Below are 60,948 nucleotides of genomic sequence, written 5' to 3'. Positions count from 1 at the left end.
TCCCTTTAGGGGATCTTGGCTCCTTTAGGAAGCTAGATACTGGAAGACAGCTTTGCCTTTATTCCCCCTAAAGTGAAAGTCACCCAAGCCTTCCCTACATTAGACCTTTCCTGCTGCCAGCATCTCCCCACCTGGTTAGGAAGTGTGTGATGCTGGACAAGGACGCATTTCTCTCGTTTTCTTCTGTGCTTGTGTAGAGGAGAAAAGGAAGGACCGAAAGGCTGGATCCTACATCTAGCACGTCTAGCTTTAGACTTTCGAGGTTTTATTCTCGAAGGTTTGTTTCCTGAGTTCCGGGCAGCAGGGCAGATTGCAAGCTAGGTGGGAGCCCGAGTGGGCAGCAGCCGCAGGTTGTAAGCACAGCAAACCCAGAGCAAGTGGTCTTCAGAGACACTTTATTGACACGAACAGAGGGACTTTATTGGAACCATGGGCCTGTGCACACTTCTACAGACCTAAGACCAAGGGGTCTAGCTAGAGTCTAACCTAGTACTTGACACAGAGAGTGTTCAGCCATGGGATTGGATGATCAGAATGATAAGCAGGCACTCCAAGGTCCTGGTCACATACATTTGCAGTGACTGGGTGAAGTCACAGAACCAGGGCTTTCTCGTTTATAAAACAAGTGAGAGGAAGCTTCTCTCTCTCTCTCTCTCTCTCTCTCTCTCTCTCTCTCTCTCTCTCTCTCTCCCCTCTCCCTCTCCTGTGTGTGTGTGTGTGTGTGTGTGTATTGCTCGCGTGCATCTTTATGTAAATATGAATATGGGCCTTAACTTGTGCACATGTATATGTGGAGGCCAGAAGTCAACCTCGAGTGTCATTCCTCAGGCACTATCCACCTTTGTTGGTTTTTTATTTGTGTTTTTTTTTTTTTGAGACAGCGTCTCACTCTCCTGGAGCTTGCCAAGTAAGTAAGTTAGGCCAGGTGGCCTGGTTAGTGAGGCTCAGATCTTCCTGTCTCTGCCTCCCCAGCTCTGGGATGACCAATGTGTGCCACAATGTCTGTCTGTTCACATGGATTCTGGAGATCACACTGAGACTCTCACGCTTGGGTGGCAAGCATTTTACCCACTGGGCTATCATCTTAGGCCTAACGCCTTTTAACCTCACCACTGTCGTTCTCAGCATAATCCTGCTCTGGAAAGTTCCCTTTCTACTTGCAATTCTATTTCGATGTCTAGAGCAAACCCAGAAACTCAAAAGATAGCTTGGGTGTGCGGTTGACCGAGAGTGGAGAAACCAAAGAATAGTGTGTAAACAGATTGAAAGTAAAGCCTGAGATAGCAAGCGCTTAGGGATTGGGGCTCGGTAACAACCCCTGGCTGACCGTCCAAGTCAACAGGGCAAGATGCTCTCAGGACCAACTGAGTAACCAAGTTCACAGCTGTTAGGCAGGGATAAGGGGAAAACTAGACTCAGCTTAGTTTGACCTTCAGTAAATTATTGAGAATCAGTCCCTGCAAATACCCAGCACCAAGACAAACAATGGGGTTTCTGGATGATTATAGCCCTTGAGAACTCTTCTAAGCCCTTTAGTTAGCAATAGCACACCAGGAAAGGCTCCAGAGCCGCACATGTCCAGTCCAGGATTCTAAGTGGAATTATGGGAAGAAATGGAGATGGTGAAGATTTTAAGTTGGCTGGTGAGTGCCATGCCTTGTAGGTTACAGTCATGATCTCCCATAAGGAAATGCGATTGTGATTCCAGATAAGCCACCATGTACAAACAAGCTAGATAAAGGTAGGATGGGATGGGGTTACCAAAGCGCATGTCTAGCATCCACCAGGAAGGAAATGGTGGGAGTGAAAGGTGAGCTTGTTATACAAAGCCAGGTAGGGGTGGAGAATGGTCTTTCTTACAGATCTCTCCAGAGGTGAGGACATTTCTCCTATGGAGTCTCACTTTCATCTTTTTATACATCATAAGGCCTTCTGCCCTTGCTATCTGGAGGGGCTAAAGAATATTGCATTTAGAACAGTCATTAAAAAGAGATATTGACTAAGCATCTTGTCCCTGGTTCCCTGTTCTCTTGGGTGGGGCTGAGGGGAGGGGTGGGGGACTTTACAAACTCTAGTACCCAAACGTGACATCTACAGGTGAGGTATTTAGAAGCTACACGCCCATCTTTGTCTCTCTGTTCACTGTCCATTTCAGACTAAAACCATTTTTCATCACAGAGATATTGCCCTCGGGTGCCGACTCTCCTGGAGGATGCTTCGGATTCACAAATCTGTGTGAAATCCTGAAGTCTATCTCACGCCATCTGTGTTTTCTTACCTGGTTTCCAGTTCCTCAGATCTGTCGCAGTCAGCTTCCGCTGGGCAAATGGCATGCTGAATGTTAGAGTCCTCAAAAATACCTCTCATCCCAGGGGGTGTGAGGTTGGTGGCAGGAAAGTCATCTCTAGCCCAGTTTAATCCCCTAAATGTCCTGTTCAGCCTTGTGTGAGCCTCAGTTTCCTCCTGTAAAACGAGGGCTAATACTGATCCACAGACACTGAGACATGAAGAACTGAGGAGTTTCAATCCAGAAAGGTCACTCATCCATGTTTCCAATATCAGGAGTGTGTTATATCATTTTCGAGACCTACTGAAACTGTCCTGGATCCTTCCTTGGGACTTCCTGGAAGTTCTGGGTTCGCTCCAGGTCTTCAGGATTATGGGGATATAGCCTCCAAACACTGAGCTCCAGAAAGTGTTCCAGTGCACACAGAAGATGTCCCTGGAAGCGTTAGGGGCATGCTGCTTTCTGGTGCTCTGAGAGGCAGGAAAAACTGACTTCAATGAATCAAAGTACATGGCACGCTTTGGCTTTAAGACAAACTAGTCAGGGCTTCCTTCCGATTTATATCCATCCTTTTGCTGCAGTGGAGAATGACCCAGTCACAGACAGTCAGGGCAGAGGTAATACTACTCTCCAGTACTTGTCTAAATCATTTGGAACATGGGGGACAACTCTAGTTAAGTTGGGAGTTACTTGGTTGGAAGCAAGGACAGAGTGAGGTTTAGTCCGTGTAGAGATAGATGTTGGCTCTTCAGTTCAGGCAAAGTAAAGATGTGTAGAGTTCTGACAGAGTTTGGAAGTCAGGTAAAAATCTCACATTTGGGTTGGTGGTTGATGAATAGAAAAGATGGATGTGTTGGGGCACTTCCTGATGTTGCTGGCATCACTGAACTGGGGATATCCAGTCCCTCAGCACTCAGATCACCTACCAACAATAGAAGAACTCACTGAGAATGCCCAGTGCAACCATTCCCAAATACACATACACTAAAGAGGGGAATGAGAGAATTATTTTGCCTTTGTTATCATGAGCAAGGGAATTGGGTTGCTCAATATTCAGGCCAAAGTAATTCAGCTTCTGAAGGGTTTGACATAATGGAGGGCATCATGATTTGACCAATAACTTAAAGTACCCAAAGGACAGGACGGCTATGCAGAAGAGACCAAATAGAAAGTCACTTCTATTGTAGATGGCAAACAACATTTGTATGACATGCCATCCACATCCACCTTACCCTCCCAGATGCCTGTACATCACCTCAAGTCACACCACATTATTCCTCCACGGGTACCACAGAGTTCTCCTTGTTCTCTGAAGGAATAGCAAGGTAGTCAGACCTGCAGAGGGTGTGGGAGGGAGAAAGAGACAGTGCCTTAGAAGTCATTGGTGAGTTTGTAGGAAAGGCATGACCCAGGCACAAGGCTGTGTATGGAACACCTCTGTATTTCCTTCTGGTTGGGCTTCCCAAGACAAACGTACAAGTAGCCTCAGCAGATACAGTGATATCCCCTTCCCATATTGCATATGAACACCCCCAGCAGCAGGGTCTGACTATTCTTAACATCTTCAAGATGAAGACTGACATTTTGACTAAACCGAATAGGTATGAATTTGTATTTCAAAGTTGCTTCAATTTTCATTTTCCCAGTTCCTGGTGAAGTTGAGCATCTCCATATGTTTGTCAGCTGTCTTGTTTTCTACTTCTGTAATCTCATGATTTGTTTTCTTGTTTTTTTCTGAAATATTTAATTTTTTTATTGTCTCGTTATTTGGAAAATTTGTCCTAATCTGTTGTTAATAAGTTTTCCTATAGCCTCTCATCAAGAATAGTTGATGTTTTACATATAATATAGTTAAAATTATCGTTTTTCCATCTTTGATTTGTACTTTTGATATTTAAGAATTTTTTTCGTAAAACACGATGTTTTAACTATAAATTTTTGTTCAACTATAAGAAAAGGCTTTTCTCTGTTTACACATAACTTTTTCTACTACTTGTTGCAACTTATAAGTTTTACATTCTACTTTTAAATTTTACCCCCATTTTATTTTGGTGTGTAGAGAGATGGGTAATCTCATTTTAGTATCATAAACTTTTCTCTGTTAGCTCTACATTCAACCTTAGCCAAAAGACAGAGAGGCAATTCTCCGATATCCTTTTAAGCAGTAGTCATAGCTCATGAGACACATCAAACCACAGACATCTAGACATTCTGCTTTGTCTTTGAACTGATGTAGGTCAGTGACAGGCAAACTTTCTGATCCACAAGCTGTACTTACCTGTTAGAGTTTTGTAAACAGAAAAGCCTGGGGGAATGCTGTGACAGAAGTCTTGTGTAGCTTTGAAAAACCTAAAATAATCAAGCTATGCTTTGGTTTAAAATATTGTTGGCCTCTTGGCCCCTGTGTGACCTTTATGATGAGTTTATCACATCCCCTGAGAAATCCAGTCGAGGTTTATATTGGAATCTCAGCGACTTTGAAGAATATTTTGGGTAAGAACTTCTTGGAAGAGTGAAGCTTCACGCTTTATCCTTTCGTTTTTCCTCATGTTTTAAAGTAAGTTTCTGTAACTTTTTCCTTAGCGGTCTTTCATAAGCTTGTTGTCTTTATTCCTAGGTACTGATGAACAGTCATTACTGTTACAGTTAATTTTTTAAAGATGTATTTTTATGTGTAATGAATTTTTTCACATGTGCACATGTGAAAAGGATGGTTTTAGTTACATTAACACATCTTAATTGTGGATGGGACCATTCCCTAAGCAGGGATCCTGGGGTATAAAAGGGGAAAGAAAACAGAGCATGTGTGTTTATGTGTGTGTGTGTGTGTGTGTGTGTGTGTGTGTGTGTGTGTGTGTGTGTGTGTGTGCATGGATCATGTGTGTTCTTAGTGCCCATGGAGGTCTGAACAGGGTATTAGATACCCTGGAACTGGGATTATAGATGGTTATGAGCCACCATGTAGGTGCTGGGAATCGAACCCGAGTCTTCTGGAAGAGCAGCAAGTGCTTGTAACCATTGTACCATCTCCTCAGCCCTTATTGCAATTAATGAATTTTTTTTCTAATTTAAGGATTTAAATGTGCTTCTACGTTTGTTGGTGGGACATAACTAATTCTTTGGAAACTGTTAATTTCTTCTCCACTAGAGACACACTTTGAGAAATGTTTTATCATATGATCTTGTCCTTGTGTGAACATCATAATGTGTACGTGCACAGACTATGCTTTCACTAGGTGACAAGTGATGTGATTTTTATGGAATTACTATGGTACACATGGTCTCTGTGACCGAAAGAAACATTATGTAATACACGACTGAAGTTGGACTTGCCTCGGTGACCTTATACAATATTCTTAATTAGGTTGCTAAGGAAATTTCATGTAGATATTGGTACTTTGGGTGAAAGTAATAAATAATATATTTTCCTCCTTTGTAAATCTTATCCTTTCCTTTATATTTGTGATGCCTAGGAGTTCAAGTCTCTGGGCACATACATGAGGGATCATGTGGATTGAGGTTGGCCTCTAAACGTGTGAAGGATGGTTTTAGTTACATTAACACATCTTAATTGTGGATGGGACCATTCCCTAAGCAGGGATCCTGGGGTATAAAAGGGGAAAGAAAACAGAGCAAGCATACATTCCCTGCTGACTGATCTTGACTGTGGAACCCAATCCTCTCAAGCTCCCACCATGGTGACTTCCCTGGAACTGAGAGCCAAATAAACTTGTGTACTTGTCCATTGCTTTTGTTTTAGAATTTTTTTTGCATGTGCACATGTGTGCATGTGGGTTTGTGTGTGTGTGTGTGTGTGTGTGTGTGTGTGTGTGTGTGTGTGTGTATGTCAGAGTGTTTTATCACAGCGCCAGAAGAAGAAACTGAACACATTTCTTAGTGTTTCACCCACGGTTTCAAATATAGTATTGAGCAGGAGCCAGGAGAGATGGCCTCCTTGTCAAGTTTCTGATAGTGTAAGTATTTCTTCCAAAGTTTCCTCTCAGATGGTAGTGATGTGGAGTACTGAGTAGTTTATCTGTTTAAAGGAAATTTGTGTTTCAGCATAGATTTATGTGTTCACTCTACTCAGGACATAAGATACCCCTTAAGTTAGGGGTCCTGACAAAAGATGGCAATGTCTGTCTCACTTACCATCAAAGCTTCCTTAGCAACAGTGTGCTTCCCGCTGGCTGCAGGCCTAGGTTCACAGTGCCTGCTCAGCTCTCTAAGAGAGCAACCTGTGTTTTGATCGTGGGGAGACATCAAAATCCAACCTCTGAGGTAATTATCTGCTGAACGTACATTGCTTCCACATCATTCTATAGTGGGTTGCCTTATTCCCTCTTCCTGTTTCTTTGCTCATTACATCTTACCTTTTCCATATCTCAACTTTCTCAAATTTATCTTCTGGTCAGCAATACATAATCTTCCACTGAATTAATGCATCGAGTAGTTGATTGTTTTTTTAAAGTTTTTTCAGGAAAAAAATATTTTTTCTGTCAACTTTGATTGCCCTTTGCTCTTTGGCTCTGTCTTTTCCTCCTCCTCCTCCTCTTTCTCTTCCTCCTCTTCTTCCTCCACCCTCTTCGTCCTCTTCATTCGTCTAAGTATTTTCTTTTGTTCATCTTTGTGAGGTGCTGGGAGTTGTACCCAGGGCCTTTCACAGGGAACATGCACCCCAGCCCCATTTTTATTGTTTTAAACAAGGTCTATTTTCTAAACGCTTTACTTTTATACCTTTTGTGTTTGAGTCCTCTGGGACCTAATCACGCTGCCTGTACCATCTTTTGCTCCGCTGTATTGCTTTCCTCAGTTCTTGTTGGGATGAGATTATGAAAGCAGGCTGAACCACAGTTAGCCTGGGGGAGGCTTGCGAGGCCTTGGCTGAGCGTGGGTCCCTTTTGGAATGTTTTCCCCCCTCTTATTTCTGTAGCTTTGACTCGAATTTCTCATCTTAAGTTTCCTTGATCATGTGGGTTGAATCTATTTAAATCCCAAATACTGTGGATGCAAGCTTATTCCCAAGAGTCTTTTCTGGTTCTTCTTGGAGTCAGGCCAGCAGAGAGAAGTTCCTTGGCTTTTCTCGAAGCTGGTGGTTGTCTGGTCCACCCTTTGTTGCTTGCTGGGGATTCTGACTGTTCTGGGGGTCCTAGTTCCTACTGTGTTTCTTGCGTGAGCCCTGTTGGAGGTACACTGTGTCCAAGCCTCAGTATCTTTCACTCAGCCAAAAGTACTGTCTTTACACATAATTGCCTGTCATTCTTATTTCTCTGAGATCGTGGGTATCACAGAACGAGTTATTTTTAAATTTTATCAAGACTTTCCAGGCAATAATGGCGTAGGCATTTTAGGTACTGCCTCAACAGTATTGCTGGATGTCTGTGGACTTTATTCATATGTCCTCATTCTTTCCCCAGACAACAGGCCAATGGGGCTTTTAGTCCCTTGTCCTTACAGACTCCAGGACTTCTTACAGGCACTCATTCTTAAGTGAGAGGTCTTTGGAAAAAATGGGGAAAGCAGAGGCCAAACACTAGGGGATTAGATCGCCTGCTTGAGGTATTTAGTTTCTACCTAGTTTTAAAAGAAAAAGTATGTTTTGTGGCACTTTTTAGCTAATGAATGGCACTGGTACTCCAGGATACAGGGAGAGAAGAAAGATGAATACGTCAGAAGGAGCACAGATGTTGAGAATAGAAGGCCTGGGTTTAGTCCTTAGCTTCTCCATTCAACACATCAACATGCTTGTCTTCAGTGAGCAAGCCTCAACTCAACATTTGTGAACTGGTTATGATAATACAGAACTTTATGGGGTTTGCCTTGGCAGCTGCTGGCCTTTTCCGTAGTGGTTTAATATGCAGGCCAAGAGACATCTGGCCTGAATTCAAATCTCGATTTGTTTCTGTGCTAGACTTCTTTGTCAACTCAACAGAAGCTGGAAAAAGGAACCTCAATTGAAAAAAATGCTCCCCCCCACCCCAGTTGGCTTGTGGGCAAGCCTGTGGGTTATTTTCTTGACCAGTGATTGATGTGAGAAGGCCCAGCTCATGGTGGGTGGTTGGTGCCCCTGGGTAGGCCAATCCTAAGTGAGCCATGAGTTGCAAACCAATAAGAAGTTCATCTATGACTTCTGCTTTGGGTCCTGCTTCGGCGTTCTTACCTTCAGTTCCTGCCCTGACTTTCTTTGATGATAAACATTGATGTGGAAGTATAAAGTGAATAATCCTCCCTGTGCCCAGTTGCTTTTTGTTATCCCCGCCCAACAGCAATAGTAACTGTCACAGTCTACTACTTACAGAAACTCTTCTAGATATACTGTTTGTATTCATAAAATAGATATCATAATGTATTCTTTATAGATTATTAAGAGGAATGCAGACAAAGTTTACAGATTGCTCAACACCTCACCTCTGCGAGCACACGCATGCTGAGGGTGTAAGCTGTTATGGCTTATGCATCTTTGGACTTACGCATTTTCCTGTGCTGCCTCTTCGGCCTTAGAGACCTTTCTGTAGCAATAGATCATCTCAATAAACAGCCACAAGGTGAGGAAGACCAGGAGGATGTACATCATGATTTCTGAGACCACGGAGGTGAAGTCTTCTCCCGCTACAAAGAGGAGAATGAGGTTCAGAGTACATGTGTCCCACAGACCCACGAAGCCTGCTTTTCCATTTTTTTCTAAAGATTTATTTATTTATGTAGATGAGTGCTCTGTTTGCATATGTGCCTGCCTGACGGAAGAGGGCATCAGATCCCATTATAGATGGTGGTGAGCCATTACGTGGTTGATAGGAATTGAACTCAGGACCTCTGGAAGAGCAGCCAGTGCTCCTAACCACTGAGCCACCTGAAGCCTGTTTTTAATGTATAGCTCAGAGAAGCGCTGAGTCTAGAAGAACTTACGAGGCTATCCAAGGAATCTACACAGTCTGTCTCCTCTTCCTATACTGTAGGTCCCACCCGTGGGCACCTCTGTCCTGGTACCCTGTCCTGCTGTTCAGTCTCCCGAGAATTGCCCTAGATTCTGCTAAAAGTCCCTGCAGGGGAAACATCTTTTAGGATGCCGTGTAGCATTTGTCACACCCGTGTGCAGTTTCATCCAGCCGGTGAAATCACTCCCGGGTGAAAGTGCACTGTGCTGCTTTCCTACTGACTGTGCGAGAATATATTTTTGAAGTGCCAGCCTGCGTCTCGTCTCCAGATACTTAGGCATTCAGCTTCCCTTCTCCTACGGGAACCGGAAGCACAGAAACATTGAAAACATTGCCTCTCATGTCGTCTGCTGGGCTTGCTATGGCCTGGCAAGGGTGTGATGCATTTGCTATCTCGATTTTGGTGCAATAGCTCTAAGGGTGTCACAGGAAGGTACCTTCCATATTTCTGCCACCTGTAGGAGATGAGGCCACTGCTTCCTGTATTAGAATGAGAACAAAGAGACTAAGCCTGGGAAAATCGAACAAGGAGAACCAGGCAGATTCCCTGCGGCCCCAGGAGTGGGACAAACAAATATCTGTCACGTGTGCTTTTAAGTGACATGGGGTGGGGGGGTGAGGGTGACTGCCAAGATATGACAGAGGCAAAAACTAAAAGCAAAAAAAAAAAAAAAAAAAAAAAAACAAAAAAAACAAAAAACAAACAAACAAAAAAACCTGAAAAACCTCAGGGTGGAAGGAAAAGACGCAATGGGGAGGGGTAACTGGAAAGATCTGGATGCTGGCTCTGCTTGTTGTGCCCGTCATGTTCCTAAGCAAGCCCTTAGCTCCTTGGAGAACACTCACCACATCTACATCCTCCACGTGCCCCAGGGGAATCATATGAACACATCAGAGACCTCAAGCTACGAAGTCACACCTGAGAGGGTGGTATGAAGGCAGATGGATTAAATACCACCCAAAGTCCTTTCAAACCTTCCCGTCCTCGAAGCTCTGTTATTCTAATTATGAACTTGTTTTTTCCTCTCTTCTTACTTGAGGACTGCTCTAGTGCCGAGCAGACAGACTAGCTCAGAGATGCTCTACTTCCCCACTGACTGTGTCCTCAGCATCTCTGGAGGCCAAACCCTGAGAGAGCAGGGGCAAGAGACACACAGGCATCTGCCTATGGTCGGGTAGGCAGCAGACAACAAGTTTCTGGTGGTGAACACAAGATAGCACCAGGCTCCCTTCCCCAAGGAGGAGCGGGTGCATAAACAAATGAGGGTAATGGAACCTTTGAATGGATTTATACCTCAGAGAGCTTCCTGGTCAACACCCCATGCCACCCCCCACCGCCACTTCTTTACCAGGGGACACAAGCACTCAGGGAAGTGGATCAACACGCTTTCCTTCAGGGGACCTGAGCCTTCTACACTTTGAGAATTCCACTTAAGTAAGTGTTTCAAGACCAGACACTCACTTCCTGGATTTTATAACAATGATACTTAAAAAAATAATCAGCCAGTGGCCTAGAGGTTACCATTCCTCCCCTTCCCTGACCACTGCCTGCTTGCCAGCCTGAAGAGTATGCTGGAAACATAACCATCTGGGAGGGTCTGAGGATGGCATGGTGGTACGGAGAGACACAGGAAGGGCAGAGTTCACACTCTGACTTGGGAAGAGGCCTCACACCACACTGCTTTGTCTCCTAACATAGCACAGAAGCAGTTTGCGAGTATACCCCGTGATTCTGGACTCAGATCAGGAGGGAAATACACACATTAGGTTTTTGAGAATATTTCCCTCTTGCCAATGATGAACTGAGAGAGTCTGGAGACTTTAAAGACTAGGGAGCTTTCCACTCGTTCCCACTCCTGGCTGACGACAGACATAGGTAGAGATACTACAGATGGGAAAGGGACAGCAAGATGGGTCTCCAGTTAAGTCGCCTGCCACCAAGTCTGATGTGCTGAGTTCAACCTGTTACCCACACAGGAGACAGAAAGAACCAACTCTTATGAGTTGTCCTCTGAGCAACACACATGCCACAGCATGCATGTGTGCATATAGACGGACAGGGAGACAGATAGACACACACACACACACACACACACAGTGTAAATACATGTAAATTTAAAATTTTAAAAACCCCGAGAAGGCTTGGGGCTCATTACATTTTGAAAGCAGCTTGTCTGGAGATAGAAGGTGGCTCACAAGAGCAGAAGAGATGATTTCTAAATACAAATTAGGGATTCAACGCTGGCCAGAGGAAAAACGCAGATTGGAAGCATTGGCTATAGATCTTGTGGAGGATGCACTTTTCTTCTAGGGGACCAGAAAAGTCATCCCAACATCATGTTTTGGCCTATCTGCTTTGAGGGGAGATGCAGCAAGGGATTCTGGTGGGGCATGTTGTAGGAAGTGGGCCATGTAGGAAGGCAAGTCCACATGCATGGGCTTGTGTCTTCTCTAAGGATCACATGTATGGAAAGCCACTGTCCATCACCCTGCCCCCTAAAGAGACGACAGGCCTCAGGCTTACCCTCTTCAGTGACTCGCAGGGGTATCAGTCTTGTGGTCTTCACAAAAGGCCTGTGTGCCTCGAATTCGAACTCCCTGGACACATTGCATGTGTAGAGGCCAGAGTCATTCAGAGTGACATTGAGTACAGTGATGGATACGTCCTGCAGGTCTTTGCTCCCATTCCACTGCAGACGGCCTTGGAAGGGGCTCTCCACTTCCTGGTGGCCATTCCGATACTCATATATCTGCAGAGAGAGAGAGAGAGGCAGAAGCATATTGTGGCAAGAGAGTCAGGGAGGGACAGGGTAGAAGATGTTACCATGGGCAGGAAAGCTAGGGGACAATGTTAGCAGAAGACCCAGAGCATGTGGGTGGGATAAGAGGCACGGAGGAAGCCATGGGAGAGAATGAAGACATAAAGGAGACCAGGAAGAGGAAAACAAAAGGTCGGAGACAGAAAAGGGGTAAAGAAGGATGGTGAACTATTGGATGAGGGTGAGGGAGAAGGACATAGCGATCAACAAGGCAACTGTGTTAGCAGGGAAGATACCTGACAGCCCTGAACTTTGATGATTGTGGTGTAACCTGGCCAGGCCAAGGTGGGAATCCATGATGCTGAAGGATGCCCAGTTTGCAGAGAACTCAACAACAGAGAGATACACACGGAGCTTTTGCTTTGGGTAGAATCAGTCAGGCCCTTTCAACTTTCCTCTCAAATACTCTCTGACACAACACTTTTTTCTTCTAGTCTCCGCTAGCAATGGATGGTGACTGAAGTTCTAATTCATATTTCTTAGACATTAACCACAATTGAGTCCCTCAGTTGGGTCATCTGGTTGGAACAGTGCGGAAGAAGTGAATACAGATAGCAGGTGTGCAGGCCTAAACCCCATGGGCCCCACACCTGACCTCTGGCTTCCTAGAAAGTGGGTATTAATCTGAATTGTACCTTCCCTGGTATGTGACTCTAAGACTCTAAGAAGTCATTGTTGGCCCTTGTCTTGGCACCAGATTGGAGCCAACTTAGATACAAGTGCCATGTAGAACCTAGAATGAGAAATGAATCCACCTAGAGGGAAAGAAAGAAAACAAACAGGTGAAAGTCAGTTCCACCATGTTGTCTCCATTAAATATTATGGAAGAGACCCAGAAGAATAAGAAAAATCAGTATAAAGAGCCTTGCATCTGCTGTCAGACCATCATGTGCAAATCTAAACGCGTATGTATGTATGTATGTATGTATGTATGTATGTATGTATGTATGTATGTATGTAAGTCTAAACTGTTTTGCCAATTTAATGTTACTCTTTTGAGTTTTGGTTTTTCTAACAAACGCATCATATTTCAAGGACTATTTTAAGTGCATTGAAAATTAAAGCTCATGACTCTTGGTAACAACCCCATAATGAAGCTTTCATTCTTATTCCCACTTAAAAGGAAAAAAATAATTGGATGCATCAAGAGGTTAAATATGACCAAGGGCATGTAGCTAAACACTGTGGAGAAAAGAATGGAACTCGATGGCCTGGCTCCAGAGTCAGTGAAAGTATTGACAATGATTTAAATGAGTCACAGCCTTATGAGCACTGTCCCAAACCAGAACTGACCCTGACCCTGACCCCAACCCTGGCACAGAGCCTACAAGGCTTCTCCTGTCAAGCATGGTATCTAGATCACTGGGAGAAGATTGATGTTCCTCGTGGGGAGAGTGGCGCATGGCCACCTGGGATACAGAGCAAGGCAAAAACAAGCAAACACCTACTTACAGGGATGACTGTCCTGGGCATAGCAGTTGATACAAGCTTTGGTCACCCCAGTTGCTCCTCCTTCATTGGGACTGTGAGAGTTGAAAGAACTCACCTGTGCTACTTTTCATAAAGCTGCCTTGTGTTCTTTCAATTTCATTAGATCCATTTCACAGTACTGTGCAGAAGATGAACATACCTGTAAAAGGTCTAGCAGGTTGACTAGCCCACACAGGTTCTCTCAGTATGTCTACCTCTTACAACCATGTCCAGCTTGTAACCAGGGCTGCTCATAGCTAGCCAAGTAGCCTACCTTGCAAAGATTAATAAATGGCTGTCAGTTATCTGCTGAGAAGATGTCAGGGTTCGGGAGAGGAATGAATGCAGGTCAGGGCATCATCTCCCAGACTATTAGGAACCAGGCACATAGCAGCATAGGTCAGCAAACGAAAGGCCAGAGGCAGCAGTCTGACATACAAGGAAATCTTTACCGCCCTCAGGCCTGTAGAACCACTCCACCACAGTGGTGGCCTCCACCTCCTCCCTCTTCATGCAGGAGATACATCTCAGCTTCATGGGATTGCCCTGCACGGCTTCTGTCTCCGAGGGTACTTCCACACACACAGGGAAGCAGACTCTGACTGGAGAGAGGAGGGGTGACAAGAAGGGGACAGCAAGAGTGGGCATTGGGGAATGAGGAGGGAGGGAGGAAAGACAGAGAAGGAAAAAAAAATCGTGAGACACTCTTGAAAGTAGCGAGATTCCTGTGTGCACCTGTCACTTGGGCTTCCTGAGTATGCATGATCAGGATGGGCCTAGAACAAGATGGTGCAGAGGTGGGTCCTCCGACATTGACTGGAAGTATTTGGAAGCCATGAAGATGCAGCACAGGATAGACTCGAGCCTGACTCAAAAGCCTTGGAGTCTATTGGGAGACATACATGTTCCATCCATCAACTGTCCACCCATATGAACACTCACTCAGCAGACATGGAAATCCATTCCTTGCCAGGTCTGATCTTAGACTAGTGTGATGGTTTGTATATGCTTGGCCCAGGGAGTGGCACTATTAGAAGTTGGGGTCTTGTTGAAGTAGGTGTGGCCTTGTTGGAGTAAGTGTGTCACTGTGGGCGCGAGCTTTACAACTCTCATCTTAGTTGCCTGGAAGTCAGTCTTCTACTAGCCGCCTTCAGATGAAGATGTAGAACTCTCAGCTCTGCCTGCACCATGCCTGCCTGGATGCTGCTATACTCTTGGTTTGACGATAATGGCCTGAACCTCTGAACCTGTAAGCCAGTTCCAATTAAATGTTGGTCTTATAAGAGTTGCCTTGGTCGTGGTGTCTGTTCACAGCAGTAAAACTCTAACTAAGACAAATAGAGATCCTAGGATGAACAAAACACTAGCCATGCTCTCAGTGCGTATATAACCTGGCAGATAATATATTTCTTTGGTGGTTCAACCAGAACACACAAAGGCTCATGTTAGTAAGGTGCCCAGTTCTCCCAGAGAGGTAGTTAGTTACTTGTGCTTGGGTTGGGGAGAAAGGAAGAAAGGGCTGGTGGGACATGAGACAGAAAGGCAAAAAAGATTCATGTTGGAAAGACCTGTGAGTGCCCTGTGGGATAATATGTCAAGTGCTCTAATGCTCTAAAGGGGAGACAGAATCAGATCTGTGTTTGAGGACCCATGGGGGATGGCGCAGCACCAATGGGAATATGGTAAACTGATCACTTAGGCTGGAGCAAGCTTTGTGCACAGGAGAGAGATAAAATTCAAACTCCAGAGGAATCAGATGATCAGACACATTGTACACCACATGGAGGTTTGGACTTTGGGTTTCTGCCCTCTAGAAACTCCCAAGTCCAAGGATTATAGGTGACCATGCCAGATTGCAAATTCAGAATGAACCAAAAGCAGGAAATCGATGCCAACCGAACAAGAACAAATGTGGGATGCATTCACAGATGTACAGTGTGCAGAAGGAAGGAGGAGGAATTCTGCAATTGTTCGGAACAAATCTGGATGGCATATCGCATTTAACAAAAGAAAGCTGCTCAGTGAGTACACACCCAAGGTGGCTGAGAGGACCAGACCACAAGACCTGGAGCATGCAGGGAGCATGGGATGCTGAACTTGGACACAGAACAGGCTTGTCTTCAAACATTTCAGCCTGGCAGATGGAAAAGAAATGCAATTATACTCAATTTTAAAAGTTACAAAAATCAGTTGAACACAGTTCATCTGTTTTTTTCTTTCGGTCTTGCTATGTAGCCCAGGTTGACCTTGAGCTCACAATTCCAAATTCACTCTCTGAGAAGTGGGATTACAGGCATGGGTCCTCAAACCGAACTTTAGAAAAGGCAGGATTGCTGCAAGTTCTGAGGACAGCCTGGACTACTGAGAAGAAACCTTTGTTCAGTAATCCAGTAAACAAATTAATAACAAATGTTGGTTTGGGGCTGGAGCTCAGCTGGTAGAGTGCTTGCCTAATGTGCTTGAAGCTCCAGTATTGAAGAATCAGATGTGGTGTTGCATCCTGAACTCCCCAGCTCTCAGGATATTGAGGCAGGAGGATTAGAAGTTCAGGGTCTTCCTTGCTTTTCTTGCATTAAGGCCATCCTAAATTAGATTAGACTTTGTCTCAAAATAAATAACAACTTAAAAAATAAAATATATTTTCAGATGTTTCAGCATTCCATAAATACAAAAAAAAGCTATTTGATAAGAGATTTTATATTTAATTATTTGGAAGCTTCAAAAGTATGACAACCACCAGCAGGTCCTTGTATGGGACCTTGAAGGATCCTCTGATAGCCCTGTTCATGACCGAATGATCAACATGGATGCTCCAAGGTAAAACGATACACACTGATATGTAAACGCTAGCTCACTTCAGCCTGCCCATCTGAGAAGAGGCTTCAAGGGAGGCTATTTTGTTGCAGCTTTGAGTCAAAAGCTAACACTTTTCAATTAAAAATCAACATATTCCATTTCCATTTTAAACTTGGAATTTAGAGTGAGCCTTGTTGGCATTATAAACTTTTTTTAAAGTTCTAAGTGGAAAAAAAGCCAACAACTTGGTTTTTAAACCTTCAAGGGAAATGGACTAGCCTTAGCCAGCAGTCTACAGAAGATTGGTTTCATCCTTTTAATGGAGAAGGGTCTGTATCTTGGGGAAAATGATTAGAAACACTTTGGGCACCTGGTAAGCTCCTAGTCTACATTACAAACTTGCTTTCAAAGCAACTAAAAAGGCAGTGTTATATTGCTGGGTAATGGTTTGTGTAGCAGGAACTCCATAACATAGATCCTTGGTGTCCATATTTAATGAAAGGCAACAAAGAAAAAGCAGTTCAAGATGGATGGCCTCATGGGCTTGGAAGGAAAATCCCAAGGAACGCACAGTTACAATTACAGAGGCAAGATGATATTTGGAAACTTAAGGACTGTGTTTTTCTAACTACCTAATTTGTCTGAGACTCAGTTTATTCAATAAAATGTTTTTTTTTTTCAAATAAAACACCCAGTAGATAGGTCACAAGAAGCCTATGAATTATTTTACATGATTCTGCTTTGGATAACTGTCATTACTAATGTTATTCATCTTCTGTTTATGTTACAAATGTATTGAGTACCCATTGAGTAGCCGCACTGTTCTAGGCACCAAGAGCCAAATGAAATCCTTCCAGCTTTCTTGAAGTCTGAATTCCAATGGAGGTGGTACAAGTAGACTACAGAACAAAATAAGGCAGTAGAGGAGAGAGAAAGGGAAGAGAGGAGAGGAGCGGAGTGGAGAGGAGGGGAGGGAAGGAATGGAATGGGAACATATCCACAAGACTAGCTTCATTAAGAGAGGAGCACTAAAGAAAAAGAGGAGAGAGAGAGAGAAGGGAGAGAGAGAAGAGAGGAGGAGGAGGAGGAGAGGAGAGAGGAGAAGAAGAAGAAGGAGGAGGAGGAGGAGGAGGAGAAGAGGAGGAGGAGGAAGAAGAAGAAGAAGGAGGAGGAGGAGGAGGAGGAGGAGGAGGAGGAAAAGGAAGAAGAAGAAGAAGAAGAAGAAGAAGAAGAAGAAGAAGAAGAAGAAGAAGAAGAAGAAGAAGAAGAAGAAGAAGAGCAGCAGCAGCAGTAGCAGCAGCAGCCGCAGCATGTTTGTTGAAGTCATGACAATCGAGAGAAAATAGCCACTCTAAGGTTCAAATAAGTGTGCCTGTCATATTTGAGGAATGCCAATATGTGGGAAACCAGCCAGCATAAAGAACAGAGAGATGAGACAGGTAGGGAGGTCAGGGCCAGGTATGGCAGGTCTTATAGGTCACAGTCAGAGCTTTGCCTTTTGCACAGCACTATCTAGGGAACCTTGCAGGCTTTAGAGTTGAATGTTGAATGATCTGACTGCTGCTATGTTGCATGGTCAGCAGGCCAAGGAGAGGATAAATTAGCAGGTGAAGCAGACTCAAAGGTGAAAGCAGAAAGAATGATGAGGAGGTTGGGACAGGGCCAGCAAGATAAAGCCACTTGTAGCCAAGCTGAACAACCTGAATTTAACCCCAAGGGCCCACGTGTTAGAAACAACCGTCTTGCTCATGTTGTCGTCTGACTTCTATATGTGCACAGGTGTATGTACTTTCCCCCTCCTCCAAAAGAGATAAATGATTTTTTTAGGCAGCTGAAGAATTGGTTCGGAGGTTAAGAGCACTTGCTATTCTTGCAAAAGACCCCGATTTGGTTCCCAGCAACCATGTCAGGTCCCTTACTACTCATCTGTAACATCAGCTCCAGGGGATCTAACACCCACCTCTGGCCTCTAGGGGACCCCCCACACATGTATGCCTCCACACAGATACACACACACACACACACACACACACACACACACACACGCCACATACATATATATATACAAAATAATTTTTAAAAATCTAAAACAGTCCAGTGGTGAGATTAGAGGTTCTTTTTGATTGAGGGATAGCAGAGCTGGCTTGGCAATGATCAGGATGTTGGGGCTGTGTTCTCATGAACACGGAGACTGGACTGCAGAGAAGGCCCACTGTCACTTATTTGTAGCGAAGGAGCGAAGACAGACTGCACAGTCAGGGTGGTGGGTGTCATGTGGCGGAGTGTGGAGTTGGCCTGCTCTCTTCAGAGTGTCACTGGAGAGCATGTCCACTGTGAACTTTCTCCTGGCCAAAGTCCAATGTCCAGACAGGAGAACTCTGTTTCTGCAGTCCGGGAGAGCCCATTACAAAATGGCTACAAAGTTCCCCCACCTCATTTGCTTGCACTCTATTATAGGACCCCCTTGTTCCTTCCATTAACAGTGAAGTCAGTTTCTCTACTATGCCGCTGCCTTTGTCTGTGACACCCTCTGGTTAAGCCACACCACTGGCTATAAATTGTAATCTCTTGGAATGTTGTAGGCTGCATCATTGACCTTGGAATGAATGCACTTTCATTTCTATAGTAATGATGAAGACAACCATGAGGGAAAAGGTGTTGCCTTAAGGATTACAGGCTAACCAATAAAACCAACTCCCTTGCTCCTTTCAGATTTTTCTTTTCTTTGTCCGTCTGGAGCTCTCCCTAGAATGTTTCCTCCACTGCAAGATAAAGAAGGCTTTAATTAGACTGTAAATAATGCACAAGGCATGGTTACGAATAAAGTTATTTTTAGATGTTAACATCCTGAAACAGTTTGGCCTATCAGATTAGCAGGGCCTTGGAGGAATGAAGGCCGGGAAGGGCCAAACTCTTCCCAATATAATGGACTCCTGTAGAGCAAAAGTAGAGGAGACACAGGGAGCTAAAATTTGGATGAACCCCCAGGAAAGGTGGTGGTGTTGGGGGATGGGAGGGAAGATCGAAGGAAAAATTCCAGGACTAATGTCCACTGGACACTTGTACCACAACATCACACGTGTCTACAGGGGATGCTGGAAGAGCAAGACTAGAAAGAGAGCAGCGCTCTATCAAGTCCTCTGCCCTGTATGACCTCACCTCCTCCTGCCTAAAATGGAAATAACTCATGTCACCCTGCCATATCACAGTGACCAAAAGGAGCAACAGATATTAGAATTATATGCAAATAAAATTGCACTTCAAGCGAGGCCCTTTCCCCACACAAACAGCCAGGCATTCTGAAGCTCTTTTGGTGAACCAATGTCTGGGTTACAAAATCTTGGAATGAGCACGGAAAGATGTGACCCATACAGGAAGTCAGCCCAAAGATTTTTTTTTTGAGGAAGTATGGGCCCTCTGCATATTCTAGTATTATTCTGTAAATATTCTCTTACAGTTGAGTTGTCAGCTGAAAGGTGTGTACGATGTGATCAGTAACAGCTTTCAAGCTTCACCTTCATCAGGCCTTCTGAGGATGTTGCCTGATAAGAATGAAGCCGTAGAGCTGAGGTGGGACTGAGACACAGACAGAGCTTTGTGGGTCCTAGGCAAAAAAAAAAAAAAAAAAAAAAAAAAAGGCCAAGACTGCCCTCCCCTTCCTCTGGACTTCAGCAAGGGACCTTATGAGTTTGGAAGAATGCTTGCAGACCCTTCTCTACAACTTGAACCTCATCCATGTCTTCTCTTATCCTGCCAGACTAACCTTTCTTAAGCCCCCACAGCCTTAGCATCTCCCTGGAGCAAATAACAACCTCAGTCTTCAAGACTGGGTGAACTCGCTTCACTGGCTTATGTCAGCTTCATCTCCAAGTCTGGTGTGGGCTCTAGGGAATGGGTTGGGGCGAGTCTGCCCTCGGGGTTAGCCTCATTCTCTTCCTTTTCTTTCCTATCCTTGTTTCACTAGGCATTTTGTTCAACAGGAAACTTGGCTCCTCTTCTGGTCACGTGCAAAATCTAAATAATGCATGCAGTTACAGTTAGTATCCAAGGCTGGGCGAAGTGATATTCAGGCACAGAGGCATGCCTGCCACGACACAGGCAGAGTGGGAGCCAAGCCCATCACAGGGACATAATCCCACAAGCCTACTTTATGTAAGGGAGGTGGGCACAACCCATTTTGATTTTGTTGGTTTAAATTCAGAGGAAGGCAGCTAAACCAATGTAAACCGACTTATCAACTGAAGAGCACCTAGGCTTGATCCAAGGGCAAAGTCAAAGACATGAACACACACACACACACACGCACACATGCACACCTACTGTTGTCTCACTTGTCCATTCAGATACTTATACTGACATGCTCAGATGCACGCCTATGCACGCACTTATAAACAGAGGCATACATTAACATACAGTAAAAATGCTGTGTGTATCACACACTCATGTATTAGCACTCAGATGCTCACTTCCCTTAGCACACATTCAGGTATCCTATTGTCAGCTATGCCTGAAGGTGTTTAGCCCCGCATTAGTGTCACAAGTCCCTTATTTGGAGGGGCAATGTCATCTGACTCTCTCACACCTGACCACCAAGAGAAAAATCCAAAACAACAAAACTCTAGGAAAAAGAAAACCAATAAAACCAGCTCACCAAATATCAAAGCCCCTCGGCTCCCAGGGTTCCTGTAAACTAAATTCACTTCCCATTTGTCTGTTAATGCATACCAGCAAATGGCTGGAGCTACTGTTCCATCCATTCCTAGTTAAAATTTAAACGAGGGATGAGCTATAGTTTTTCTCTTTCAAAATTATGCATCCAGGTTTTGTGCTTTTTTTCTTTTTAAATACCATAGAGAGAAATGAGCCCCCCGCCCCCAAATCATTGAAATTTTCAGAACCGACTCTTCACTGAGTGATGCAAGTGCAATTGCAAGCAAGATTTTAAAATAACGAACTGATACATTCCTGTTAGCAAAGGGGAAAGCGAGGGGCAAAATAAAAATAATTAGGAAAGGAAGGAGTCAGAGAAGCACTAAAGACGGTTATGGGGGGGGAATCAAGCCACAGGGAGTGGGGAGGTGCCTTTGCAAAACTCCAAACCCAGGTCTCTGGGGGCACATGTGGATCTCCATGTCTGGCAAACATGCACAGACAGAAGCCAAGCGAGCTCCTTGTTGTCACCAGCGACATCACTTAAGTGTTATTATTGCTAGCTCGATGCCTGTTATTTGCACATTGCAGGGCAGGGTGCTGTACTTACCCCAGTAGATGAGCACTAGAGAAGCTAGGGGAAGCAATCTGTTGAAGGCAGGCATCTTTTCCACCGTAAGCGATTTCTGAAGCTGAACAGAGAGAATCTCTGTCAAGGACTGAACCCTCTGATTCTTTCGAGGAAACCTTCAGGGATTAACTGCCCCTAAGGGAGCGGACCTTCTGAGTGGGAGGAGGAAGAAAAGGTCAAGTTCCCTTCCTAGGGGGTCTGCGGGATCTGGAGTGTAAGTGTCAGCTCAGGCCACCTGCCTCTCTCGCTAGACTAAGTCTCCGGGCTTGGCTCAGCACCACGGACAGTAGCCTTCCCGCCCACCCCAAAAGTGGAATCCCAATCTCTCCTTGGTTTCTTGCAACCAAAGCAAAGTGGACTGGGAAGGGAGTCTCGCAGCCGGCGCGGGGATGCTGGCCTGTGGAAGGAGTCAGTGTTGATTCACCTCTCGCCTCCCCTAGGGACAACGACTTCAATCCACCGAGACTCAGGATCTCGGGCTTCTACGGCAGGGCAGGCTTCTTCAGTTGGGCGTGTCCCCACTCCAGCCGTCGTCTGGGCTACAGAATTTGTTCCACTTCAGTCTTGTACACAGGGTCCCGGGCTCACAGGAGGTTCTTCAGGGGTGGAAAGAGGCGGGAGCTCCGGTGGGGCGGGTGATCTCAGAGGTGGAGGATGGGTAGGCCGAGGGACCCCTTTCCGTGGGGCGCGTCCCTGGATCTTGCGAAGCCCCGATGCTGGACGATTAGGTGGTCAAAACCGCCCCTCTCCAGGGCCACCCCGTGGCTGAATGTGTTGCCAGCCTTGACATGCGCAGGCAGCACTCGGCCGCCTTGGTCGCTACGGACCCTCCCCCTTGGACACACATTCCCCACCCCTAAACCCACGTGCCCCTCCCAGGGCTGGCGCGCTGAGAAGAGGGGGAGGAGCCCAGCGCAGCGCAAACACCCTCCAACCGAAGTGGCTTCTTGTCTGGCTAGCTGGCTGTCACCTCGATTTTCTACTGTCTGGGTTTCTCTCTGGCTTATGGACACACAGCTTCCACTTATTCATCCCCTTCCAGCAACCCTACTCCTGTCGCCTCCCAAATATGCATGCCTACAGCTCTGGGGAATGGAGGGACACATCTCTTTGAAACAATGATGTCATCTGTAATATTTACAGTACAGGCTAACTCCTGGCTGGCTTCTCTTCGCCCTCCACCTCTTCCCCTCTGGTCTTGCCTGCACAGCCTTTGTCTTGCCTTGATTAATGGGTTCACAGCACAAGGGACACAGCAAGGCAATTTTTGCTTATAGCAAATAGGGTAGGGTGTGGCACACCTGTCCCCACCTCAGCGCTCAGTCTAGATCCAAATGTGAGCTTGAGATAAGCTTTATGGTAGGGATAAGGAAGGATGATTTTTCGATTTTTCGTTTCCCACGTTATTTGAGGTGTCCCCCCGCCAACCATTTATAAAAGGCAGATAGACGATGTGGCGGCTTGCAACTCTTAGACACTCCCTAGTCCCAGCAGCTGCTGAGCATCCCCGCCCTATTTCTGGAAGGGAAACCTGAACCTTTACACTCAGTTATAAACTCGAATTGACCTAACGGATTAGGCACGCCTGGAATCGAAGGGGAGGCTTAATGGTGAAAGATTGGTATAAAAGTCTGGCTCCAGCCGGGGTCCTTTTCTCCTGTTCTCTAGCCAAGGGGGGGGGCGCATAACACTGATATTCCTAAAGGGAATGTGGAGTAACAGCTGACGGTAAATGAACTGTACACAGGAAATGCTCCCTGCTAAATGTCACATACACAGTCACAGAAGGTCCTCAGTCAGGTTTCTTCCTGGGCAGAGAGCCACGGGGTCGTAAACGCCATCTTGTGTTGAGGATCAGCCTTTGAGCTTCTCAAAAATGACTTCAGCAACATCTTTCCCAACTCCTGAATCAGTGAGGCATGTTCCTGATGAGTGTGCTGGGACTCTCTTGTGTGACAGCCAGCCGGTTCTTAACAGCTTAACCCCTTCTGACATGTAAGGAAGTTCTTTTTTACTCAGTTGACTTCTATCTATACTCCTTCCTCCCCAAATTGCATTAAACTCTCTTGATACATTTTCCTTAATGAGGAAGTCATTTCCTCCATCTCAAGAACTTTTTGCTTGGGACTAAGCTTCCGTACTGCACAAAACGTTCTAGTCAGCCCCAAACTTGGAACGCCCTGGCCACCTTTACATTCCTCAGCGTGATTCTCTGACATTATGAATAGGAGCTAGTCCTTTCTGTGTGGTCTGTGCAGAACCAATCTGGAGGAAGTAGAAGACAGTTGCTTAGGAGGGAAACGTACCTTCAAATGCACCAGGACGTCATGTCCTTCACAGTGGGCTTGTGCTCAGTTAAAATTGAAAGTATTTTTACCCGACTTGGTGTAGTCATTTTGTATTTGTGCGCAGAACCTGGGAAACCATATTGTGAAACTTTTTGCACTTACTGGTGGGTATTAGTAGTTCCAGGCATCATAATTTGTTAATAGTTTTATTCAGTTTCAATTCAGTCATGAAACATGTCTTTCTGCTTAAAGCTTGGCATGAAAATCACTTAATCTACACCCAGTTTTTAGCAAATGGACACATAAAAACAAGCCAGAGAGCTGGTCTACTGGCCCGCTCCTGAGGCCTCACTCAAGCTTATAATAGATTTGTTCAAAAGAACAGTAGCTCAGTCATAGAGACCAGATGCATTTTCCTACTTGAACATGTATAGCATGATACATTAAGAAAATTCAGAATAAAAGGCAGGTGTGAGTAATCAGCTTTATAACACAGAGCCAATACATTATGATTACGATGTGACTATACTTCGTTCTGTGGGTCTCTGTGTGTCCGTGTCTCTGTGTGTGCCTATGGGCAGAGATGTGTGTTCCGGCATCTGACGGAGGTTAGAAGACAACTTGTGGGAGTTGGATCTCTTCTCCACTATGTCAGTCCTGTACATGGAACGCAAGTCATGAGCCTTGGTGCAAGAACCTTTGCTCCAAGACCCTTCAGCTCACTGCCCTGTTCTGAAGATTTACCAGAGGCATTTATTTTTATTATTTTCTTCCATTTTTTATTAAATTGAGTATTTCTTATGTACATTTGAAATGTACATAAGAAAAATTTCCCTTTCCCAGTTTCCAGGCCGTCATCCCCCTAACCCCTCCGTCTCCCCTTCTATATGGGTGTTCCCCTCCCCATCCTCCCCCCATTACCACCCCCTCAACAATCCCATACACTGAGGGTTCAGTCTTAGCAGGACCAAGGGCTTCCCCTTCCACTGGTGCTCTTACTAGGCTATTCATTGCTACCTATGAGGTTGGAGCTCAGGGTCAGTCCATGCATAGTCTTTAGGTAGTGGCTTAGTCCCTGGAAGCTCTGGTTGGTTGGCATTATTGTTCATATGGGGTCTCGAGCCCCTTCAAGCTCTTTCAGTCCTTTCTCTGATTCCTTCAACGGGGGTCCTATTCTCAGTTCAGTGGTTTGCTGCTGGCATTCGCCTCTGTATTTGCTGTATTCTGGCTGTGTCTCTCAGGAGAGATCTACATCCGGTTCCTGTCAGACTGCACTTCTTTGCTTCATCCATCTTGTCTAGTTTGGTGGCTGAATATGTATGGGTCACATGTTGGGCAGGCTCTGAATGGCCGTTCCTTCAATCTCTGCTCTAAACTTTATCTGCGGCATTTTAAATGTTCCCTTGGTAAGTTCTGAGGTTTTGGAAAGCGTACTTGCTTCAAGTTCTCACAAACCATTTCACCATCTCCCCTGTTAAAAAACCAGAGCACTAACTAGGTCTCTTCATTCTGTTGTTTCCCTCTGGCAGGAACTTTCTGTCACATTTGTAAATACTTCAAGTTCCCTGAAGTACATGTGGTCTGTGCTGGCCTGTCTTTTCAAATTTGAATTTTATTTTATGTGTATGGGTGTTTTTGCCTGTGTGTACACACTTGCCTGTGGAGGCTAAAGTGGAAGGAGGTCAGATTCCTTGGAGCTGGAGTTACAGATGATTGCGAACCGCAAAATGTAGGTTAGGAACAGAGCCTGGGGTCTTCTGGGTAAGTTACAAGTTCCCTTCACTGCAACCCCCCTATCTCATCCTCCCTTGCCCTTCTTTTATGAGGGTGCCCCTACCCACCCACCTAAATCCGCCTCACCACCATAGCATTCCTCTACACTGGGGCATCAAGTCTTCACAGGACCAAGGGCCGCCCCTCCCATTGATGCCAGATAAGGCCCCTTCAACTTCTTCAGTCCTTCCTCTAACGCTACCATTGGGGTCCCTGTGATCAGTCCTATGTTTGGCTTTGAGCATCCTATCTGCATTGGTCAGGGTCTGGCAAAGTCTCTCAGGAGACAGCTGTATCAGGCTCCTGTCAGCAAGCACATTTTGACATCAGCAATAGTGTCTGGATTTGGTGTCTGCATGTGGGATGGATTCCCAGGTGGGGTGGTCTCTGGATGGGCCTTTCCTTCAGTCTCTTCTCCACTTTTTGTCCCTGTATTTCTTTAATCAGGAGCAATTCTGGGTTAAAATTTTGGATATGAGTGGGTGGCCCAATTCCTCAACTGGGGGGCTATGCCTAACCTCTGGATATGGTCTCAGTGGGTTCTCCCTCCCCTTTGTGGGGCATTTCAGCTAATGTCAATACCAGTGGAGTCCTGGGTATTGCTTTTCTGGCATCTGGGACTTTCTGGTTGCTACCTTCAGTTCCCCATGCCCCATTGCTACATGCCTCGTCAACTTCCTGACCCTCTGTACATCTCCCCCATCTCCTCTTATACCCGATTCTGCCCCTCTTTCCTCCCCCTCCTCTCTCCCTCCTAAGTCGCTCCCACCCTCTACTTCTCTTGACTGTTTTGTTCCCCCTTCTAATTAGAACTGAAGGACTAATGAGGACTCTTTGGTCTTCCTTACTCTTGAGCTTCATGTGGTCTGGGAGTTGCATCATGAGTATTCAAGCTCTTTTCCTGATATCCACTTATCAGTGAGTACATGCCATGTGTGCTCATGGGACTGAGTTACCTTACTCAAGATGATGTCTTCTAGATCCATCCATTTGTCTGCAAATTTCATGAAGTCATTATTTTTAATAGCTGAGTAGTATACCATTATGTAAATGTACCACATTTTCTGTATCTATTCCTCTGTTGAAGGACATCTGGGTTGTTTCTAGTTTCTGGCTATTATAAATATAGTTGATATGAACATAGTGGGGCATATGTCCTTATTACATGTTGAAACATCTTTTGGGCATATGCCCAGGAGTCATATAGCTGAGTCTTGAGATAGTACTATGTCCAATTTTCTAAGGAACTACCAGACTGATTTCCACAGTGGTTGTACCAGCCTGTAATGCCACCAGTAATGGAGGAGTGTTCCTCTTTCTCCACATCCTCACCAGCATCTGCTGTCACCTGAGTTTTTGATCTTTAGCCATTCTGACTGGTGTGAGGTGGAATCTCAGGGTCTTTTTGATTTGCATTTCTGTGATGACTAAGGATGTTGAACATTTCTTTAGGTGATTCTCAGCCCTCTAATGTTCCTCATTTGAGAATTTTTTTTTTAGCTCTATAACCCATTGTTAATAGGATAATTTGGTTCTTGGAGTCTAATTTCTTGAGTTCTTTGTACACATTGGGTATTAGCTCTCTATTGGATGTAGGACTGGTAGAGATCTTTTCACAGTCTGTTGGTTGACGTTTTGTCCTATTGACAGTGTCCTTTGCCTTACTAAAGTGTTTCAATTTTATGAGGTCCCATTTGTCAATTCTTGATCTTGGAGCATAAGCCATTGGTGTTCTGTTCAGGAAAATTTCCCCTGTGCTCATGTGTTCGATGTTTCCCCCAACTTTCTCTTCTACTAGATTCAGTGTATCTGGTTTTATGTTGAGGTCCTTGATCCACTTGAACTTGAGCTTTGTACAGGGAAATAAGAATGGATCAATTTGCATTCTTCTACATGCGGACCATCAGTTGAACCAGCACCATTTGTGGAAAATGATGTGTTTTTTTCCACTGGATGGTTTTAGCTCCTTTGACAAAGATCAAGTGACCATAGGTGTGTGGGACCACTTCTGGGTTTTTAATTCTATTCCATTGGTCTACTTGTCTATCTCTGTACCAATACCATGTAGTTTTTATCACCATTGCTCTGTAGTACAGCTTGAGGTCAGGGATGGTGATTCCCCCAGATATTCTTTTATTGTTGAGAATAGTTTTACCTATCTTGGGTTTTTTGTTATTCCAAATAAATTTGAGAATTACTCTTTCTTGAGTTGGAATCTTGATGGGGATTGTACTGAATCTCTGGCAAGGGCATCCACATTCATAAAAGAAACTTTGTTAAAGCTCAAAGCACATATTGCACCTCATACAATAATAGTGGAAGACTTCAACACCCCACTCTCATCAATGGACAGATCATGGAAACAGAAACTAAACAGAGATGCAGTGAAACTAACAGAAGTTATGAACCAAATGGATTTAGCTAATATCTATAGAAGATTTCATCCTAAAACAAAAAGAATATACCTTCTTCTCAGCACCACATGGTACCTTCTCCAAAACTGACCATATATTTGTCATAAAACAAGCCTCAACTGGTAAAAGATTGAAATACTCCCATGCATCCTATCAGATCACGATGGACTAAGGCTGGTCTTCAATAACAACAAAAATGACAGAAAGCCCACATACACATGGAAGCTGAACAATGCTTTACTCAATGATAATTTGGTCAGGGAAGAAATAAAAAAAGAAATTAAAGACTTTTAGAATTTAATGAAAATGAAGGCACAACATACCCAAACTTATGGGACATAATGAAAGCAGTGCTAAGAGGAAAGCACATAGCTCTGAGTGCCTCCAAAAAGAAACTTGAGAGAGCAAACACTAGCAGCTTAACAGTACACCTGAAAGTTCTAGAGCAAAAAGAAGCAAATGCACTCAGGAGGAGTAGATAGGAAATAATCAAACTCAGAGTTGAAATCGACCAAGTAGAAACAAAAAGAACTATGCAAAGAATCAACAAAAACCAGGAGGTGATTCTTTGAGAAAATCAACAAGATAGATAAACCCTTAGCCAGACTAATCAAAGAGCACAGAGAGTGTATCCAAATTAACAAAATCAGAAGTGAAAAGGGAGACATAACAACAGAAACTTAGGAAATTAAAAAATCATCAGATCTTACTACAAAAGCCTACATTCAACAAACTGGAAAATATGCATGAAATGGACAATTTTCTACACAGATATAAGGTACCAAAGTTAAATCAGGATCAGATAAACCACATAAACAGTCCCATAAATAGAAGCTGTCATTAAAAGTCTCCCAACCAAAGAAAGCCCAGGACCAGGCGGGTTTAGTGCGGTATTCTATCAGGCCTTCAAAGAAGACCTAATAACAATACTCTCCAAACTATTCCATATAAGAGAAACTGAAGGAACACCACCCAATTCATTCTATGAAGCCACAGTCACACTGGTACCAAAACCACACAAAGACCCAACAAAGAAAGAGAACTTCAGACTAATTTCCCTTATGAATATCAATGCAAAACTACTCAGCGAAATTGTCACAAACCAAATCCAAGAATACATCAAAGTGATTATCCAACATTATCAAAGAGGCTTCATCCCAGGGATGCAGGGATGGTTCAATATACAGAAATCCACTAATGTAATACAACACATAAACAAACTCAAAGGAAAAAAAAATATGATCATTTCATTAGATGCCGAACAAGCATTTGACAAAATTTAATACCCCTTCATGGTAAAATCTTGGAAACATCAGGAATTTAAGGCCCATATCTTAACATAGTAAAAGCAATATATAGCAAACTAGTAGCCAACATCAAACTAAATGGAGAAAAACTTGAAGCAAACCCACTAAAATCAGGAACTAGACAAGGCTGCCCACTCTCTTTCTACCTATTCAGTATAGTACTCCAAGTCCTAGCATGAGCAATTAGACAGTAAAGGAGGTCAAAGGGATGCAGATTGGAAAGGAAGAAGTCAAAATATCACTATTTGCAGATGATATGATAGTAAACTTAAGTGACCCCAAAAAATTCCACCAGAGAACTCCTACAGCCAATGACTTCAGCAAAGTGGCTGGATATAAAATTAACTCAAACAAATCAGTAGCCTTCCTCTACTCAAAGGATAAATGGGGTGAGAAAAAAATTAGGGAAAGGACACCCTTACCAAACAAGTGAAAGATCTGTATGATAAGAACTTCAAGTCTCTGAAGAAAGAATTCAAAGACCTGAGAAGATGGAAAGATCTTCCATGCTCATGGATTGGCAGGATTAATATAGTAAAAATGGCCATGCTATTGTTAAGCTTTTAAATCACTTAATGTGGTAAGTTATCCTTTTGTCTTTGTGACTGGTGCTATTCTGACTTGCTGGTGATAGCTTGACCTTTCTCATGTGGTAATTACTCTGCTCTTACTGATATGTGAGGCTATGGGCAATGATTGATCTTGACTGCAAGCCTGCTTGCACTGAGCACCTAGGCGATTACTAAGGCACGCTCTGGTTGTGTCTGTGAGGCTCTCCCCAAGAGGATAAACTAAGGAGAGAAACCCCTTGAATATGGAAGACACCAGTCCATGAGGCCTGGGCTGTATGGAAAAAAGAGGAAGAAGAAAGCGAAAGTGCTGGTATTCTGTCTTTTTGTTTCCTGACCAACACAGACAGGTGAACTCTGCTCCACCCCATCCTCCTACCATGATATTGTAACACCTTTGCAAAGCAACCCTTAAGTTGTTCATGTCGGGCATGTTGTATTGACTAAAACCTGACCAAGATGCCGTCTTATCAGTTTTCTAAACAAGTGACATAGAGGTCTATGCTTTACAAGGTCATAATTGTGCTTTGGTGTCCACAGGTGCTGGGCAGATACTCAAATTTGCAGATGTGCAAATCCTTTCTATAAGTGGAATTGAGTTTGTATATAACCTTTACATGTCCCCCCTCACACTTTATATCATCTCTAGGTTACTTCCAGTAACTAATGTAATGTATGCACATAGCTGTTATATTCTAATGTTTGGCGAGTGACAAGAAAAAGTCTACAAGTCTGGCTCAGTGGATAATGGCACTTGCTGCCTGGGCTTATGGTCTGAGTCTTATTGCTAGAACTCACATGGTAGAAGGATAGAATAGACTCCAAAAGTTGTCCTCTAACCTACACATGCATATGTGGCATGAACACACACACACACACACACACACACACACACACACACACACACAAAATAATAAAGTAGCTAAAAAGAGAGAACCTATGTACATTATATTAAACACATTGTTTATCCCTGACTATTTTTCATCTGTGGCAGGAGGAATCTGTTAATTTGGAACCATATCCATGACTGTGGTATGCTCACTCAAAGCCCTCTCATTAGCTAACTGTCCTTAAGTATAATCTAGAATCCTCTTCATGGTGTAAGAAGTTGGCCCTAGGCCTTGGCTGTCTTCTCATAGATGTTGACAACTCTCTGCCTTGCCCACAATGTTCCAGCTACACATATTTAGAAAACAAATGACCTCCAAACTCATTAAGCACCCCTATCACCTCTATTACTACTACTATTACGACTACTACTGCTACTACTGCTACTACTGCTACTACTACTACTACTACTACTACTATTACTACTACACTAATACTAATACTAATACTAAAACTCTTGTACCCAATCATCTTGAACTGTTTCCAATTCTGTGACTGTTTTCTTCTCATTCCAGCCTTGCTTCAAATGCCTTCACCTTCAAGTGACCCCTCTTCTAAACCAGCTCCTGGCCACCTCTGTTGCTTGAAGCTTCTCTATCTCATTTCCATTTCTTCTTTTCATATCTTTTCTCACTAACCGACGTCATTTGATTTTGGTTTATATACTTGCTTCTGTTCTGACTGCTTCTAGGAGGATGCTTCTTCATGACAGCGGCCTTCTTTGCTCTGTTCCTTGTGGTGTGCCTGGGTATAGACCTGGTGCAGGCAGACACAGGGTCCTTCACATAGAGGACTCAACCCAAAAGATAATGAATAGATGAGAAAGTAAGAGTAGTATAGAAGACGAGCAAAGGAAGCCAGAATCAATTCTGGGAACAGGAAATATCTCATCGAGAGAAACAGTAGAAGATCCAAAAGGATGCAGTGCCTTGATGGCCAAGAGTAAGGACATAGAGATTGAGGAAGAGGTGATCAAAATTTTGGATAATGGGAACAAAATGATGCTAATGACGAGGAAATAGCCTGGGTGATATCCAGAGATGAGTTAGTCTTCTTGTCTGTCATTTCACAAAGATTCCCAGGGGTGGGTGTTTTGGTCAGAGGTAGCAGTAATACCATGACAGAAAAAAAAAAGGGACATTAAGATTCACATATCGATTTGGAAAAAGCAGGAACCCAAATGATCCATAGAGTCTAGTGGCGGAGAGGCACAGGCAAAGACGTGCCTAGGGAGATGGTCCGAATTCCTGCGGCTCACCTCTCAAAACATAAGAGAACATCAAGAGAACCACTTATGATCAAAATGTTCCTGAAATTAAGAGTCATGACACAGGAATCATCCCTTCTAGGGAAGTCATGTGACCCCTTTTTTTCTTTTGCTGTTCTAAGTCTATTTTGAAATAGAGTGCACACCCTTTGGGACAAAGAGAAGGAAGAAAAATGTTTATTTTAAATTGTGGTCATAGAGTACATGTGAGGCTTAGAGATAGCAGGCTCCCAAATCATTCCCTCATCCTGCTAGCCAGCTGTGGAGAACTGTCATCAGCCTGGGAAATGTGGGATTAGAGCAGGAAGCAGTGGCATTATAATTAGACCACTCAGTCCCTTCCTGGATTTGCATGTGGCAGAGAGCCTGAAGAATAACATGGCACCAAACTTGTTTGTTGAAATGCAATGAATTCCATTTGAAGAGAAAGTTTGAGTAATGTACCCCCCCATTGATCTGGTTTTCGTAAGAAGAACATCTGCTTGGCCTGATCTAATGAATTAGCTTTAGTTTAATATGCATAACATTGTTTCATGAGATCCACGATGTGCCCATAAGATATAAGAGACTAATTATTCACTATAAGTAGGGAAAAAACTGGTATCTGAGTGGTTAAATGATTGTGTGACATCTTATTCACCATTTATGAAACTTTCTTCAGTTTCTGTCCTATGCCAAGTATCACACTAGTCTCCGCTTTTGTCTTTCACAAACACTGAGGTAAGGTGGTCAGTGCTGGACACTGGAGCCATAGAAGAAAAGTATTGGAAACATCTAGAAGAAGATGAGATTTAAAAACATACCTAGGAGAATTTCCCAGAGACAAAGAGTGGCACACTGAATATTAGTGGCTTGCCATTCTTGTGGTTCTTAATCTAAAACACTTTGCACAAATGACTTCTATGGTGTAAATCTGAACTTTCCTTCACGTGTCTGGACACCTGCTCCCTGGCTAATGGTTCTGCTTAGGCAGGTTATGGGACCTGGTTGGTTCAGGGTGGAAAAAGTCTCTGAAAGATGACCTTTAAGAGTTATAGGAGCTTGAAGGATCGGATGAAATGGCTCAGTCAATAAAGTTCTTGTTATGAAAGCAAGAGGACCTAAGTCAGGTCTATAGCATCTATGAGAGACCTGGCCATCATGCCGTGAACCCATATTCCCAGTACTTAGGAAATGGAGACAAAATGATGTCTGAACTTTCTGGCCGGAAATCGGCTGAATCCATGACTTCTAGGTCCTAGTGAGATATCCTACCTCCAAAATAGATCATAGGACCTATTATCTCCTATTAGGGAGTCTGACATTATTATTCTGCTAAATGGTCATAGTAATAAACTGCTTTCCTAAGTTCTTAACTTTATACCCGTGGAGTAGTGCATCTCTCAACCCTCACTAGAGACATTTTCTAAACCGTAAACGGTGATTAATATGGAAGCCCGCGAGTGGTCAATGTGCAGACTCTGTGGAGAGTTCAGCTCCACATGACAAAGCTATACATCACGCTCCCTCACCCCAAGGCCCAGGGATCATTGCAGAAGACAGAGGAAAGATTCTAAGAGCCAAAGGTAGTGAATGTCTGTCACAGAACACATGGACTCACAGTGTGATTTCGTGTACAAAACCTGCTCAAGATCAAAGCTGCCACAATTTCAGCATGGGTTGGGGAGGGGCTCAAGAATTCCCACCCCTAGCTGAGGAGCTGTTGGTAATTGATGACTTTTGGGAGAGGGAGTGTCAGTTTTATTTGGGGATACACACCCTAAGAGACTACACCAATACACTACCTAGACAGAGTGGGGTCCTTTTTTTTGAGAGCAGACAAACATGGGAAGGAAAGTGGTGGAGGTTACAGGGGAGGGTGAGAAGGCAGTGGATTTGATCAATGCACTACACATATGTATGAAACTCAAATAATTAAAAAATAGAACGAACAGCACCTACACAGGAAGACTTAGGACCTTCCCACTCACATGCACACATAGACACACTTACAATCTCTCTCTCTCTCTCTCTCTCTCTCTCTCTCTCTCTCTCTCTCTCTCTCTTTTTCTCTCTCCATTCATCCCCCACATCCCTATCCCAGTTTGATTTTTGTTTTTTTGACCTCTGCCACAATGAATTCAGCTGCCAAATGTTCCAGCTGCTACATCTTCCCCACCAAGATGAATGGAAAATGCTCTGAAATTGCGAGCACAACCAAATCCTCCTTTAAGCTGCTCCCAGTGGTGTTTCAACTCAGCAAGGAGGAAAGCAACAGAGGCAACAGCACTGTCCTTTCTAAGCAAGGGCATGAGTGGAGTGGTTGACTGTAGTTACAGAAAAGAATGGCTTCTTCAGGGAGCCTTGTTTGTGACTTCTGACCTTGGGTAGGGTCACTGAACCCCTCCGAGCCTTGGTTTCCTTGGACACAAAGTCAGCAGATAATGTTGCTGCTTCAGAGCCACTTACCAGAATAAAAAGATTAAACACATGCATGTGACTAACCCTTAATATGATCTTAACAACTAACATTTCAAACTCCTGGAGTCAACACCATTGCAATCCTCATTTGAGTTTCAGGAAACAAATTCAGTAGAGGTTTTATGACTTTGACACAACTTATATACAGGACCACTGTCCTTTGTTCCTGGATGTTTGCTTTTTAAGTTTCTCTGCAGGACCCTCAGTTTTAAAATATATATTATTTTTAATTTTTAATTATGTGTAAGTGTGCCTGTCTCTATGTGTTGGTGTGGACATGAGTGTACCGGTGCCTGTGGAGGCCAGAAATGTTGGGTTCCCCTGAAGCTGAAATGACATGAGTTCTGGGATCTGAATTTGAGTTCTGTATGGGGACACTCTTGACAGCTATGCCACCTCTCCAGACCCAATGACCTCAAGTTTTAATTGTCAATGTGACACAGTCTAGAATTACCTGGTAAAGGAGTGGAGAATTGTCTCGGTTAGGCTGGCCTGTAGGCATTACTCTGAATGATTTTCTATTTTAACTACATTAAAACATTTCACTTTGAATAAAATTACACCATTTTGCCTCTTCCTGTCCCTCCATACAACTCCACCTGCAACTCCCAAATTGATAGTTTTTTCTTCCCTGACTTATTTTTGCACGTGCTTGCACACACACACACACACACACACACACACACACACACATCCTTGTATACACAAATACATAAATACAACCCACTGAATCTGTATTTGTTGTTTGTATGTATATGGTTTTAGGGCTAACCAATCTATATTGAAGAGTTAGGGAGCTCATCCTCCTTTCTCTCTCTCTCTCTCTCTCTCTCTCTCTCTCTCTCTCTCTCTCTCTCTCTCTCAGCAGTCATCAGTTGCCTGTAGTTACTTGTCTAGGGGTGGAACTATGAGGTTTACCCACTTCCTTGTTAGCCTTTCTCTTCATATCTAGGAGAGACTGTTTCACATTATGCTTCCTGATAATCTGGCTCTTAGAATCTTTCTGCCCTCTTCAGAGATACTCCCTGAGCCATAGATGCAGGAAGTGTGACATCGGTGCATCTAGTGGGTCTGGGCTTTCTACAGTCCTGCAATCTCTTCCTTGAGTCTAATATGTGTGGCTTTCAGCTTTGGCTTCCATTTGCAGTAATGAGGAGCTTCCTTGGCATGGGTGATTGCTCCACTTATCTGACAAGGGGTGGCTCATCAACCATAGACTGTTTTCCTGATTGGTCTGATTGAGGTGGAAAGACCCACTCTGAGTGTGGGAAGCACCATTTGATGGTCTGGGCCCTGATCTAAATGAAAGTGATAGGGCTAACTGAGCACTGGCGCGCATTGATTCATTGGGAGCATTGGTCTTGACTGTGGATGCAAAGTGACCAATTCTCTCAAGCCCCAGTGGCTGAGATGTCTCTGCTATGATAGGCTGTAATCGGGAACTGTAAGCTAAATAATCCCTTCCTGCTCTATTGTCAGCCTATTTTAGCAGAACAATAGAAAACAAAATAAGACACTACAGTGGACCCAGATCTCCCCAACAACTGTGCGGCCAGCATCTGCCCAACACCCCCAAACTGAAAGGAGACTAAGGGAGGGATCTATGTTCAGGTCTTTGAGACCATAACATGACTTTCTTCAAGATTTGCATTTCTGAAAGTTCTTGTAAGGGAATGTGGCTATATCTGATATTTTGCAGAGGCACAGTGATGGACAAATGATATCACACTGAGAGCCCCCGAGGTGTACAGCTGTTAGTGCCTTCCTCCTGGCCCAGACCCATTTTTCTCTTCTACTACACTGCAACCCTCTCTACAGCTCCAATTACATACATTTCTGCTTTTGCCTGAAAGCTTTATAACTTGGTGTTTTGGGGTCTGTATCTACTGGTTATCTGTGTTATCTTCTCTGATGCAAAGATTAGCCTTCAGACTCCCACACAGACATGTGAGAATTCAGTAATGCTTCCCCACAACACACAAACTCACTTTCCCTATGTCTGCATCCCTAAGGGCATGGCACCAGGACTCACTCACCTTCTCAGTAAGGGAGGAACCTGCACCAAAGAACTGAAATGAGAAACTTAATTACTGTTTTCCTCTGGATCAAGGAGTACTGATTTCAAAAGAGGGTAATTTTCATTCATGTTTGAATCTTTAGACCCCAGTAAGATTCTTGGAAAAAAAATAGAATTAAAGATGTTCATAGTCCACAGTGAGAAAAAGACATCAGCAGCAAGAAGATGGAACACTCATCAGTAATTGTGAAGTCAAATAGAATAAACAGAAGATGCATAGAACCAGGGAACAGGAAAGTTACATTTCAAACAGGAAAAAATACATAAAGAGTTACATCCTAAACAGATCCTAAAACAAAGGCAGGATTTCAACAGGAAGTGTGATTCTAAAACATGATGCTGTTTTCAGGAAAGTAGCATAAGCAGAATTGTACAGCACGGAAATTGGATCTGAGATGGAGAGAGTGAGTGATTTGTCTGAATGCTGTACACACAGTGAGAGAGATAAAGGTGGATTATGTTGGCAAAATAACTCAGTGTTAATGCCTATTTAAGGATTTTGGAGTGTGTTCGCTGGATAAGGGGATTGTAAAATGATATGGTTAAGTGTATTTAGAAAAGTGAATCTGGAGAAATAGGAAAACTGGGATGGGAGAGACAGAAACGATTACAGTAGCAATAGAGAGTGGGAAGTTGGGGGCTGGTGTAGTGTACGGGAACCTGGAGAAAGTTGATGTTGAAGGAATCACGAGGTTATCGTTCATTGAATATGATCATTGACAAGATGTGCAGTAAAGGAGGAAGAGTCTCACAATGGCAAGTGCGGGTGCAGAAAATTTTTAATACTGACCATAAAGAACAGTCCATCATATATGTGTCTTATCAAGATGATAGATGGAGTGGGGGTTTGGAGAGAAACATAATAGGTCTTGAGTATTATTTGACATGATTTAGGTTTGCGATACTGATGCTGCTCACGGTGATAACTGAAGTCATGGAAGTAGCGTTTATGAAAGAGACGAGATTAGAGAAGATCTAATTTTAGTTGGGTAGAGGAAGAAACGGAGCCAATAACAGACTGATCAAAGTGATTGGAGATCAAAGCAGTATGGCATCAGGGAGTAAGTTTAGAGAAGGTTCCCTGTCAACAGGAAGTGCTGTAGCAAGAAGTAATTCGTAGACAGGCTGCCTGTGACCTTAGGAGGAGCTGTGTAGGAGAAGCAGGAAGAAGGTACATGATAGAAGTTAAGTAAGAAGTCCTGGGACTGAGCTCGTGGGTACAGGTAGCACTTTTCTATGTTCAGAACATCTGATAGAATGAAAGAAGGACAAGAAGATGATTAGATTTTAGGAGAAATAAGATTTGACTATATGGGCAAAACCGAGACAGAGAGGGAGAGAAGAAAGATTGGGGAAGGAGAGAGCTGTTGGAAAAGCACAGTTCTGGGCAAGGGACTTGGGTCAAGAACACCAACTGTGACTGGTAAGGCTCAAATTTAGGAGTGGAGGAGGATCAGAAGGAGGAAGAGGAGGAGGAAGGTACACTAAAGGTTGGAAGAGAAGAGTTTGAAGTTACTCAAATGACAGAAAACACATCAGTGAATCTCTTAATAAAACTATCTGTCATGAGTGGGGAACAAGATAGAACTAAAAGAGAATGAGAATAAAACAGAAACATCTCTGGGCAGTAGGAGGAGAGATTAATTAAAGACAAATGAAGGTATGTAGAGTATCTGTAGACTCACCGGAACGGGTTTGAGATAGATCTAGACAAAGGGCTCTAAGTGTTCCCTACCAACACTCAGGCACTACCCCTGAAGACCAGGGCAAGCACAACTTCAAAGTGTTGAAATAGCCCAGGGTATTAGTAACTCTATTTGCGATGTAACTAATGGTATCCAGCTCCACAGAGATGATGGGAAAGGAGAATAGTGGACTCAGCCACATGGCTCTGTGGGTCAAACACTTACTGTGCAACCATGGGGACCTGAGTCCAGATTCCCAACACCCATACCATATAAGAAGCTGGATTTGGTGACTCATGCCTAATCCCAGTAGTGGGAAGAGGAGGCAGAGGATCTCAGTGGCTCATTGGTCAGCCATTTTTGCCAGTTGGTGATTCTAGGTTCAGTGAGAGATTCTGTTTCAAAATAGTGATTGATGATGGTGGTGGTGGTGGTGGTGGTGGTGGTGGTGGTGGTGGTGGTGGTGGTGGTGGTGAAGTGGAGAGTGGTAGATGGAAGAAGACGTCTCCCTGTATCACAGTTGCATAAAGTAATGTTTGGTATAAGGATAGTGAAGCTTCGTGAAGGATCTGTTTGTACAGCGTAGAGGCCAGAGGTCGCTGCTGCGTGTCTCCCTCAGTCACTTCTCTGCCTACTTTTTGAGATAGAATCTCTCACTGAACCATTTTGGCTAGATTGGCTGGCCAATGAGCCTTGGCTATTTTGCTTATTTTTGTTCTTTCTTGAAATTATAATATAAGCACATCAGTCGTTAGCCCCTTCCCTTTCCTCCCTCTAAACCTTTCCATATACCCATTGGTCCTAGGGTTTCCTCGCTGTGAACAGACACCATGACAACGGCAACTCTTACAAAGAAAAACATTTAATTGGGCTGGCTTACAGCATGTGTAGAGAGAGCTCTTTCTGGGTAGCTTTTAATCTTCTCTTCCTTTCTATCATCCCTCTTCCCCTTTCTCCCTCCTTCCTACTCACCCTCCCTCTCTTCTTTGGCCCCTCCCCTTTCTCCTACTTCTTGATGGGAGGAAGAAGGTAGAAAAACAGCTAGAAATCTATTCCAAGTGAGGTAATCTATTTATGTTGCATAGTGGCCTGTTGTTGATAAGCCCTGGCTTTTAAGACAGCCTGGCTCAGCTGCCTGGAAACCCCTAGCTCACCAACAGCTTTCCTGGAGTTTCCTGTCCAGGCAGCCTGGTGCTCATACCAATGCAGTGAGGTAAGTTGAGCATCATGACACCTGCCAAGTTGGAGGGCTTTATTTAGATTCCCTCTTTCTGCTTTCAATTCCTATGACTTGCCTTGAGAAAAGACTTCAGTCTGGCAAGAAATACTTGGACTGTGGAACCAGTGCCACTGCTGGAGGGCACCTTTGTTTTTTGAACTCATAACTGCAATGATAAGACCCCAGAACCCCATCCTTGAATGTGGCTGCTCCTCAGGAGGCTGTTGACAAAAACCTCATCTAACCTGGATACTTGCTGCTTGTTTTACTTGGACCAGCTCTGGGTTCATATTCTCCAGTGTATCCCCATCCATGATGCTGTCTTGACCCTGACCAGGCATTGCCTTTGTTAACTGACATAGAGGGAGATAATTCTCTCCAGCATCTGGGATGTGAAAGAGTCAAGGTTGGCAGGTGACTATTACATTCAGAGGCAGAAACGTTTGGTCTCCGATTTTTTAATACATCAAAGAAAGAAGAAATGGATTGTAAAGTGTAAGCGAGTTTTTAGCTCTGATACAATATAATAGCATTTGACTCTGAGAGCATTTTCAAAAGTTTAGCTTTATGTGATGGAACCAAGATCCTATGGCAAAAGTTTCAAAGAACTTTTTTCCTGCCTTTTTTTTAATTAAAAAGAAAACACATGGGGTTGGAGAGATGGCTCATTGGTTAAAAGCACTCACTGCTTTTCCAGAGGTCCTGAGTTCAAATCCCAGCGACCACATGGTGGCTCACAACCATCTGTAATGGGATCTGATGCCCTCTTGTGGTTTGTCCAAAGAGATTATATGTAATATATAAATCTTAAAAAAAAACCACATATACTGTTATCCATACAAAGAAAACATGAAATTAGGGAAGAAAATACAATGATGACAGAGAAAACTAAGGTGCACCCAAGCCCTTTGCAGCCTGAAAAGTTACACTCTCAACATGCTGTACACCTAAGTCTCAGTTCTCCAGAGAGCAGCTGCATTCGGGCAGCTCATAAAGTCAAAATGGTGAGTGGGGAGAGAGCGTGTATAAATTAATTTTCTCATTTCTGTGAAAATATATGACAAAAAATTTAAATTTTTTATTTAAATTTATTTAAATTTAAATAGCTTATTTCAGATCACAGTTCAAGTGTGCAGTTCATCTTGATGGGAAAAGTATGGGGGCATGGATTCGAGCCAACTGGTGACACTGCATCTACAGCCAAGAAGCAGAGACACGTGAGTGGGTATGCTTGGGTAGCACGTCCCCCATCCCCTCTTCAGTGGTTTGACTAGGTATGGCCCCTGATAGAGTCATGCCTTTGAGTGCCTGGTCCATGGGGAGTGGCACTATTAGGAAGTGTGGCCTTGTTGGTGTAGGTGTGGTCTTGTTGGAGGAAGTGTGTCACTGTGGGGCAGGCTTTGAAGTCTCATATATGCTCAAGCCATGTCCAGTGTGGTTGACAGTCTCCTGCTGCCTTCAGATCCAGATGTAGAACTCTCAGCTCCTTGTCCAGTACTATGTCTGCCTGCACACTGCCATGCTTCCTGACATGGTGATGATGGACTAAACCTCTAAGACTGTAAGCCAACCCCAATCAAATGTTTTCCTTTGTAAGAGTTGCCGTCGTCAAGTTGTCTCTTCATAGCAATAAAACCTAAGACTCTCTCTCTCTCTCTCTCTCTCTCTCTCTCTCTCTCTCTCTCTCTCTCTCTCTCTCTCTCTTTCAGAGCTGAGGACTGAACCCAGAACCTTGCACTAGCTAGGCAAACACTCGCAACTGAGACAAATCCACAACCCTGATACTTTATCTCTTAAGTGTCGGTGCGGGCATGGGGCACCGATGCTTTCTGCAGTCTGACTGCACTTAAGAAAGATTTTTTTTTACGTATATGCATGTGTATCTGTGTGAATGTATGGTAAATGTATTTGAGTGCCCGAAGGAACCAGAAGAGGGTGTCAGATCTCTTGGAGAGAAAGTAACAAGTATTTATAAACCATCTAACATGGGTTCTAGAAATAGAACTCAGGTTTTTTGTTTTTTTGTTTTTTGTTTTTTTGCGAGAACAGTTCAAGTTCTTACCTTCTGAGCCTTCTCTCCAGCTCAATTTTCTAGTTTTAATGGGATGGTGACCCCTTTACATTAACCCAGTCTAGAAAATTCTCAGACTTTTGTGTCCCTGGCAATTCTAGATTCTGTGAAGTTGGGAATCAATGTTAACCATTACATAAGGAATGGGCACTACACTGTACATCCTGTACACTTCTCTTCACTCTTCAAGTTCCTAGGGAAAGTCTGTGTCAGAACTGTGTGTTGGGGGAAAAAAGCTTTTATTTCCCCAGAAGTGTAGGTATGAAGAGACAAGTATGATGGGGTCCTAGTTTCATATGTATGGACTAAACTTAAGAACAAATCTTACATATTCTAGACCCCAAGCTCAGACACTGTCTGAGGTGGATTACATAGCCTATGCTTTCAAACTCTTCATTACTTGTTGTGATATTTATCTCTTTATGGATAAAGAGACATTCTCTTATGATGGTTGCATTATTTCCAAAAATATTCCTATATGTAGTTTTGAATGGATTCTCCAAATACACAGCAATGCACCATTAGATCACCTCAATGAGTAAATAGAAAGCAATAGTAAACACTTCATAAATAAAGTTTTTAAGTGAATCTTTCATGACACAATTAATTAGGCTCTTTGTTCTGGACAATCACTAACCACATTGATTCAGTAGTCATCACCATGGCTAGTAAAAGAGTTAGTTAAACTATGTTCTGTGTTCTCAAGGAACTTAGAAAAGACAACTTCAGCCATTGCTTCTCTGTTGCCACCTACCTTTTAAGAGACTCTTTTTAATTTATTCACTGTCAAATTTCATATGTGTATACAATGTATCTTAAACATCCTCACCTCCCTCTGGTGTCCCCCTCCCACCTTCATGTTCTTTTCTGTTTTCAAAATTTTTATAATCCCTAAAGTCCAATCAGTGATGCTTGAGTGCACATGACTGTGGGTTCATCTACTGGAGCATGGGTAACCTACCAGCAGGACGTACCTAAGTGAAAATGACTCCCTAAGCTAGGGGTGGTGCCATTGCATTTGTAAACTCACAGTAGCTATGGTTATATGCACAAGACCCAAACAAGATCAAGCCAGTCCACTGTCTACTGTGGATGTGGGAAGAGCTTATGATAATAGATAACATCACTCATTCTCCAATTCAAAATTTTTATTCATTCCTACCAGACTGCATAGACAGTGGCTCTCACCTTGTGAGTTGTGACCCCCTTGGGGATCATATATCAAATAACCTGCATATTTTCATTACAATTCATTTTTTAAAACAAAGCCAAAACAATTTTATTTGACAAAAGAAAAAAAACAGTTATTTACAGTAGTTTTTTTTCTCAAATATTGTTCAATGGGACAACTGTGCTTCTCCAGATTTATCTTATAAGCAACCGAAGAAGAGACTGCTCTACCCTTCCGATGCCCTGTTTTATTCCAGGATGGGGAAATACCAGGATATGTCAGCAGCATGGCTTCCTCCCTCCTCCCCTGCTTAGTGCACTGTGGGAGAAAAATCCCTCGTCCTAGTATCACCCCTACTGTAGCATCCTATAGTAATCATGGGGGCTCTCAGACAGGTGGGGTAGAAGTGGCTAAATCACAAATTCAATGAACCCACCATGCTCCTCCTTTCATAACAGTGTCTCACAGCAATAGATGAGGTAACTGGGTCTCCTGGAGTTCAGGAAGTCAGAGGGAGACAGAGCCCAGGAAAGCAGTCCCCTACAAACAGCAAATTTCTCATTCCACTTGCACAGCAGGGGATGGAATCCTGGTAAGCATTAAGGGCTCCCTAGAAAGGCCAGAGTGGTCTTCTGCCTTCCTCTGAGTCAGGCACTCGAAGGCAGTCAACACCCGAGAGCCCCATCTGTGCATACAACCTGGTAAAGTTCAGGAAATTACAGTCAGGGTTCCTCACGTCTTCTGGTTATTCGGAACACAAATATTTTGGTTAATAAAAAGCTAGGATTAGTGTTTTATATTAAAATTCATAATGGCAGCAAAATTAAAGTTATGAAGTAGCAATGAAATAGTTTGGTGGTTGAGGGTCACTACAGCATGAGGAACCGTATTGAAGGGTTACAGCATTAGGAAGGTTTGAGAACCACTGGATCGCACCTTCCAACACTTTGGAAGCTAGCCGTCAGGGAGGAAGCTTCAGTTTAGTTTCATTTTTCTATTTCTTGCAACCAAAGTGTGGTGTGTCTTCAGCAGTAAGGCCTTACTCTTCAGTTATTCTGGGCAGACAAGAGCAATGAAAATAGCTTTTATTGTTTTGCAGTTCTCTGGGCATCTCTGACCAACAACTCTTAGGGAGATAGCACACTCCAGCATCTGAGATTTTCATTTAATCACCCATGTTTCCAGTCATAAAAACAGCTCAGTTCAAACTACTACTGCAATGCTGTTGTTTTTGTTTGTTTGATTAGCTTAAAAAGTAGTAGGTTTCTGTCAGGTTTGGTTTCATGCATCCTTAGTTATGGTTAACCTATTTCCTTACAGACAGGAACCTAGCATAACTAGCCTCTGAGAGGCTGCACCCAGCAGCTGACTGGAGCATGCAGAAACCCACAGCTGAATATTGGATGGAGCTCCAGAAGTCTTATGGAGGAGTTGAGGGAAGGATTGAGTCCCAGAGAGGATAGGAAAACCCCACAGGAAGACCAATAGCATCAACTAATGTTGGCCCTTTAGGTTTCTTAGAGACTGAACCACCAACCAAAGAGCATACACCGGCTGGACCTAGCCCCCCCCCCACATGAAGCAGATATGCAGCTCAGTCTTTATTCAGGTCCTCCAACAACTGGAGCATGGGCTGACCCTAAATCTGTTGCCTGCCTGTGAATCCTATTTCCCCGTGTCTAGCCTCAGTGGGAGAGGGTTCGCCTTGATGTGCCAGGGTCCATCCTTTCAGAGGAGAAGGGGAGAAGGGATAGGAGGATTTTGTAAGGGGAGTAACTGAGAGGCAGCAATGACAAGAATGTAAAGTAAATAAATAGATAAATTCATGGGGAAATATAAATTAATGTGGGAAAAATAGTGGTTTCCGTAAGGCTTTGTTTCATACATCCTTAGTAATGGTTAACCTATCTGTACTCCTTCAACCTCTTAGTCTTCTTCTCTTCCTACTCCTCTCCCTCCTCCTTATTCTTTTAAATAGGGTCTCTCCCTTGCCTGTGACTTGCTAAGTAGGATGGGCTGCCTGCTTAGCAGGCCAAAGCTTTGCCTGTCTCTATCTCTCCTAGACATCATGCTCACACTCTGAGTATCCCAGTCAGGCCATCTTGCTTTACAAGGCTGGCTTGTTAAGGACAGAATGATCCCCCAGGCCCTAGGTATGTTTTTCTGTCCATGAGTGTGTTGATCTTGCACAGGGCAATCTGGAAGTTCCGGTGGATTACTCAGAGCATAGGGATTTATTAATGAGGAGCCCAGCTTCCTAGCCTCCTGGGTGTCTGTTCTATTTATACTACGTCCCAGAGTTTCCATGGAGATCAGATGCATGTTCCCCAGAGGTGACTTGCTCAACACACCCTTTATTGGCTTTATTGACTCCACTCTCTATGAACAAGTTATGGGTGCTCGAACTCATTACAGGACTTGCTTTGGGGGGAACCCAAAGCTCACCACAGTGTCTGGATACTGCCGACCTGCCCAAGTTCAGTTTACACAAAGCCTTTCCTGCTCATTAGGCTCTAGTTCTGTTCTCTGTGAAGCTATTTTTTCTTCTGTGTGGGATTAGCTCTTTCTGATCTTTCATGCTCATGCTTAAATGTTACTCCAAAGAGATTATCTTTCACTGCCGCACTGAGACTCGTTCTTCCACATCGCATCCTGGCTTTGCATTCTTGGCATGGACTATCCTTTGTGACTGTGCAACTGTCTCTGTGTACAACGACATGCAGACTACTGCCTCCATGACTGCAAGCTCTACAAGCTAAGGAACAACTGCTGTTTTTCACATGATGCTTAGAGTAGTAATACACACCATATAGTTTGTGGTCACTAAATGTATGGGGAATTGAATGAAGAGGCCTGAAATATGAAACAGTTTGAGGACAGTATGCTGATCTCTGAGTAGATTTTGGTAGTGTGAGAGTGGGAAAAATAAGGACGTTATAAAAAGGATTTGTGTGGAGCTGTCTTCAGCCATGAGGAGCACACAGGATTTACTGAGGAAACAAGGCATCCATGGAGCTCTTGCTATTTACCTGGCTTTGCTCCAGGCATTCTAGGGATGCGCACTGCACAGGGCAATGTCTGCAATCTTGCAAGCTTGCAAAAATGGTTCTACTTTTTAAAAATTGGAAGCACTACAAAGCCTAGACAGATTGAACACTGTTCCTGTAGCCATAAAGTCACTGATGAGGGCATTCTTCAAATCCAAGTCTTGCTTTTTCTAAAATAAATTCTCTCTTCAGCAGTAGCTCAAAATACGTGTGCTGCTCACAGACATGGTCAGGTGATGAAGTCTGGACAAAGTGTAGCAGACTGTCATGACTTCTGGGACAGTCAGCTGCAGATCTGGAAGCTACAGTGGGCTACATAGTTCTGAGCTGAAAGATCCCTGGAGACATCACTCTATCATAAAACCCAGAGACTACGTTTCTGCCTCCCGGGGCATAGTAATGACATTTGCCTTGCTTAAGACTCAAATATGAAAACCTATCTGAAGGTGCTTTATAAACATCAAACATCTTTGTGGACACAAATCATTACCATTGCTTTACTTCTGAGCATAGCTGCCTATCACATCACCCTGAATGCGTATGTATGAAGAAACAGCATGCATCATATGAAGACAGAGCACGGGAGGAGCTCCAAGCCCTGAGTAACATAAAATAAGGCATGGAGGGTGGGCAGAGACCATCGCATCTCGTTGAAGATCTACTAAAATCAACCCAAAAAAGCAAAGCTAAGACAACACTTTTAAAAATTATATCCAGAAAACATTTTAATATGTTAAATGATTTTACAGTAAAACAACCATGGAATTTCATAGCTGACAAAGATTGATGAAATTAATTTTAGTATCCCCTGGGAGAAGGTTCATTTGGGGATCAGCTGAGTCATTACTTTTCATTTCCCTTTATTTCTCGATGAATAAGTATCTAAAATAAAGTGCAGGGAAACAGAATGACCAGGAATCTGTGAAAGCAAAATGGAAAGAAAGGGATGGCTCAGGTCCTAGTTTTACACATCTCTCAATATCAGCACCCCAGGCCACAGCTGATCACATGACACGTCATGCTTTATTTAGTTCCTTGTCTCTGAGCAGGCCTTATGGTTCTCTGTGTAGCTCCAGGCTCTTAGGGCGGTCTGGATGTAACATGTCTCGCTTCCTCCTGCACACAGCTGGAAGATATGTTACATAGTGCTTAGTCTGGGAACTCTATTTTTCCAGCGTTCCCTATCATAGGTTTGTCCAAAAGAACCTACCCCAAATGCAGGAGATCACATGAAGGAACAGCGCTTGCCCTAAGGAAAGCATCACAGAAATATCAGCTAGATGGAAGGGAAGGTTCCCCCTGGGGTCTTGGCTGGTTCTTTCTCCCCTCTGACTGACCTGCGTCCAGTTTATTTTTAGAATACTGGCTCTGTTGAACAACAGCAGCTCACTGCAGTAGCTGCTGCACTGCTTCGTCTAATTCATTCAGGAGTCTCTTCTGTAGTTCCGCTTCCATCTGGACACAGTGATTTCCCAGAATCGCCTGCAAGCTTTGACCTCCTATGCTAGCATGTTGACCTCCTGGGCCAGCTCCCTTCTTTAGTGGCATTTTTTTTCACTCTTGATTCCTGAACTCTTCCTTCTGACCTCACATGTTTTATACTTTAAAGTATTGTCTGCCAAGTTAGCTCAATTCATGGATTTGAGACACCAAAATAAATGGACACACCCTTTATCACTGGTAAGTTGGATCTATGTGTTAGAACTTCAGTGTAATTCAGGAACTCTGGTGCCTTTGGGTCACCTCATTTACTCCAGAGCCCAGCTCCCTGTGACATTTGAGTGACTTCCCTGCCTCCCTCCTTTTCTCTTCCCTCTCCCCTTCCCTCCCCTTCTTTCCTTCATTCTCTTTCACCTTTCTCCACTGGGTTTCCCCTCTCACGATCATGAGAATTGAATTCAAGGCTTCACATATGCTGAGCATGCACTCTTGCCCAGCTACACTCTCGGCCCTGTTTTAATCGATGAATGTATTTCTGAAGGATATGTTTAGTGTATTAATTTTTGAGAATTCCATAGGGAGTACTGTGTTTACATTGTTTTCACTTTACCCTCTCCCTTCCAACTCCTCTCATGTCCCTCGTTAAACTCATGACTTGTTAGTGTGTGTTGTGTGTGTGTGTGTGTGTGTGTGTGTGTGTGTGTGTGTGTGTGTGTGTGTGTGTGTATGTGTGTGTGTGTATGTGTGTGTGTATGTGTGTGTGTATGTGTGTGTGTGTGTGTGTGTGTGTGTGTGTGTGTATGTGTGTGTATGTGTGTGTGTGTGTGTGTGTGTTTGTATGTGTGTGTATGTGTGTATGTGTGTGTGTGTGTGTGTGTGTGTATGTGTGTGTGTGTGTGTGTGTGTGTGTGTGTGTGTATGTGTGTGTGTGTGTGTATGTGTGTATGTGTGTGTGTGTGTGTGTGTGTGTGTGTGTGTGTGTGTGTGTATGTGTGTGTATGTGTGTGTGTGTGTGTGTGTGTATGTGTGTGTGTGTGTGTGTGTGTGTGTATGTGTGTATATGTGTGTGTATGTGTGTGTGTGTGTGTGTTAGGGATGGTCATTTGGATAACCTATTAGGAGGCTTGTTCCTGGAAGAGACTGATTTTCCCTTTCTTAGCATCCATTAATTACCTGTAGCTCTTCATCAAAGTTATGATGGGTGAGGGCCAGGCTGATCTGGGACTTCCTTTCTGATATATGGAGAGAGAACTTAGTTCCTTATATAAACAAGACACATGTTTGGAAAGGCCAATAATGGCCTGGGTCTTGGGGGAGCTTGAGTTTTCCAGACCCGAGAACTCAACCTCATTTCCCAGCATGAAGGGCTGTGGTTATCAGTCCCAAGGTCACTGAGCACTTGGTCTGGGATATACTTGAGATATCCTGTGGTGTCTTAGTGAAACTTCGCTTTGTTAGGTCTCTGGGACTTCAAGATTGTGTGAACGCTTTTGCTGACTCTGTTTCATTCTTTTCCCTGAAAACTATATATAAGTTTTTCCTGAATCAGTTCACAATCAAGAAAATGCCCCATAGGCCAATCTGGCAGGTACATTTTCTCTACTGAGGTGCTCTTTTCTCAAATGACTCTAGCTTGTGTCAAGTTGACATAAAAACAACTAGCATGTACTCTATGCAGAATACCGGTGTCTGTGATGGTGATCTACAAACAAAAAAACAGAAAACAAAAGCCAAACAACAACAACAACAACAACAACGACAACAACAAATACTAGTATTGTCTTCCATCCTTGAATGCCGTGTTCTTTCTGAACATCCAGGATCTTCCTGAGACTTGCAACTATGAAGTAAGCTTTTGTAGGCAAGTTATTCAAAGTTTATAGGAAGGGCTTTATCTGGGTACTGAGGAGACAGACGCAGACTGAAGAGAGAAAGAGCAAAGGAGGGAGGATGGGAGGGAAGATGGAGGAAAACAAGAACATGGGAGGGAGGGAAGAAGGCAAGAGGGTGCTGATCTAACATAGAGACCCTAAGTCCTCCCTTTAGCTACACTTGATGGTAAAAGCATTAGATGTGGTTAGAGATGACAAAAACATTTCACACAAAAACAAGTTCCCAGGGGTAAAAGCGTCTTATATAATAAGATGACAGAAAATGATCCTGAGCGATAAGTGGAAAGGCTGTGACCACAAATCAAATGCAGCATTTTCCATGGTACTAGGAGTTTGGAACTAGGTGACATTACAGCTCTGTATAAAAACCTACAGCTGAATTTCCAGCTTTTCCCTCACATTGATATGGTTTGTATATTTGGGCTAGTGACTACCACTCCCTGGGCTGATGTCTTCTTCTGACAGCTTGACACTGTTTTACATGATCCTTTGATCCATCCAGTTCAAACATTCATTGAGTTAAGAAATCAGCCATCAAGCTCCAATGGAGCACTTGCTGTATGCCAGGCTCTCTTCTTGGCTCTAAGGACAAAGCAGTGTGTATGACGGTCTGCCCTCCCCTGGGTGTGCTGGTGCACACCTCTGCTCAGAAGGCAGAGGGAGGAGGACTGCAACTTTGAGGACAGCCTGGGCTACATGGCAAGAGCTGACCTCACTCCTGCCCTTGAAAAACATGAGTAAATAAAAAAAGTCATCTTCACCATTAGAGATACACCCTAATGAGGGTAGTGTATATGCTTTAAATTCTTCACAGTCTTAATGATGTAAACACTACAGGGATTGAACAAGTCATAAGAGACCCGTGTTCTAGTCTCAGTTGTAAATCTGAGTTATTGCTTTGCTTTTGTATTCGAAGATGCATACAGTCCAGGAATGTTTAAAAGTCAGACACCGAATCTGGAGAGAAGGAATTATCTCAAAAGTGAGCTGCCCCCCTCCAAAAAGCTTTAATCTGTAGGGTTATTTATTTATTTATTTATTTATTTATTTATTTATTTATTTATTTATTTATGTGCATGTGTGTGTGTGTGTGTGTGTATGCGTTTGTCTGCATGTCTGACTCTCTGTGTGTCTGTATACAGTGTGTATGTAGTGAGAACGTTCCCATCAGGACTCATTTTAAGCCTGCAGTGTGCCGTCTCTGAACATGGACTTGGGAAGAAACGCACCTGTTGGTCTCATGTGTCCAGCTCAGCTCAGACACATCACCCGCCATTGCTGCCCTACTGGTGCCCCTACCTGTACCTGGGCTTCCAGGCTAGGCCCAAGGAAGCATCATTGAAGATCAGGATTTGGGAGTCAAAAGAGATTTAACTCTGTGTATTTGGACCTGAATTTACTTGGGGAAACACTTCATATTTGGGGGTACAGAAGATCTTGAAGGAGGGGAGGGGTAGTGCTCTGCTTGGTCTGCGTAGCACACCCACATTCTCAGAGTGGCTGGTTCGTTTCAGTCCCTGCTTATAGTCACAACGTTATAAGGGGGAGGTGCTCTTGCTTCTGGAAGAGTTTCCATGGCAACCTCACCCAGCAGGCAAAGAACAGCAGCTTTCTTAGCTTCAGCTCAAAGGTTGAGAGATAAAAATATACTTTCATTAATCCGGGATCCATGTATGGTTAAGATAGGAATTACCTGAAAACGTCAAACCCGCTGGGGTGAATTTTGATATTTTCTTGCTTTTCTTAAGACACACAACAGCCCACCAATCAAAGAGCTCTGCCTTCAGCCCAGCTCCTTGGAAGGCAATGCTGCTTCCCTGAGGCTGGATTTTGCTGTTAGTGTTTCTCTCGCCCCTGCGCTTTCATATTGCAAAAGATCTCGTGGTTTGGGTACCATCATGGCTGGATAGGAAAGGAAAGCGTGGAGTACGACTGGTAGTCCAGAGTTGATTATTATACCCTCACAACGCAAAACCAACCATTTAGCCACAAGCTTCGGGACACCTCCGCGTTTCTATTTTCTGTAGCTTTAAACCTCTACCTTCCCTGATGAACGTACCAAGTGAACAGTGAGGCTTACATGAGGGCATAAATATGGAACATTTTTGGGGATGTGGGGAAGCTTCTGTGCTAATGTGATGAAGACTATGATTAATGTGCCTTGAGCCTGCTAAGGGAGGATGTGTGGGAACAGGCAGTGCCGCTCTTCTGGGTGGGAGGGGAAGCAGTTCTCCCTCAGAAAGGGATGTTCGCTCTCAAACTCTGAAACGGGCCTCGCTCATAAGGCAGAGCTTCCACCAGCCCCACCACCGGAAATGCAGACTCTTTCTTCCTGAATCCAGATTAATTTTCATTCCACCCACCCACCCAGATGTGTTCTCTACTTCCCACTTGGCAGCCTCCCTTCTAGCCCAGCCCGCCTGCCTACTGCTGCTTTATGCTGGGCCTGTGCTCCTGCATGGACACTCATTCCTCTTCAGCCTTCAGGCTCCTGTCTTTCTCAGGCATTGTTACTTTTCCTGCAGGCCCCAGGGCTGCGGTCTACTTCTCTCTGTTGCTCCGTCTCCTGTCTCCTTGCAGTGTGTATTTCTTGCTTCCACCCAGCCAATCTCAGCACACTACAATGGCCCTTGCCAGCGACTAACCCTCAGTTAGAGGTCTTTAACATCTTGGGAGTTTAACATTTTTATCTCATGCTGGAGAGATGGTTCAGCGGGCAAAGGCTTGCCAGGAAATCCTGACCATCTGAGTTTAAGGCAGGGAGCCCGTGGCCGAAGGAGAAAAATCAACTCTTGAAAGTTGTGCTCAGACTTCCACACACCCTGTGCACACGATCAGACCCACAAGTACCATTCACACACACAACAACGACAAAACGACGACGACAAGAACAACAACAACAACAACAAAAACAACAACAACAGCAAATTTAAAAATCTCTTTTATTTTGGCCTTTAGTTTCCCTAACCTTTTAAAAACAATTGTGAGTTCTCCGTACTTTACACAAACATCATGTGTGTGGTCTTTACTGCAGACCCAGGAGACTGCCCTTGGTGCTCGTGTGAGCCAGCGGACCTCATTCACTTGTCTTCGTTTCTTCTTTCAGTGTTGAGAAATGAGCCCGTGTGTGTGTGTGTGTGTGTGTGTGTGTGTGTGTGTGTGTGTGTGTGTGTGTGTGTTGCCTATGCATGCACACATGTGCACAGGCTGAAGGCTAGGATTGGGGTGGTGTCTTTCTCAATCCAACTTCCCAACTTACTTCTTTTTTTTTTTCTTTTCTTTTTTTTGGAGCTGGGGACCGAATCCAGGGCCTTGCGCTTGCTAGGCAAGTGTTCTACCACTGAGCTAAATCCCCAACACCCCCCCCCCCAACTTACTTCTTGAGGCCGATTCTCTTACTGACCCTGGAGCTCACTGGTTTGGCTAAACTGGCTGGTGGGGCAAGCCATCTCTGCTTTCCCAGCACTGTAATCACAAGCATATGCCTTTTCTTTTGGAGTTTCCTATGGAGACGATGTTATTACTAAACTTAAAACAATTTGTCTATTCCTTTCTTAAAGTTTTCTTTCTTGCTTGCCCTGAATTGGGACTTCCTCTACCGTGTGAAATAAGAGTTCTGAGAGTGGACATCCTTGCCAAGTTCTGAAACCTAGGAGGGGAGCCTTCAGCATCAGTTAACTCTGATGTTAGCTATAGAAATGTTAGCATCCAGTTTTGATTTTGATTGTTTGCCTAGTTTTATATTAAGGTGCATACAACCCATAAAGTACTCTGGGAAGTGCTTTCTCCTTTTCCAGATGCAGCTGGCCTGCTGCTCTTTCTGTCCTATTTGTCCTCACGGCGTTGTCACCACATCCCCCATTTTATAGGGAATGTGGGAAAACTCACCTTTAATTCACTACATATAAAAGTCTCCAAAATGGTTCTTCCAAGTTACTGCCCATGTTCAAGATCAAACCGCCTCATCAGTGGAAACCCAGTGCGTCTCAACTCTCACGGGATAGAAAAACCACTTCAGTAACTCTGCAACATCCTGGTGCCTGATCCCTGCTGCTGCTTTGATAGTCAGAAGCTCTGAGTGGACATCCACAGAAAGTGACAGGTGCTTCTGATGTGTGGCCAGGATTGTGGATCAATAGTGTGGTGGTGTCTTAGTCCATTTGTGCTGTAGGAGGAGGGCAATTTATGAAGAGTGGTATCCATTTCTCACAGCTCTGGAAGCTGGGAAGGACAAGGTCAGGGTGTTTTCTTGTTTGGTCTGATCTCTGTTTCCAAGACTACCCCTTCCAGAGGAGAGTGATACTGTGTCTCTTGGGGAGATGGGTGAAGGCCAAGCAACTGGATGTTACACAGAGACTCTTCTATTAGGGTATGAAGGGGGAATCAACCCGATTACCTCTTAAAGGCCCCACTTCTTAATATCAAGACATTGGTAACACCTAAAGTTTGGAAATTCAAACCATTCAAATCAGAGCAGGCTGTGTCTGTGTGCTGGGGCAGCGGCGTATGAGCTCGAGAATAATTAACTTCAAAGGTTGATGATTTTTACAATACACCCCATACACCCAAATGTACTTTCCCATTGGTTGTGTATGCAAAATATCTATGACTAGATTCAGGTAGTGAAGTTTTGGAGACTGTTGCAATTTGCCTCAAGTTTTATTATTTTCCTAATCTATTTGTTTTTTGTGTTTTATTTTTTAATCAGAATCACTACAGGCCTTGAAATTACCAGGGGGCAGACATTCAGAATCCTAATTTCTGTTACCCAGGGCACCACCTCAGTTCTGGTTTATCTCCCCTTGTTAGTCTGTGCTAAAAGGAGATCTCAGGGAGTGGGCATTAGGAATAGAAGGCAAGTTGTGGAGTTAGAGGGAAAGTCTTAATTTGAAGATTCCACCTTTACCAATCTTTGAATATGTTTTCAAATTAAGTAGTACATATAAAGATTATATGAAAATATATTTTGAAGACGTTAAATAAAGTCCGACAAAATAAGTTGTGTATTTACAAGGTGTAAAATTGACATCTAAGCTATTATGCCTGACACAGCTCTTTTCTTTTTGTAAAAACAGTCTAAGAAAAAAAGTAGTAAGACTCAGTTTAACACTACCCTATGACCTTCTGTTGGGATAGCCACTGCCGTGATTACATCGAGGGGGTAGGGGAATGGGCATGGGGGGAGGGGCATCCTTGAGTGCAGAGGAAGTCTCTATTCTTATAAGGGCTTATATAACTCAGGAGCTATTGGTTCTGGGCCCTTGCCTCTCAGATTTGAAGAGTGAATTTCACAGGAATAGGAAGGAGATCTAAATGGGCTGTTTGACTTAGAGAGCAAGCTTAAGAAGGATTCAGACTTATTAGAAGGTCAGCATCCAGAGCTCTCATTTGATGTGATAGAAGAGATGGGAGAGACGGGCATCACCATGGGCTTCCCTTTGGAAGGGCCTCAAGGCAGGGCCGCCATTGAGTTGCTAGTCTATGGACTTTTCATAGGACTATGGCAGAAACTGAACAGAGATGAACTGATTTTATTAGTCAGCTAATTTGAGGGGATTGCTTTGTGCATAATATTACCCTGAACTGACCAGGGAGACGGTCATGTAGGTTCAAGGCCCGTTTGCCCAGTGGTTTTATTTGTTTGTTTGTTTGTTTATTTGTTTGTTTTTGTCATACTCATCTCAGCAGGGACATTTGAAATCTTTGTCTTTGACAGCAGCTCTGTTGTGGATCACATCACAACACAGGTACCAGACTGTGTTATACCAGTCACTGCTCTGTCAAAAACACAGAGAAGCCACCCAGAAATATGTGGTCCCTAACCCAAGGGTACCATCTGTTTCTATCACAGTCTGTTCACATGGAAATAGAGTATCCAGTCTATTCACATGGGAATGGAGTATCCCTATCCTGCCTGAAGTGGGCGCCCTACACGTGTAAATTGAAACTGGGACTCCCAACGTGATGTTGTTACTGGAGATTTGGGAGATGACTAAGGTGAGGGGCTCACAACAGGAACAGTGGCTTTGAAAAAGAGATATATAGAAGTTTGCACTTTCTGTATAAACACACACACACACACACACACACACACACACACACACACACCATGTGAGCATGCCAACAAGGTAGCCATCTGAAACCCTAAAAAGAAAGCTGTTACCAGAAAACAGCCATATTGTCACCTTAATCTTGGGTTCCTACCTTTGAAAACAGTGAGAAAACACATTTCTGGTTTTTACAAGTGCTTTAATTTGTGATTATCTTATGGCTGGCTAAGGCCAGTGACTTCACCACGATGGTTTCTCTTGAATGGTGTCCAGTTCCTCCTTCTACCAGGGGTGACAATGGTGCCTGCTATATAGAGCCACAAACCTGCCAGGCTCTAAAGTCCGAGCAGCAGAAGACCAGGATAAGAGGCAGCCGTCCATAATAAATGATTTCAGATGAATAAACGTGGGGCTAAGTGAAACAGTAGGCAGAGACAAGTCTTAGGACTGGGGTTTGGGAAGAAAGGTTTTTGAGAACGCTTGAAGCTTAATGTGAGAGACTACCATGATGTCCTCTCTAGGAGAAATCTGGAAATTTCACCCAGTCTTTTTCTGAACTCTCTTCCCCACCCTCCTGGAACAGATTTCAGAATTGTCTTTAAGATTTGAGGAGGGTTGTAGAGATGGCTCAGCAGTTAAGAGCAGTGACTGCTCTTCCAGAGGTCCTGAGTTCAAATCCCAGCAACCACCTGGTGGCTCACAACCATCTGAAATGAGATCTGATGCCCTCTTCTGGTGTGTCTGAAAGATAGCTACGGTGTACTTATATATGATAAATAAGTAAATCTTAAAAAAAAGATTTGAGGTAGCTTTATCATACCATTAAAGTCTTTACATTTAGCCTTTGCCTACATTCTCAGAGGTAAACAATCTCTTTGCTTTGTGTGTGTGGAGGGAGAGATGGCATTGTGAAGCTGGCTGGTCTTGGCGCATCCCTGGAAACTTTCCCTATTTAGATGAGCAAAGGGAGGAAGGAAATATCGTGTTTCGCTGGCTTATATTGATTTCCTGGTCATGCCTCATGTGCCTATGCATAGGCTTAATGGCTGCAAATATATGAGAGTTAGCAAGTAGAAGAGAGGCTGGAAAAAAATCACCTGAAGATGCATTATCTGTCTGAGTACAAGACCAAAAAAAAAAATGCGGCTTTTAGGGATGCAATTTACTGTGACCCAGACGGCATAGGCACTGAAGAGAACTTTAATTCTGGTCACTTGAGTCCTCATTTGTGGGCAAATGGCTTTGGGTGATATGTAGGGAGAGGCAGATGCTGCTCCTGCTACCTCATGGGGTGACTGGAAGATTGCAGTGGATAAGGTCAATTTGTCTCTATGCGAGGCTCCCTTCGACACTGGGATATTGGACTTGAAGCAGGTGATCAGTAGAAACGGGACTAGATCCTGATTATTACTCTTTGCTTCCTCCTCAATGCCAGGCCAAATGTCTGCCTCTTATTGTGTAATAAATGGTGCAACTCTGTCATTGCCCCAAATACACTGTCTGGTACCCCCTTTTCTATATTCTGTCTGCCAATCAGGCTGTGATCTTTTTGCATCCAGGTACCAGGTCTTGTACTTTCTGCATCTCCCACGCTCTCCCCATAAACATCATCTGCACTTGCAGGACTAGGCATGGGCTGCAGAAGAGCAAGAATGTGGGTCGGGAATCCCCCTGAGACCGTGGAAGAGACAGAGTGGTCACATGAACTGAAGTAGAAAGCGGTGTGTGGTTAACAAGACAGCACATCCTGTGGATGGCTATGGTACTAACTCACTTCTCAGTGAGGAGCTCTGACAAGAACAGTATGTAGCTCTTCCTTAGACAGGCATGACTCAGGGATGAAGACACTCCAGTTAGTCATAATCAGGAGTGGAGTGGACCAAAAGCAGAATTGGACACACCCACACTCACAACAGGGGCCCCAAGGACCAAAGGATGGGTTCTGAAGGCCTAGGAGGAGGGATGTTAGATATGGGAGCTCTGGAATAAAATTGCTAGGTTTCTATCTCATTATTTCTGTGCTACCTGTGAATATTTGCTGGGTAAAGATGATGATGATGATAATGATGATGATAACACACATTGTATATATGTGGATATTATAGGAAATAATCTACATGGCTAGCACATAGAAGCATTAAATGAATGCTATTATTCTTGCTTTTTACAAAATTACTGTTACTATGACTGAACTCTTTATTTATTTATTTTTTATGTATGTGAGTTCACCATCATGGTCTTCAGATGCACCAGAGGAGGTCATCGAATCCCATTACAGATGGTTGTGAGCCATCATGTGGTTGCTGGGACTGAACTCGGGACCTCTAGGAGATCAGTCAGTGCTCTTAACCGCTGAGCTATCTCTCGTGTCCTGATATTTGTACTTTTGATGAATAAAAATTGATAATTTCTTTTGGTAAAACTAACCATGCCATCCCCGGAGCATAAGAGTGGGAACAGCATTACCATTGCCCAGTGGTAGTTAGATTAATCCTTTTTGCAATAGCACTTTGATTAAATCCACTGGGCTGAGGAGAATAGTGAGGCTCAGAGACTTAACTGGGTATGCTCTCTGCTAGTGTAGTGTCTCCTTAAAGCAGTATGTTATATGGCTGGCCTGGAGCTATTGAAGAAGTGTGAAGCCTTAAAAGCAGCCATGCTGTCAGAATCATCCAGAATCAGCTGTACAGCAAGAGCCAAGACGGATTGGTCATACAGCACTGCCAAACCTGCTGGAAAGTGAGTATAGTAGCTACCAGTTATCATTCTCCTCCATGCCCTGCCCATTTCATATAAAGGTTAACTAAGGATATGGTAGTGAGAATATTGGTTTCTTTAAAACCCCAGTCATGTTATGTGAATATGTTTTTGTTTTAATTCCCAGTGTGGGAGTAGAGGCTGCTTCACAGCAGGTGATTGTGATTTGCCTCATGCACTAGCAAGGGTGTGATATTTGCCAGCTGCAGATAGTTTAATTTTGGACTCTGGAGAGGGTATAAATGCCAGAGTCCCAAGAGAGCCAGGGGCACTCCATAAAGGCTGCTGCTCCCCATTGCTGTTTGCTGTGGTTTGATAAGAAGTTGGAGATACCCTGACTGCAAGGACTTGCCCCAAGCAACCCAATGCCCAAGATCAGCAGGAGGTAAGCTATTTTATTGGCTGAACAAGATCTATGCCCCATTTCTCCTAACTTTCTTTCTCTTCTACCTAGTGTTGGGGGAGGGGGTTAGAAGGGATAGGGATATAGAGGTAACTAACAAGAACCTAAGAAAATAGAAAAAAAAATGCCAACAGGATATTTATGCTGGTCTTGTCCCGTAGTGGGCTAGAACATTTAGTTCTTATATCCCTAAGATATACTCATTATCTCTGTATTTACTTAGCCATACTAGGCATTGAACCTAGGGCTTCCCCTGTACTAGGAAAGCACTGTACTACTGAGCAATGGCATACACTCTACTTTTGTTTTTTGCTTTGTCCTTTTTTTTTTTTTTTAGACAGAGTTTTGTTCATTTGGCCTTGACCCTGTGATCACTTTTTGGGTGACAGGACCACAGGCTTAGTTTATTCTGATTCTGAGGATAAGGAAATAGATGCCCAGTAAGGGACTTGTGAAGAATCCTGGTATGGTTTAGGCATGGAATGACCCCTGAAAACATTATGTATTGATGTGTTTGATCCTTATGCAATGATCAAAGGTGGGGCTTGGGAAAATGATTGGTGAGGGTTCTGAGCTACTCAATGGATTCATAATTGATGGATTCATAATGTGATGGCATTTTTTTGTGGACATGGTAGAAACTAGAAGGTGGAGCCTTATAGGTCACTAAGAACATGCCTTTGAAGATCATATCTCATCCCCTGGGTGTTCTGTCACTCTCTGAGGTTCCCTTCTGGTACGAGGTGAGCAACCTCCTTTGACACATCCTCCCATCACCAATGGTCCGCCTCACCACAAGTCCATTAGCAGTGGAGCCAGCTATGGATTGAAACCTTTGAAACCATGAACCAAAATAACTCTTACTTCCTATAAGTTGGTTTTCTCGGGCATTATGTCATAGCAAGGAAAAGTGACCAACGCAAATAGATAGGAATATTCATTTGAAATTCAAGTTGATTCTTGTCTCTGAAATTCCAGCTGCTTATTGATATTATGACATTTCTGCAAGGAGGTTTTACTGACCACAGAGCAAATGCTTATTTCTTTGGAGGATGGTGAGGTGACTCGAGTGTAAGATGTTGTTTGAGCTTGTACTCTGTGCAGCCTCAGGTGCCCATCAAATGCAGCTTTTCTGCTAAAAACTTAGAGAGAATCCTAATTTGGTAGCACTCGCCTTTCATTGTAATGTCTAATATTTGCATGACAGAGTGTTGCCCTGCCCACAACACTAACTCATTGGCTCTGGCTCTGTTCTTTCAGCCTTTTCTGCTTGCTGGTCACCCTGCCTACATCCCCGGAAGGCTGATCAGAAAGCTGAGATGGGGGTGGCTGCTGCCCCTGCCTCTGAAGCTCTAACATTGGGTTAGAGCAGGCGGAGATGTTCAAGCTGAGAAGAAAGTACAGCTATATTTACTTGGGATTGTGGTTGGGAGAATAGAGAAAGGTCCCCTCGAAGAGCTTTCCTTTTAAATCCTTACCACCCACAACCTGAATCTGCCAATCACTCACTCATTCAGTTATCTGTCCAACAGTGTTTAGCATGTTCCTGTTCTGTCCAGTGTTGAACAAAATGTTATAGGTCCTGTTCTCAGAGAATGAATGTTATAGTGTGGAAAAGTCATTTGGACACATAATACGTAACTCAGTACTGGGTATTAATGTCTTGAGAGAGTGACAAAGACTTTTTAAAAGTTCTGTGTCAGAAAGAAGTCTCTGAGTAAGTGACAGTCATATAGGCACTTCGAGGAGATCAAAGAGCAACCTGAGGAAACTTCTGGGGAAGTGAGTCCTGGAGATGGAAGAGAAGGTGCCTGGTTGTGAGGCAGGAGCATGAAGCCTGAGAGAGCAGTAGGAATCTAGCATGCCTGGAGAGTGGGGAGCAAGCACAGGAGGACAAGGAAGCCACAGGAACAGATGGCCATCCCATTTTGTCTTAAATGTGAAGGGAAGCCATTGGATGATTGGAAGGGAGACAACCACCTGAGAATGGTATTTAAATGATCTCCCCAGCCATATCAATTGGAAGGAAGCAGGGGAACTGGTTAGAAGCCTTGTAGGAGTGTAAGAGTTAGTCTGCCTTGGACTAGGTGTTAGATAAAGCATTCAAACAGTTGTAGAATGTGGGGATCAGCAAAGATATGACCAATGATGCTTGCTAGAAGACATGACAGAAGAAAGAGAGAAATTAAGAGGGGTTGAGCCTGGGCCCCTATAAATGCTACCTATGTGCTTTTACCTCTGAGCTTTACCACCAGCTCAGCCACTGCTCTACCAACAGGGTTTGTTTAGTTCTGGTATATAAAAGCTGACAGGTGGGTTGATAGGCTCACCAATGAACCAAACATAATCCCTAGAAATAATGAACATTGCCATGTGTGCAAAAAAGTGGATTCTACTTTATATGGTAATTTAGGTTATTAAGTATCTTACCAAGATTATCTGGGATCATCCAGGTGAATCCTAAATGCCACCAAGTGCTCCTGAGACAGGAAAAGGGAGATGATTCATTGTAAACAATATATGCAAGTAGAGGTTAAGGGACAGTGATGTCACCACAAGCCAGTCACCAACCTCGAAAAGAC

At 43.7% G+C, this 60,948-nt stretch overlaps 1 protein-coding gene across 3 annotated transcripts; it reads right to left on the bottom strand.

The window, feature by feature from the left end:
• Positions 1-378: 378 nt before the first annotated feature.
• Positions 379-22,444, bottom strand: Scn3b (sodium voltage-gated channel beta subunit 3). Of its 3 annotated transcripts, none has more exons than XM_032909470.1 (6): positions 21,568-22,444; positions 13,950-14,113; positions 11,747-11,972; positions 8,758-8,896; positions 3,520-3,622; positions 379-3,209 (listed from the first exon to the last, which is right to left on the bottom strand). In XM_032909470.1, exons 1-5 carry the CDS (start codon positions 21,620-21,622, stop codon positions 3,559-3,561), a joined length of 648 nt encoding a protein of 215 aa, XP_032765361.1. In that variant the 5' UTR covers positions 21,623-22,444; the 3' UTR covers positions 379-3,209; positions 3,520-3,558. The 3 variants fall into 3 exon arrangements, with proteins under 3 accessions (XP_032765361.1, XP_032765362.1, XP_032765360.1); XM_032909471.1 differs by having other exon boundaries at positions 3,543-3,622; XM_032909469.1 differs by having other exon boundaries at positions 379-3,622.
• Between the last annotated feature and the right edge of the window lie 38,504 nt (positions 22,445-60,948).

Source organism: Rattus rattus, chromosome 8, assembly GCF_011064425.1.
Source record: "Rattus rattus isolate New Zealand chromosome 8, Rrattus_CSIRO_v1, whole genome shotgun sequence".
NCBI lineage: Eukaryota > Metazoa > Chordata > Mammalia > Rodentia > Muridae > Rattus > Rattus rattus.
This window is presented reverse-complemented; position numbering and strand designations above follow the sequence as displayed.

Coding starts and splice junctions, on each gene's coding strand:
- Scn3b (XM_032909469.1), bottom strand. CDS start 21,622: ATGCCTGCCTTCAACAGATTGCTTCCCCTAGCTTCTCTAGTGCTCATC. Junction 11,973..13,949: donor AGGGCGGTAAAGATTTCCTT/GTATGTCAGACT, acceptor CTCTCTCTGCAG/ATATATGAGTATCGGAATGG. Junction 8,897..11,746: donor CCTGCGAGTCACTGAAGAGG/GTAAGCCTGAGG, acceptor TCCTCTTTGTAG/CGGGAGAAGACTTCACCTCC.